Genomic DNA, 70,140 nt, shown 5'->3' with positions numbered 1-70,140 from the left:
ATTCCGACCGCTGATCGAGGTAAATTTCATACCCTGACTCGTTTTTCCACGCTGATTTCTCCTGTGGCCAAATCGGAGCCAAAATCCCGGCCAAAGCCCAGCGGCGCCGCCGTGCCCCTCCTCGGTTTTTGCCTCCGATGAGGCCCTTCCCGGCCTCCGTTTAATGCAATTTTTATATCACCGTGATCACCATTCTTTTCTCTACAGGTTGATTGGAGCCGAATCACCAAAACATGAACTTCACCGGAGAGCCGCCGCACCCGAGAGCACCGCCGCCGGTAAGCTTCGGTTTTCTGTAATTTTTTGGCCCCCTGAGGGCCCTAGAGTTGTTTAATCACAAGGATCGATGCAAGTGTGACCGAATTCGGCCAGAAACGGTCAAAAACGGCCAAACCGAGGCGAGTTGTTTAATCGCCGTCGCCAGAGCACGGCGGAGCCGCCGTGCCGGAAATGCGATATTCAGCGAAAGGGGCCCTGGGCCTAATTTGAGATTTTTTGGAACACGTGCAAGTACCAGTAGTGCGTTTCAGTTTCCCGAAAAAAATTCAGGGAAAATTAGGGACAGCCTGTAGGCACACTGTGAAGCCGTGTTCGGACCCCGAAACGTGTAAGGACTTCTCACCCTATTTCCTATCACGGTATTAAAGTTCAATAAATGATAAAACGATATTTCATGAATCAACGAATGTGTGAAATTGCTTAAGGTCGCTAATGGAGCCCGAGTCTAGTGTGTTTGTCGGTTAACTGTTATTTGGTCTGTTTACAGTTTTAAATGCAGCAGGAAGTTCGATGTTTTTATTTTATAGTTTCGTGTGCATATTTTACTGTTTTATTGATTGTGGATTGAATGACTGGGATATTGATGCTGTATGTTGTCTATTTGGCATAAATTATCGTTTTGCTTATTTGTATGTGGATTGATAATGCTGACTGAGGGAAAAGGATAATGAAATATTATGTAAATGGTAATTGTATAATGTGGTTAGCCTGACTAGATATCCTGGGAGATGGTGGACGGACCGGGTCCATAGGGAACCCTACCGGGATTGTGGTCTCCCATACCGGACGGGGTATGGAGATCTTATGTGTTTTGGCGCCCATACCGGACGGGGTATGGGGACGGCCCGTTTCACCCTCATACCGGACGGGGTATGGGGACGGCCCGTTTCACCCTCATACCGGACGGGGTAATGAGGTTTATAGTTTTGGCGCCCATACCGAACGGGGTATGGGGACGGCCCTGGAATCTGATTTCAAGTGTTAAGGGTTAACGGGTAGCGGGACCCCTATGGATCCCCATGGATACTAGTGAGCTGGTAAATGAGGAAAATATGTTGTGTAACGATTGAATTACGAAAGGCTTGATAAGTATTATGTTATACAGTTTATTTATGATTTCATGATGATGATGATGTTATTGCTTTCGTATACTGTTTTATGGATTCTATCGAGGTAAGTGAATGGTAAAGGTTTTATTATTGATAAAAGGATTTGTTGTAAATTATGCTCCATTGGTCTTTTTATATTTTCTACCCACCTTTACCTCCGTGACGGTGAGATATCGTGATGTCTTTACTGGGCTAATGTAGCTCATTCCTTATTTAATTATTTCAGATCAAGAGGACATCGTTCCCGAGCCGGTTCCGCAGGAGGACGACGAAGGGGACGCCTAAAGACTCCATAGTCATATTCATAGCTTTTACTTTCAAGTTTCTCCTTTAGGTAGTTTGATCTTTTATACTTTGTGAGCACGTTTTGGTTTTAGTGTAAGGGATGTTATTCAAATTTTGACTTCGCTTCCGCATTTAATATTTTTAATATACATTTTATTTTAAATTTCTGGGGCCGTTACAAGCGAGAAGGGAGAGAGAAGAAGACAGCGGACGGTGACGGTGCGATCGGCAGGAGGAAGGAAGACGAAAATGGGAGGTACAGTAAAAATCTTAGTTATGTCGATTCTGTGTGTGTTGTAAGCATATCTGTAGGTTGCGGAGGCCAGGTAGGCCAGATGTGGCGTGGCGGAGCTAAGAGGTGGAGGTAGGGGGTGGAGTGTATGACGGAATGGCGGAGACGTTGCGGAGGGAGTCACGTGCGGAAGGAGAAGGAAGAATGTCTTCGGTGAGGGAGAGGATGGTGACGTCGGGGCGTGAGGGAGATCCGTGGGAGAGAGTGGAGGTTGTGTGAGGTGAGTGTGAGCACGGACGGAAGGCCCCTGAGCAGAAGAATGAGAGAGGAATTTGGTGCATGTGGGCGTTAGAGATGACGAAGAGTGTCGTGTGTGTGAGCAGGAGTTACGAGGGGAGTCACGTGAGGAAGAAAAATGAAGAATGTCTTCGGTGAGGGAGGGGATGGCGACGTCGAGGCGTGCGGGAGATCCGTGGGAGAGAGTAGAGGTTGGGTGAAGTGAGTGTGAGCACGGACGGAAGGCCATTGAACGGAAGAATGAGTGAGGAATTTGGTGCATATGGGCGTTACAGATGACGAAGAGAGTCGTGTGTGTGAGTGGGGGTGCGGAGGGAGTCATGTGCGGAAGGAGAAGGAAGAATGTCTTCGATGAGGGAGAGAAATGCATGTCGGTGATTTTGACAATGAGTTGGAATGTTTCGAACAGCCCCTAGGAGGTAGACGAATAAGGGAAGCGGGGCGTGAGGGCTATGACGGAGAGGGGAGTTCCAGATTATGCGACGGAGGGGACTATGAAATAGAAATCAGTGTATGAAAAGATTCGGGTGAGGGAAGGAGTGTATTATGACTGTAGGGAGAAATAGGGTTAGAGGGGGAGGAGAGTGTAGTTGCTAGAGATTGGGATGGCATCGGAGGGGATCATAGAATGTGGTTGTTGGTAGTTATGTAGTGGGAGTGTGGAGAGGGGATATAGGTTGGTATAGCTGTTGTAAGTTCAAAGGTTGACGAAGGAACATCGCTGGCTTATGCGTGAAATATTGGCGTGTGTGTGTGGCCTGATAAGGTCGATAGGCAGGGGAGTAGGTATGGGTCGCCGATGTTGGTGACGTGAGCTAATGGTGCCTGTGTGTGTGTGTGGCCTAATAGGGTCGAGAGGTGGAGGAGTGAGTATGGGTCGCCAATGTTGGTGACGTGAGAGAATGGTATTGGTGTGTGTGTGTGGCTCGTTGGGGTCGAGAGATGGAGGAGGGAGTATGAGTCGCCGATGTTGGTGACGTGAGGTGATGGTGTTTGTGTGCGTGTGTGGCCTATTGGGGTCGAGGTGAAGAGGAGCGAGTATGAGTCGCCGATGTTAGTAACGTGAGATAATAGTGTCAGCATGTGTGTGTGTGGCCTATTAGGGTTGAGGGATAGAAAAATTGAATATGAGTAGTCGATATTGCTGGAATGTGAACAGGGGTGCTCGGGATGTGACTTCGGCTGGGGAGTCACATGTGGTATGCAACACGAAGGGCCTATTGGGATGAGTGGGGCTAGTGCTGGACTTGGGTAGTGTTGAGGCAGGATTAGGTGGTATGGATAGGGTACCTATGGGGGTACTGGATTTGCTATTGTTATAGGTGTATTGATAACCACAAATGATCTTTCGGGGTAGGTTAATGACGGTTAGTTGTAGGGTGGTTCCTTGGTACGACTTGGGTTGTGTAGGAGAAATGCATATAAATATATTAAATTTTATGTCACTGCATATTATACCTATAACTCGATTTTTATCGTATTGAGTTATGTGAACTCACTTCTTGTCGTTAACAGATGAAGTAGGGATGGAGCAAGGATCCGAGTTGCTGGTTACGGAGCCTAGTCTTTAGCGCCATAGAGCAAGGATTTTTCTTGTGGCGGGTTGTAGTATGTAAAAGGTTATCTTAGTATAGATACTGATTTCTAGAGATGTGGGATATGGTGTTGCCATATGATATATATGTAGAATTGTAACTTTTCATTGGGTGTGAACAATAAACTGTGAACAAGTTTTCTTTATATGTGATGCAATTGACATGAGATTTGCGTGTTGGGTCACGAGATTGTTTTATCTTACGTTGTGAAGAAAAGAAAAAAAAAATAGGGCGTTACAGTTGGTATCAGAGCAAGTTAATCCTTAAAACCTGAATCTTAAAGAAAAGCAGTTAAATGTCTGTATTAAGAAAAATGTGGGTAAGTCCAATCTACTCCTCATAATTTGGATTATAAATTAGATACTAACTGGTTGGCATGGTATGTTAGGAAACAAGGTCGGGGAGGGGGCGTGCGTGTAGGGCATGTTTAGTGGTGACGTTCGGGTGGGGTGGCATAATGTGTGCATATGGTTGTGGTGACGGTGTGTGGCCAAGGGAAGGCCGGTGTGTGTGTGTGGGCAGGTGAAAGTTGTTGTGTATGTGTGTGGCAGCATATTGCCGATGTTGGGTGGCCAAAGGAAGGACGGTGTGTGTGCGTCACAGCGTATTGCCGGTGTTGGTGACCAAGTAAAGGTCATTGTGTGTGTATGGCACCGTATTGCCGTTGCTGGTGTGGCCAATGGAAGGTCGGTGTAGGTACATGACTGTGTACTTTCGGTGAGTGCACGTGGTTGTGTATCGCTGGTGTGTGTGGCTAAGGGAAGGCCGGTGTGTGTGTGTGTGTAGCGGTGTACTGCCGGTATGTGTGCGACCAAATGAAGGCCAGTGTGTGCGTGGCTGTGTATAGCCGGTGTGAGTGTGGGTAAGTGAGGGTCGGTGGGGGTGTGACGGGGGTTACCTGAGGGTGTGTGGCTATATGCTGTTGGTCTGTGTGAGCGAATGCAGTTGAGTGAACCAATGGTAGGGTGACGAAAATTAAGGTCGCCGGGAGGGTGTGTGGATTGAACTAGTGTCGGATGAGTGTTGGGGGAGTTGGTGGCGGTGTAGTTATTGGAGAAAAGTGTGTGGAGGAATGAAGAAGTCGATGTATGGAGTCAATAAGTGCAATAGGGGTTTAGTAAGTGTATGGAGAAGCGGATGGGCAGGTGGGAATTCCGACAAGAGCGTGAGCAAGTTATAGATTTAATCAATGAGTCATTGGGTAGGGTTACAGCTAAGAGAAAAGGAGTGAGAGGGGACATTAGGATATAGGTGTGGATTTAACACCGGATTAGAGATTCAAATGTATTGTCATACTTTATTTGAGTTTTAGAATTTATTTTACCAGGCTAGGGATTGCTCATTGTATGTCAGTTATAAATGCAGTAAGACAGAAGGCAGAACCAAAATCCCAACCAGTGGGAACATGCCTAGGGGAAGCGAGTCAGTAATGAGATGGAGGTATGGTGGAACATACCGAATGTTCATTCATTCTATGTCTCTGTAGCAAATAGAAACTTTTTCGGTTCCTTATCATTTGCTACCTCGACATGATTGAATGGTAAAATGAATTGAGAAAATTCTGTGGGATGAACTTGGTGATTGTAAATGCACGGAGAATGTTGGTTTTGGACGTAGTCATGAGTAGGGGGTGTAGTATGATGTGTGGGTTGGGAAAAACCTAGGGGTGTTAGCCTTGGAGGAATTTGCCTACGCTAATGGTTACCATACTAGCATTGGCATGACCCTTCCGAGGCTCTTTATGGTAAGCCATGTAAGTCACCGGATTGCTGGGGTAGAAACAGGGAAGTACGGTTTGTAACACCCAAAAAAATAATTTTTTTTTTTATTTTGGGTATTGGAATCTTTTTTTTCTTTTATTTTATTTTATTTTAATGGTTAATTTATTTTTGTAATAATTATGTGTTTAACTTAATATATTTAATTTAATAAAAGTAAAATAATAATAATGAAAAAATAGGGTAAAATTATTTTTGGGATTTAATTGAAATTGATTTTGGGAAAAAGGGGTGAAAATTTAGATTCTGGGGATGTTTTTGAAAGGAAAATCAGAAACTGGAGATTAAAACGCAATTTAAGAAAGTTGTGCCACGTCAGCAGCCCAGTCAGAAGCCCCGGCAAGGAAGCTGACGCGGGAGACCACGCGGGACGGAGCCACGTGAGCGATCCGCGTGCACGCGATCGAACGGCCCAGATCTCACGCGTGTGGACGGCCTAGATCTCACGCGCACGGACGGCCCAGATCTCACGTGTGCGGACGGCTCAGATTGAATCATGCACGGACGGCCCAGATCGCATCGCGATGGACGGTCTAGATTTATTCCCATTTTAATCGCGATTGGACGGTCCAGATTAAATTGTGATGGACGACTGAGATTAAAAGGAAAATGTTATAAATAACTTCACCCACACCTGACCCCAAACACTAACCGCCAGTACCCTCGCCGGAGAAGAAGAACCAGTCACCGGAGGAGCCGGCCGCCACCACCCGCCGCCACCCACCACTGCACCGGAGGGTTTTCCGACCGCCAAACGAGGTAAATTTTCTCCCCTTGGCTCGTTTTTTGATGCTGAGTCCGCCTATGGCCAAATCAGAGCCAAACAACTGGCCAATCGGCCAGAAAACACCACCAAAGTCCAGCGGCGGCGCCGCAGCTTCTCTCGATTTTTGCCTCCGATGAGGCCCTTTTCGGTTCCCGTTCGATGCAATTTTTACACCACTGTGATCACCGTCCTTTTCTCTACAGGTTGACCGGAGCAAAACATCAAACCGCGACTCCCACCGGAGAAGCTGCCGCACCCGAGAGCTCCGCCGCCGGTAAGTCTCAGTTTTTCGTGATTTTTTTGCCCACCGAGGGCCCTAGGGTTATTTTATCGCAAGAACCAATGCAAGTTTGGCCGAATTCGGCCTAAAATGGCCAACTTGAGGTGGATCGCCGCCGCGGGCGCCGGCACCGTCACTGGCGAGCGGCGGAGCCGCCGTGCCAGAATTATGATATTGGCCGAAAAAGGGGTCCTGGGTCTGATTTTGGGTTTTTTGGGATACGTGCAGGTACCGGTAGTGCATTTCAGTTTTTCAAGAAAAATTTAGAGAATTTAGGGACAGCCTGTAAGTACATTGTAGAGCCGATTTCAGACTTCAAAACAAGTAAGGATTTCTCACCCTATTTCCTATCACGGTATTAAAGCGCAATAAATAATAAAACGACATTTCATGAATTAATACATGTGTATAATTAATTAAGGTTACTAATGGAGCCAAAATCTGATGTAGTTTCGGTCAGTTGTTGTTTGATCTATTTTACAGTTTAAATGCAGCATGGTATCTGATGTATTTATTTTATGATTTCGTATGCATAAATCACAGTTTCGTTTATTATGGTTTGAATTATTGAGAACTCGATGCTGTGTTGTTTTGTTTGGTGTTTATTACTGGTTTACGTGTTTGTGTATAATTGGATAATTGAGACCAGAAAAAATGGAAAAAAGGTATGTGAATTGATAAATGGATAACGTGGACAGGCTGACTAGATATCCTGGGAGATGATGGACGGACCGGATCCGTAGGGAACCCTACTGGGAACGTGGTCTCTCATATTGGACGGGGTATGGAGACCTTATGTATTTTGGCGTCCATACCGAAGGGGATATGGGGACAGCCCGTTTCATCCTCATACCGAACGAGGTATTGAGGTTTATGGTTTTGGCGCCCATACTGGACGGGGTATGGGGACAGCCCTAGAATCAAGTTATTAATGTTAATGGTTCACGTGTAGCGGGGACCCCCTATGGATCCCCATAGATACTAGTAGGCTGGTAAAAGAGGAAATTTGTTGTCTGATTATTGAAGTACAAAAGTATGACATGTGCTATGTTACAAAGTATATATGATTTTATGATGGTTATAATGCTTTTGTTTTCACATGTTATTTTCACAAATCTCACCGAGGTAAGTTGACAGTTAAGGTTTTTATTATTAATAAATGAGTTTGTTATAAATTATGCTTCATTGGTCATTTTTGTTTTCTACCAATCTTTACTTCTGTGGCAATAAGATAGTGTGATGTCTTTACTGGGCTAATATAGCTCATTCCTTACTTAACTATTTCAAATCAGGAAGACGTGGTTCTAGAGCCCGTTCCGCAGGAAGACGGCTAGTTAGACACCTAAAGACTTTATAGTTCTATTTATAGTTTTTATTTCGAGTATTTCTTTTAATTAGCTTATTCTTTCATATGTTGAATACGTTTTTGGTTATTATGTAAGGGATATTAATCAAAATTTTTATTTCGCTTCCGAATTTAAGATTTTTAATATATACATCTTCACTTAAATTTCTAGGATCGTTACAGTTGGTATCAGAGTCGCGTTCCTCAGATTCATCCCTTACACAATAATGCTTAGAGAAATACCCACCGATAAATCATTACTCAACTCTTCCTTGTGAAATGCAGGTGCAAAGAAATGAGGAGAGGAAGACCCCCACTAAACCGAGCAGCCCGGGATGATTCTCTTCGGGAAGATGTGGACAGAATATTTGAGATGCTGGAAATTATCATGGCTGCCCAGCAAGGTCGAGAGGAGAGAATGGAGTTACCCAAACCTCCCCCACTACCACGAGTTGAGCCACCGCTACAGCAAGCGGATCCCGAGCCACCCCGGCACGAGTTTGCTCCACCACAGTACCACCCGGTACCACCGCCGCAGTATGAACTGATGCCCTAGCCACCGTACTGCCCGGCACCGCCACAGTACAATCCGATGTCCCCACCATATCAGCAGGTGCCACCATAGGGCCCCTCAGTCTACCCCCAACCGGGCCTAGTCCCTCTTCCACAGGACTCAGCTCCTTCCTTGATCGACCCAGACTACATAGAGAGGTACAAGAGACTGAACCCTTCCACTTTTGCAGGGGGACCCTCTTTTGAAGATGCCCAGTACTGGTTGGCGGAGACTGAGAGAGCTTTCAAGACCTTGGGAGTGGTTCCCGAGCAGAGAGCTGCCCTTGCTTCCTATATGCTGGTAGGGGAAGCATGTCATTGGTGGGAGCTCAAGCAGACCACCCTACCTACACCAGCCACTTGGGAGCAGTTCTTAGCGGCCTTCCATGCGGAGTATCTCCCTGAGCACATCCGACACGTGAAGGAGATGGAGTTTGTTCAGCTGGTCCAGGGAAACATGACGGTATCGGAATATGCTAGTAAGTTCCTAGAGCTGGGCCGATACTCCCCGGAGACATTGATGGATGAAGGCAGGAAGGCCAGGAGATTCCAGTGGGGCCTCTACCCAGAAATCAAGCAAGACTTATTGGTATTGGAGCTCAAGACATACTCAGCCGTTCTAGCAAAGGAACAGATTGTGGAGAGGAGTTTCAACACCCGTCCTCAGTCAACAGGGAGTCACTGACCCTCAGTTCCACCCCGCATACCAACACCTACTGCGCCGGTCCAACCAAATAAGAGGCCCAGATCAGTGATCCAGGCCCCTCCTCAGGCTCCAGGGGCAGCACGTGGAAAGATCTGCCAGCACTGTGGCAGGGATCACGGGGACTGACCATGCTACCGCCTCAACAACACCTGTCGCATATGTGGTAGTGCCCAGCACTATGCGAGACAGTGCCCGAGAAACCAGAACCAAGGAAGACCTCTTTTTTATGGCAGGGTCTACAACCTTACCCAGCAGGATGCCAACGCCGACCCGGACGTGGTACAGGGTATGTACACTATCTGTGACCATATTGCTCATGTTTTATTTGACACTGGTGCATCGCATTCATTTGTTTCACATATTTTTGTTTCCAAACTTAATGTATCACATGATAAACTTGATTCATTGTTGTTTGTGTCTACTGCTGGGGGTGAAACACTATTAGAAAAAGTTATCTACAGGGCTTGTGCTGTGGAGATAGCAAATAGAAAACTGAGTGTAGACCTGATAGGGTTAAACACGGGGGATTTTGATGTAATCTTAGGAATGGATTGGTTAGCGGCGCATCACGCCACCATAGATTGCTTTAACAAGAAGGTTGTATTTAATCCTCCCAATGAGGAGTCATTTACAAATTAATAAAATTATTTAGTACTTATTCCTTGATGGTAAGTTTTCTTAATTTTTTAGTACCTTAATCTTGCTACTTTTTTTAACTAGGAAAGCATAAGAAGGAAATTTATATCCAAGAGATTCCGGTAGTCCGAGACTTTTCAGATGTATTTTCGGACGAACTACCCGGACTGCCAATGGACAGGGAAGTCGAGTTCACTATAGACTTACAGCCAGACACCCGCCTATTTCGGTTGCTCCTTACCGCATAAGCCGCATTGAGATGGAAGAGCTGAGGAAACAGATCACTGAATTACAAGATAGTGGTTTTATTAGATACAGTGTGTCTCCTTGGGTTGCCGGAGTCACTTTTGCAAGGAAGGGAGATGGAACGTTGAGACTATGTATTGATTACAAAGGATTGAACAAGGTTACGATCAAGAACAAGAAAAATGGTTTGGTATAAATTACTGGTTTACATGTTTGTGTATGATTGGATGATTGAGACCCAGGAAAAGGGCAAAAAGGTTATGTGAATTGATAAATGGATAATGTGGACAGCCTGACTAGATATCCTGGGAGATGGTGGACGGACCGGGTCCGTAGGGAACCCTACCAGGAACGTGGTCTCTCATACCGGACGGGGTATAGAGACCTTATGTGTTTTGGCACCCATATCGGACGGGGTATGGGGACGGCCCTGGAATCAAGTTATTAATGTTAATGGTTCACGTGTAGTGGGGACTCCCTATGGATCCCCATGGATACTAGTAGGCTGGTAAAAGAGTAAATTTGTTGTCTGATTATTGAAGTACAAAAGTATGACATGTGTTATGTTACAAAGTCGATATGATTTTATGATGGTTATAATGTTATTGTTTTCATATGTTATTTTCATGAATCTCACCGAGGTAAGTGGACAGTAAATATTTTTATGTTAATAAATGAGTTTATTATAAATTATGCTCTATTGGTTGTTTTTGTTTTTTACCAACCTTTACTCTTGTGGCAGTGAGATAGTGTGATGTCTTTACTGGGCTAGTGTAGCTCATTCCTTACTTAACCATTTCAGATCAGGAAGACTGAGTTCCCGAGCCCGTTCCGCAGGAAGACGGCGAGTTAGACGCCTAAAGACTTTATAGTTCTATTTATAGTTTTTATTTCGAGTATTTCTTTTAATTAGCTTATTCTTTCATATGTTGAATACATTTTTGGTTATTATGTACGGGATGTTAATTAGAATTTTTATTACGCTTCCGCATTTAAAATTTTTAATACATACATCTTCACTTAAATTTCTGGGACCGTTACACGGTTAGTTGAGTCGGAGTTAATGGAAGGAACTATCGTAAAGGTGTCAGTGATATTGAAAAGTTTACAAGCAACACCAAGTAGAGAATTGCGGAAAAAATTTGAATTTTGAAGTAGGAGATCGTGTGTTCCTTAAAGTGTCTCCTGTGGGGTGTTCGTTAAGGATTGGGAAGAAGGGGAAGCTGAGTCCCTGTTTCATGGGGCCTTTTGAGATGCTGGAGGAGGTGGTGTGTATAAGGCAACACTTTCTCCGCAGTGGGGTGCGGTTCGCGATGTAGTTTATGTCTTTATGCTACAAAAATATCAATCTGATTCGAAGCACGTTTTGTGGTATGAGTCGTTGTCGCTAGGAAAAGATTTATCTATGAAAGAGAACCGGTTCGTGTCCTGGAACGACAAGAAAGGGAATTGAGAAATAGAGTAATACCTATCGTGAAGGTAAAGTGGCGACATCACATCAGTGGGAAAGTAACCTGAGAGTGAAGGGACGAGATTAGGAACAGCTAACCACAACTCTTTGAGGTGGTATAGCGAAATTTAAGGGACCAAATTTATTTTAAATGGGGGGGGATAATATAATAACTAAGAAAGGGAGGGATATATGTATATATATATATATAAGGAGACAAATATATGAATAAAATAAAAGGGAGAGGGAATAGTGAAATGGAGAGTGTAGAATAGATTAGTAGAGAGGAATAGACGGCTAGGATTGGTGCAGATGGGGAGAGGGATAGACGGCCAGGATGTGTGGTATGTAGAGTATAAAAAGAGAAGAAAAAAAAAAGATAAGCAGAGAAGGAAGAGAGCAGAAAAGAGGAAAGAGGAGAGGAAAGAAGGTTCTAGAAAGAGAAAGAGTGGAGTCGGAGCGGAGAAGAGCGAGAAGGGAGAGAGAATAAGACAGCGGACGGTGACGGTACGATCGGCAGGAGGAAGGAAGATAGAAATGGAAGGTACTATAAAAATATTAGTTGTGTCGATTCTGTGTGTGTTGTAAGGTTATCTGTAGGTTGCGGAGGCCAGGTAGGCCAGATGTGGCGTGGCGGAGCTGAAAGGTGGAGGTAGGCAGTGAAGTGTATGACAAAATGGCAGAGACGTTGCAGAGGGAGTCACGTGCGGAAGGAGAAGGAAGATTGACTTCGGTGAGGGAGAGGATGGCGACGTCGGGGCATGCGGGAGATCCGTGGGAGAGAGTGGCGGTTGCATGAAGTGAGTGTGAGCATGGACGGAAGGCCCCTGAGCGGAAGAATGAGAGAGGAATTTAGTGCATGTGGGCGTTACAGATGACAAAGAGTGTCGTGTGTGTGAGCGGGAGTTATTGGGGGAGTCACGTGCGGAAGGAGAAGGAAGAATGTCTTCGGTGAGGGAGAGGATGGTGACGTCGGGGCGTGCGGGAGATCCGTGGGAAAGAGTAGAGGTTGGGTGAGGTGAGTGTGAGCACGGACGGAAGGCCATGAGCAGAAGAATGAGTGAGGAATTTGGTGCGTGTGGGCGTTACAGATGACGAGGAAAGTCGTGTGTGTGAGCGAGGGTGCGGAGGGAGCCACATGCGAAAGGAGAAGGAAAAATGTCTTCAGTGAGGGAGAGGAATGCATGTCGATGATTGTGACAGTGAGTTGGAATGTTTCGAACAGCCCCTGGGAGGTAGACGAATAAGGGAAGCGGGGCGTGAGGGTCATGAGGGAGAGGGGAGTTCCAGATTGTGCGATTGAGGGGACTATGAAATAAAAATCGGTGTATGAAAAGATTCGGGTGAGGGAAGGGGCGTATTATGACTGTAGGGAGAAGCAGGGTTAGAGGGGGTGGAGAGTGTAGTTGCTAGAGATTGGGATGGCATTGGAGGGGATCGTAGAGTGTGGTTTAGAGTGGGAGAGTAGGGGTGTGTTGGTAGTTGTGTAGTGGGAGTGTGGAAAGGGGATATAGGTTGATATAGCTACTGTAAGTTTAAAGGTTGGCGAGGGAACATCGCCGGCATATGCATGAAATGTTGGCGTGTGTGTGTGGCCTGATAAGGTCGATAGGCAAGGGAGTAGGTATTGGTCGTCGATGTTGGTGACGTGAGCTAATGGTACCTGTGTGTGTGTGTGTGGCCTAATAGGGTTGAGAGGTGGAGGAGTGAGTATGGGTCGCCGATGTTGGTGATGTGAGAGAATGATATTGGTGTGTGTGTGTGGCCCATTGGGGTCGAGAGGTGGAGGAGGGAGTATGAGTCGCCGATGTTGGTGACGTGAGGTAATGGTGTTTGTGTGCGTGTGTGGCCTATTGGGGGTCGAGGTGAGGAGGAGTGAATATGAGTCGCCGATGTTGGTGACGTGAGATAATGGTGTCGGCGTGTGTGTGTGTAGCTTATTAGGGTTGAGGGGTAGAAAAATTGAATATGAGTAGTCGATATTGGTGGAATGTGAACAAGGGTGCTCGAGATGTGACTCCGGCTGGGGAGTCACATGTGGTATGCAACACGAAGGGTCTGTCGGGATGAGTGGGGCTGGTGCTGGACTAGGGTAGTGTTGAGGCAGGATGTAGGTGGTATGGATAGGGTACCTATGGGGGTACTGGATTTGCTGTTGTTGTAGGTGTATTAATAACCATAACTGGTCTTTTGGGGTAGGTTAATGACAGTTAGTTGTAAGGTGGTTCCATGGTACGATTTGGGTTGTGCATGAGAAATGCATATAAACATACTAAATTTCCTGTCACTGCATATTATACCTGCAACTTGATTTTTATCGTATTGAGTTATGTGAACTCACTTTTTGTCGTTAACAGATATAGTAGAGATGGAGCCAGAATCTGAGTTGCTGGTTACGTAGCCTAGTCTTTAGCGCCATAGGGCGAGAGTTTTCTTTGTGGTGGGTTGTAGTCTGTAAAAGGTTATCTTAGTATGAATACTGATTTCTGGAGATGTGGGATATAGTGTTGTCATTTGATGTATATGTAGAATTGTAACTTTTCAATGGGTGTGAACAATAAACTGTGGACAAGTTTTTTTTATGTGTGATGCAATTGGCATTAGATTTACGTGTTGGGTCACGAGATTGTTTTATCTTACGCCGTAGAAAAATAGAAAAAAAAAATAGAGCGTTACAATTAAGAACTTAAATTATTGTGAACATTAAACATTCACATCAATCTAAAACTAATTTGGGAATATGAGAGAGAAAGTTTTTATCTTTCTTGAATTTTTTTTTGACTAATTAAGACGTAAATATTTATTAGAGAAGAATGAATTTCTTCTATTTACGTCAAAATGTTATAAAATAGCGTTTCGAATAATTCTTCAAATTTGCAAAACTAAATTATAAAAGAATTATCTAATCGTAAAATAGATCCTCGGCACAAATTAATTTTCCGTGAATAATATAATAATCAAAATTAAATATGATCCAGAACGCTGTCGTTTCAAAGGTAAGAAATATGTATTCGCTTTCTCGTCTCCCTACCCGTTCTCCGTTGATCGCGTGGGCAAAAAATGTAGAACACGATGATTCTGAGACAGTGGTTTGAGCGAGTTGACTCACAGAAAACCGGAAGCATTACGGCCACTAAGCTCAAGGTTTATTTTCTTTCTCCACTCTCCTCCTCGTTCTAGCTCCACTCTCTCTCTTCGTCTCACATCCAATATACATGTCTAAACTAGTAAAAAAAAGGGGCATGCCTTTCGTTGTTCCGGTTGCTTTTTTCTGTCGACAACCTGAATTTCTTTCTACGCTGTGTTGATGTGTTCGCAGCATTACTGCAGGATGTATGATCTTGACCCAAATGGCACCATGAGCTTTGAAGGTTATTTAATCTTTTACTGGCATTTTGTTGTGAGTTCTTTTTTGGCTTAGTTTCAGTTACGCTTTGGTGTAAATTACGTCTTTCAAATTTGATTCATTTTAATGGAATTGCGATTTAATTTTGTCAAAAACTGGTTGGTTTTTTGCTTTGTATGTTTTAACTATAGGATTTGTCGAGCTCAGCAAGTTTCTTCTCAAGGTTAGTTATTTACTCAGGTGTTTTATCTGTTACTCTTAAATTTTGATTTCTGAGTTTGAGTTGAAGGATAATTGCCTATTGATTTGAAAGGAGAATAGGTATCAATTGTTGGCAGTTCTTTTCTCGTGGTCTAATATATGGGGAGAATGTTTAACATGTCCTTCAACAATAAGGAATTTTGGTACTTACTTTTAATTCATACAAGGCAAAAGGAGAGAGGAAAGAAGAAGAGAGAAGCCGAACTGGGTGGTAATGGCAAATGCAAGTTGAAAAGATTTTACCCTAATTCCATTTGGTTGCAATCATTGATGTTATTAGAAGAAATATGAAAGAAATAATAATATTTTTTCCAACTGAGAACATAGATGAGGATGTTAGAAGTGGGGTCTTTTTCATGCTTTTGTCTAAGTTGAATGGATAAATGTTTTGGCATGCACATAGGTCTTAGGTGCCTCCAGCTAAGGGTTGTTGGAATGTCAATGTTTGGAAACCTTTAACGGGGCAAAAATGTGGTGGGGAAGGAGGTGTCAGACATTGTTTGAGGATGCTCTTCTTGCTCTTGTTCTTGCCAGGAAAGTAGCTTATTTACTGGATCATGAACTTATTGCTATTTTAAGAGCTGACTTGGATAATAAAAGCAGTGGCATTGATTGGCTGCTAACGGTGGGGACCATTCGGTAGTTGCACAAATGTTGCACAAACAAAGCGAAATTGTCTCAAGTTAATTGAATAGTGAAGGAGGTTGTAATACTCTGTTCAATCCTTTCACTTGTGGTCCACTCATAACATGTCTGGAGGAATAGAGGGGACTGACAACTAATTTTAATAAGTTATAAGTTGAACTATGCTGATGTTATGTGTCCAAAATGCCAGCCATTAGTATATGTCTTGTTAGAGTATGAGCTTTCACTTGTTTAGTTGTTACATAGGAACTTTTGCACATTGTACAAATTAATTTATTTTACTTGGTTGCCTTGTAGGTCCGACATGCCTTCTCAGACTTGGAAAGATAATCCATTTCCATTTTACTGATAGCCTTCCTATTACAGTCAAATTTTACACTCTTCCCTTTTCCGTCATCGTCTTTTTTGCTGCTGTATTGGTTGGTTGGTTGTTTTTTTTTTCTTTCCAGTTCTTGTAGCTGTAGCATGTCTACTTTACCTTGTGAATGTGTGTAAATTGTGTCTGAAACGTGCATAACAGTTGTGTTTCTATATGTTTTTTTTTTCTTTCCAATTCTATCTTATCGCATTTGAAATGTTTAAGTAACAAATTGAATTAGTTAGAGGCCCGAAAAGTGTATAACAGTTGTGTCTTCATCTCCTTTCTTTTAGTTTGACTATCTGTTGTTTTGCATTTGACAATATAAACTATCTTTGGCTGTTAGTATCTTTAAAAAGCAATGCCATGCTTGAAATAATACTTCGTTGCTGTGATGACCAGCAATGTGAACACTTCTATGTTCACTTTTTTTTATCAGTATACACTTTAGGACTGAACTTTGGTTCCTTCTTGGCACTAATGAACAGCATTGTAGATCATATTTCCTAAACATTATACTAAAAGACTCTTGCATTTACTGGTACCATTTCTTCAGGAATTGCAGGTACCCTGTTACTGATGATGTTTATGAGGTAGCTTAAATCTTAATTCTCTAATCTAAATCAAGAAATTTTAAATATTTTCAAGCTGCGTTTGCTCTTTTTTTTTGGCCAGTTGTTCTGTTTCCTGGTTTCTCATGTTATTATTGTTGGCTTTCTTCTTCTTTTTTTTTTTTTAAATTTTGTTTTAATAAGCATTGGTAAATTTTGGTTTCTCCTTGGACTCTCCTGCTTTTTACCAGCATGTGAGGTAAGGCTATTATCTTTTTGCTATTGCGTATATGTATATATGTTGGCAAAAGATTAAAGCAAGTGTTTTTCTACAAAATTCAGGGTTGGGAAAATGTGGTGATTTTCTACATGTGGTGTATACTTCACCTTGGTTTAACCGATTTGCTGTTCTTAATTCAATTTCATGATGCTATAGAGGTTTGATCTGTTTGGCTCTTCCTTCAATTAGATTTTGGTAGGTCTGCTTCTGATTTTTCCTACTGTAACCTATTTTTAAGTATCCTAGAGTACCAGACTCTATATTGCATGTATCTGAGAACCTAGCAGTCTGATCAAGTTAAAATTTGTATCTTCTGAGATCTTTGATCAGAAGAAGAATGGACTATTTTGTCGGATGACTTCATATCCCTTTGTATATTTTTGCAATCTGCTCAGCATGGTATCACCTAAATCTACATATAGCTGTCATATTATGTTAGTAGTTAGTGCAATATGCTTCCTAGTAATAATTTCTGTGGTCAAATGCACCTCTGAATGGGTTTGTATTTCTTATTAATTTAAATATCTTTGTCATGGTTCAACTAGATGCTTCAAACATTGGCACAGATCAACACACCAAAACAATGCTGAATGCATATGCAGTCTTTGACTATGCACTATTTTTGCCTGAAACAAATTAGAATTATTTGGCACCACTTATGTTAAATGCACTCAGCACAATCGTTATGCCTCATTCATTTTTTTTCCCAGAATCTTTTTAATTCATTTGATAAAGCAAGGTAGGGTGACTCTTGATCTCAATGACTTTGCCTATTGCAGTGAGTATACTTCTTTGTAATTATCATAAGCTAACAACTTCATTTTTATTTTACATGTTTTCTCTGTAAATCCTGCATGTTTCGAGCTCTTTGAAGGGAGATAACAAATGCTAATGGTTGTAATTGAATCTTCGCCTCTTCTTTTGATGTCTCTGCTGCCAATGTATAGCCAGAGAGTACCAAAGTCTCTGCTGTGCAGCTGCCAACTGTATGGCCAGAGAGTACCAAGGCTCTGCTGTGCAGTAGTGGCTTCTGATAGAGTTTTTTTAGATGAAAAAAATTTAAATTTACATTGACTGAAAAATTAACAATTTAGTGTACTTTTAAATAGAGTTACATATAAACTAATTTTTTAAAAGTAAGATATCACTAACTATATGATATTTAAAAGATAAATATAAATTAAATTTTTTAAAAAATAAGTTTTCACTAATTACATAATATTAAAAAGATAAATATAGATAAAATTTAATTAAAAAATAATTTTTATTCGAATTTAAACTAATAAATAAAATAAATTATAATTTTTATATTAACTTTTAACATTTTTTCTCTAATAAATAAAATAAAAATTAAAAGTACCAAATTTATCTTGTTAGAATACTTTTTAATATATTTTGTTTAATCTTTATATTTTGAAATATTTCTCTTTGATTGTTGAGATATTTTTTATCGATTTTTAATTATTGATGCACTTCTAATCAAAATTTACTATTAATTTTCTTGAAATATTTTTTTTTATTATTTTTTTAAATTCTTCTTTTTGAGCAAAGATTACTCGCTCATTCTTAAATTTGTAATTTTTTTTGTATATATCTAAATTTTTTACAATTAAACATTGTAGTTTACTTTTATGGCAATAATTTTTTTAATCATAGTTGTCTTTCTTGTATACTACGGATGATAAAAATTTTCTCTTTTTTAATGTTTCGGTGATGACGGCTCCCTCTAATTTTTAATTTTTCATTGCTCTTCTTTGTTCCATGGCTTATAAAGTATTAATTAATTCTGCAACTGTAATTTTTTTTTAAAAATCCTTATAATTTTTAAGTGATGAAAAGTTTGAGTAAAAGATTTTATAACTTTAAAATTGTAAGGATCTCTCAAAAATTATAATTTTATAATTGATTAATACATTGCAAACTATGGAACAAAGAAGAGCAATGAGAGATGAAAAATTAATGGTGAGAATTGTAATATCTGAATCCGAAATTTAGTTTGGGATTAATTTTAAAGAGAGAACGAATCTGAAATATTCATTGCATTTAATCGCGACATCTAATCGCGCCTGAAGAGGGAACGGATCCAGACCGTCTGCTAGCCTCCCGCTGGAGAAGAAGAATCAGTCGTTGGAGAAGGGAGCCGACCGCCACCCATCGTTGCGCTGGAGCCACCTCCGACTACCAAAAAAAGTAAAAATTTTTTTATTTGCTCGGAATTTGATTTTGAACACCTCCATGACCAAATCGGAGCAAAAGGAACGACGGATGAGCTAAAAATCCTGGGTAAAGCTTGGCGGTGTCGTTGCAGAAAAAACTAAAAATCGCCTCCGATGAGTCCTTTCTCGTTTCCTTTTTCATGCGATTTTTTTACCATTATATTCATCGTTTTGTTTCTACAGGTTGACTGAAGAAAAACACTCAGCCATGAAGGTAAGCCGGCGAAGCTGACGCATCAAAAAATTTTGCCGCTGGTAAGTTTCTGTTTTTCGATTTTTTTTTGCCAATCGAGGCCCACAAACGTGTTTTCTCGCAGGGATTAGTATAAAACGAGCCGAAACCGACTAAAACTGACAAAAAATGCCCGGGCCGAGGCAAATTGCCGTCACGGGCAATAATGTCGTCGCCGAAGCACAGTGATGCCGCCGTGGCAAAATTCTGAAATTGGACAAAAAAAATTTTTAACAACGATTTTGAGTTCTTTGGGATATTTTTAGGAACGTGAAACGTGTTTTAACATCCGCAGAAAAATTCAGGAAACCTGAAGACCCCCAGTAGTTACAGCTGAAAGTTCAGTATTTCGGACACCGATTCGAATAAGAATCCATAACCTTATTCTCTGTTATGTAATTGAAAACTAATTATAAATAATATGATATTTTTCGTAATTTAGAAAACTTCAATAATTAATTACATATTACTAATAGAGCTGGAGCTAATTATTTATTACTGTTTGTCCTGTTTTAAATGATTGTTTAATTTTACAGTTTTAAATACATGATAATACACTAGAATTGGTAAGATAATTCAATTGTGTTTCTTTGATGTATGTATTGTTTGTCTTACGTGATTTACAGTTAAATTGTGAAACTGAAAAATTAAATGAAAACGGAAAATTGTTTGGTTTAGTGAATTAATAAAACAGTTGCCTTACTGAATATTCTGAGAGATGGTGAACGGACCACTTACATAGGGAACCTTACCGTGAACGTTACCTCATACTGGATGAGATATTGAGGAATGATATTTTTGGCGCTCATACCGGATGGGGTATGAGGACAGCTCGATTCACCCTTATACCAGACGGGGTGTTGAGAGATGGTACATTTGGCGCTTATACTGAATAGGGTATGGGGACGACCCGATTCACTCTCATACCGGATGAGGTATTAAGGAATGTTACTTTTGGCACTCATACCGGACGGGGTATGAGGACGGCTGGTTAGTTGACAAGTTTTGTTATGGGTTCACGCGTAGTGAGACATTCCTATTGATCCCAAAGTATACCAGTAATCAAACAAAAAGAGAAATTTAATATTCTGGCTAATTGAATATGAGATTATGATGTTGTTTGTGTTATTGCTTCTATAGGTCGATTTTAAAAATCTTTCTACAGTAAGTATGAAATAAATAATTTTATTTATGATAAATGAATTTACTTAATTTAAGAGCTCAATTAGTTATTTTTATGATTTTTATCAATCTTCATTTTTGTATCGGTGAGTAGTGTGATATTCTTACTAGTCTGGTGTAGCTCACATTTACATTAACCATTTCAGATCAAGAGGACTAAGATTTAGATCCCGATCAACAAGGGGGTTGTGAATAGTTCACTACCCATGCTTCCTTCAAATGCTAGTGAAGGTCGTCTTATGATACTTAATTATTTATTTTTTATTTATTTCTTAATTTTTTGCTTGTTCTTTTAGAATGCTCATTTCCGTAGCTCTATTAGATATTCTAAATTATTGTATAAGGAATGTAAACCATAACTCTATTATTTCACTTCCGCATTCAATTTATAATTTATTTCCTTTTAAGTTCTGGACTGTTACAGTTGGTATCAGAGCCATGTTCCTCGGAACCATTCCTTACACAAAGATTTAAAATCTCTAAATATGAACTATCGTCCAATCTTTTCTTACGAAAAAATAAGTATAAAGACATGAGAAGATGAGGTCTCTTACTGAACAGGACAACCTGAGACGAGTCACTTCGAGAGGATGTCAATCGACTCTTTAAGATTTTAGAGAGATTCTTCTCTACCCAGTAGGCCAGGGAAGAGAAAAGGGAACTGTCTGACCCTCCACTACTTCCACAATATGAGCCACCTCTACAACGAGAGGATCTAACGCCACCTCGATGCAACCCTGCTCCTCCGTCGTATTATCCGACATCGTCACAATACAATTTGGAGCCCCCACCGTGTCATCCGGCACTATTACAAGGCCACCCAGTCCTTCCCCAGTAACATTTGGCCCCTCTTCCACGTGACTCGTTTCACCCATGATGGACCTGATAGAGATTGACACGGGACATTCTGATGTATTTTCAAGAAGGAATTGGTTAACGGTGTATCACGCTACCGTGGATTGCTTTCACGAGAAAAATTATATTTAAGCCTCCTAACGAAGAGTCATTTACAAGCTAATAAAAATTTTGAATATTATTCCCTCATAACAATTTCCTTATTACATAGCATTTTAACTCGGTTGTTTTCTCTAACTAGGTAAATGTAAGAAAAAAATTTACATTTAAGAGATCCTGGTAGTCCGAAACTTTCCGAATATATTTTCTAATGAACTTTTCAAACTATCAGTGGATAGGGAAGTTGAGTTTACCATAAACCTTCAGCCTAGCACGTAGCCTATCTTAGTTTTCCCTTACTGCATGAGTCATGTTAAGATCAAAGAGTTGAGAAAATAAATCAAAAAATTACAAGACAGTGGGTTCATCCAACATAGTATTTCTCATTGGGGTGCTGGAGTCATATTTGCAAAAAAAAAAGATAGGACGTTAAGGTTATGTATTGATTATAGGGGACTGAATAAGGTCACGATCAAGAACAAGTACCCCCTCCTAAGAATCGATGACTTTTTTGATCAGTTGCAGGGTGCCCAAGTCTTCTCCAAAATAGACATGCGTTTATATTACCATCAGATAAAGATCAATGAAGAAGACATTTCCTAAATAGCTTTTCGAATCAGGTACGGACACTATGAGTTCCTGGTCATACTATTTGGACTAACCAACGCACCAGCCATCTTCATGGATTTGATGAACATGGTTTTCAGACAATTCCTATATTAGTTTATCATTATATTTATCGATGATATCCTGATCTATTCAAAAAGCAGAGAGGAACACGCTCACCATCTGACTCAAGTTTTGCATATTGTCAGAGAAAAGAAGTTGTTTACAAAGTTGAGTAAGTATGGCTTCTACCTCGAGTAGACTACCTTCTTAGGGCAAATCATATCAAGGGATAGAGTGTCAGTGAACCCTGAAAAAGTTGAGGTAGTGCTCGGTTGGAAAAAATTGTCATCGGTCAAGGAGATTCGTAGTTTTCTGGGGATGACATGTTATTACCACAAATTTGTGGAATGATTTTCTAGCCTAATTGCTCCTTTGACTAGGCTCACAAAGAAGAACGTCAAGTTTGAGTGAAATGAGAACTGTGAAATGGGTTTTTTAGAACTAAAGAAGCAGTTGACTACTGCACCTGTGTTGGCCTTGCAGAGCGGGACATGTGAATATATAGTTTATAGTGATGCCTCCTACTTGGGGTTGAATTGTATTCTGATGCAGCATGAGAATGTCATAGCCTATGGGTCCAGACAGTTGAAGAGTCATGATAAAAGCTACCCTACCCATGCTTCAGAACTTCTCGCGATTATCTACGTCTTGAAGACTTGACGCCAATACTTATATAGGGATACTTTTCAGATCTATACCGATCATAAGAGTTTGAAACACATATTCACTCAAAAAGATCTCAACATGCATAAGAGAATATGGATATAACTCCTCAAGGATTACGATTGCAACATCTTGTATCACCCGGTAAGGACAACGTAGTAACTGACGCACTCAGCAGAAAAAATGTAGGTATATTAGCTCACCTAATGGTTTCATAATGCAAGGTAATAGAAGTCGCACAACAAGTACGACTTCAGGATCTGAAAAGAGTTATATGTTTTGCTCACCTGACTGTTCAACTTAAGTTGATTCAGAGAATAAAGAAAGCTTAATCCGCCAATTCTATCATAGCAGCCCTCAAGAAAGATATAAAACAGGGAGTAAATCTAAAATTTCGAGTCTCTGCCGATGGGTTCCTAAGATTTCAGGACAGAGTGTGTGTTTTATGTGACAATGAGCTGAAAAGAGACATTATGACAGAAGCTCATAACTCAAAGTTTGTCATGCATCCCGAAAGCACTAAGATATATTAAAGTATACGATCTCGATTTTAGTGGAACGGGATGAAAATAAAGGTGGCTGACTTTATTTCTAAGTGTTTGGTATATTAGCAAGTTAAGGCAGAGCATCGACGTTCAGACGGGTTACTTCAGCCATTACTAATTCCAGAATGGAAGTAAGAACATATCATAATGAATTTCGTGACAAGATTGCCTATGATACGCTCGGGACATGATGTCATTGGGTAATTGTTGACCGACTCACCAAGTCTTCCCACTTTTTGGCCATTAAGATGACCAACCCTTTGGGGAAGGTAGTAAGAATGTATGTTCGGGAGATAGTCAGGTTATATGGAGTGTCAGTGATAGTAGTATCCAATAGGGACCCCAGGTTCACTTCTCGATTCTGGTCTAGTTTTCAGCAAGCCTTGAGAATGAAACTGTCCCTTAGTACTGCATTCTATCCTCAGACCGATAGACAATCAGAAAGGATGATCCGTACACTGGAGAATATGTTCTGAGCTTGTGTTCTTAACTTCGGGGTCCATTGGGATGATCATTTACCCTTAATAGAGTTCGCCTATAATAACAATTATTAAACAAGTATCGGCATGGCTCCGTACGATGCGTTATATGACTATCCATGCAGATCGCCGATCTGTTAAGAAGAGGTGGGTAATAGAAAATTGTTCGGTTCAGGTCTTGTGGAGGAGATTACGACCAAAATAGTTAAGATCAGGAAGAACATCCAGACGGCTCAAAGCAGGCAGAAGAGTTATGCGGATACCCAAAGGAGGGATTTGGAATTTGAGAAAGGTGATCGGGTGTTCCTTAAGGCCACTCATTTCAAGGAAATCAGTAGGTTTGACAAGAGGGAAAAACTAAATCTCTGGTTTATTGAGCAATTTGAAATCTTAGATAGAATTGGCACCGTCGCCTACAGACTGACACTACCTCCAGAACTTTCCATGGTCAATAATGTATTTCATGTATTCTTGCTATGCAAGTACAACCCAGACCCCTCTCATTTCTTAGCTCACGAGCCCCTTTCACCCTAGGAGGATCTATCCCACGAGGAGGTACCGGTGAGTATTGTGACCAAAAGAGCATAGTATTCTGCAACCAGAAAATTCTTTTTGTTAAGATCCTATGGCAGAATCACACAGAGAGAGAAGCCACATGGGAGGTAGAATTAGACTTCAGAACCTAGTGTCCCCAATTATTTGATTAAGTGAGAGAAAGACAAATTTGAAGGACCAAATTTCTTTTAAGGGGGGGAAAGTTGTAATACACGGGGTCAAAATTTGGCCCGGGATTAGTTTTAAAATTAAAAAATATATATAATTTTCAAATTTATAAATATCTATTTAAAATAAAATTCGAAAAAAATAGGTAGATGATGAAATTAAAAGTAATTTTGAAAAAAATGGGTGAAAATTTGGGTTTATGAAGTCTTTTTGAAAGAAAAATCGAAAATCGGTGGTCAAAACGTAATTAAAAAAATACATCACGTAGGACTGTCCAGTCAGTAGCCCCAACGAACTGGAGCACACTACGTGACAAGGCACGCTGACTTGGTGCCATACAGGAGGCAACGTTGGCAATCCACATGCTCGCGATTGGATAGCCCAGATGCGTTCCCATATGCGTGGATGGTCCGGATTTGTTTCTTCCTCATGTGCAATCAGACAGTCGTGATTAAATGTGATGAACGGTTCATATTCGTTTCCTTTTTAAATGTGATCGTACGGTCGAGATCAAATCGCGATGAACGGTTCAGATTCATTTTTTCTTTAAACGCAATCGAACAATCGAGATCAAACGAGATGAACAGTCCAAATTTAAGAGAGACGGGTATAAATATTTTATTTCACACTGAACCCAAACTCTAGCCGTTAGCCTTTCGCTGGAGAAGAAGAATCAGTCGTTGATGAAGGGAGCCTATTGTGACCCGCCGCCGTGCCGGAGCCACCTTCGACCACCAAAAAGGTAAAAATTCTTCTATTCGTTCAGAATTTGATTTTCAATATCACCATGGCCAAATTGGAGCAAAAAGAAGAACGGATGAGGCAAAAATCATGAGTAAAATCCGGCGGCACCACTACGGGAAAAACCAAAAATTGCCTCCAATGAGCCCCTTTTCGTTTTCAGTTTCGTACGATTTTTGCACAATTGTGTTCACCATTTTATTTTTTACAGGTTAACTGATGAAAAACACCCAGCCACAATGGTGAGCCGGCGGAGCCGCCGCACTAGAAAATTCTGCCGCTGGTAAGTTTTTATTTTTTGATTTGTTTTGGGCCAACTGAGGCCCCCTAAAGTGTTTTCTCGCAGGGATGAGTATAAAATCGATCGAAACCGGCCAAAACTGGCTGAAAATGCCCAGGCCGAGGCAAACTACCGCTGCAGACAGTAGTGCCGTCGCCGCACCGCCGTGCCGGAATTTCAAAATTAGCTGAAAAAGATTTTTAACACTGATTTTAAATTTGTTTGGGGTATTTTTAGATACGTGAAGCGTATTTTAACCTGTGTAAGAAAATTTAGGAAACCCGGAGATGGCCAGTAGATGCAACTGAAAGTTTAGTGTTTCAGACACCAATTTAGGTAAGAATCCCTCACCTTATTTCATGTTATGGAATTGAAGTTTAATTATAAATAATACAGTATTTTTCATAATTTTAAAAACTTCAATAATTAATTATATGTTACTAATAGAGTCGGAACTAATTATTTATTACTGCTTGTCATGTTTTAACTGATTGTTTGATTTTACAATTTTAAATGCATGATAATACACTGGAATTGGTAAGATGATTCAGTTGTCTTTTCTTAATGCATGTATTGCTTGTCTTGCGTGATTTACAGTTAAATTATGAAACTAAAAATTAAATGTAAACGGAAAATTGTTTGATTAAATGAATTAATGTAACAATTGTCTTACTGGATATCCTGAGAGATAGTGGACAGACCGGGTACATAGAGAACCCTACCGTGAATGTTATCTCATACGGGATAGGGTTTTGAGGGACGATATTTTTTACGCTCATACCGGACGGAGTATGGGGATGACCCGATTCACCCTCATACCGAACGGAGTATTGAGGGATAGTACTTTTAGCGCTCATACCGAACGGGGTATGGGGATGACTGGTTTGTTGACAAGTTTTTTTATGGGTTCACGCGTAGTGAGACATCCCTATGAACCCCTAGAGATACTAGTAATAAAATAAAAAGGAAAAGTTGTTCTACCTAATTGAATATGAGATTATGATGTTGTTTGTGTTATTGCCTATATATGCTGGTTTTAAACATCTCATTACGGTAAGTATGCAATAAATAGTTTTATTTATGATAAATGAATTTACTTAATTTAAGAGCTCCATTAGTTATTTTTATGATTTTTACCAATCTTTATTTCTGTATCGGTGAGTAATGTGATATTTTTACTAGGGTAGTGTAGCTCACCTTTACATTAGCCTTTTCAGATCAAGAGAATTAAGATCTAGATCTCGATCAATAAGGAGATTATGAATAGTTCACAACTCGGACTCCCTTCAAAGATTAGCGAAGGTCGTCTTATGATACCTAATTGTTTACTTTTAATTTTTTTTTTATTTTTCATTTGCTCTTTTAGAAGGGTCATTCTCGTAACTCTATTGGGTATTCTAAATTATTGTGTAGGGAATGTAAACAATAACTCTATTATTTCGGTTCTGCATTCAATTTATAATTTATTTCCTTTTAAGTTCTGGACTATTACAAGAACTTTCACCATTAAAACATAAAAAATGAAAAATTTTCGCCATACAGAATATGTAAGAAAGATAACTCGATGAGAAAAATTGTCGGCATAAGGGTAAAACTATACCATTTTAATTGTAAAAGATTTGAACATATATAAAAAAATTATAGTTTTAAGAATGAACGAACAAATTTTGCTCAAGAAGAAGAATTTCATTTTAAAAATCGGAGAGAGGTGCTCCAAGAGAATTAATAACAAATTTGGATAAAAAGTACATCAATAATTGGAGATTGGTGAGAAATGTTCAATAACTGGAGATTGATGAGAAGTACATCAATAATAAAAAAGAAGTGAATCAAAATATAAAAATTAAATAAGATATATTGGGAATATATGCTCCAAAAGAAAAATTTAGTACTTTTAATTTTTACTTTAAGAGAGAGTGTTAAATATTAATGTAAAAATTATAATTTATTAGTTTGAATTCAAATAGAGTTTATTTTTTTAATTAGATTTGATTTATATTTATCTTTTTAATATATGTAGTTAGGGAGAGTTTATTTTTCAAGAGATTATGTAGTTAGTGATATCTTATTTTTAAGGGATTATTTTATATGTACAAATAAGGTTTATTTTTTTTAATTAAACTTACTTTATGTTTATCTTTTAAATGTTATATATTTAATGAGAGTTTATTTTTTAGAAGATTTGTTCAATATTTATCTTTTAAATATCATATAGTTAGTAATATATTATTTTTAAAAGATTAATTTATTTGTAAAAATTCAATTTTTGTTCACTTAGAAAAACTCTTAACAGCTCCAAACATTCTTGTCAGATTTGTTGTTTTTTTTTTTTTTTTTTTTATCTCCTGCAGAATATAAGATGAAGTTATAGTATTGAAGCATGTCTACCAGATGCTATAAAAGATGGCTTTCTTGTTTGTTAGTAATTTCTTGTGGGAAGAGTTTTGGGTTCCCATGGAGTTTTCATCATTAATTATTTGTGATTGTGTTTTTCTTAGTTCAGTATATGCTCGAATTATCCCGGCAAGCAAACACTCTTGTATAAATTTTAAGTTTGAATAGTAACAAATTTACTTGTTAACATGCTTCTTACAAAACTATTTGATGTGTTTTTTTTTTATTTGTTTTCTAGTTTAGGTTTTCTTTTCTTCCATCTAAATTCTTAATTAAATTACTTTTATTTGTGTTTTTTAGTTTTAATAATGACATATTTTATACATTAGCTAATTTAAATTAAGTTAGATTTTTATTATATAAAATTAGAATTTAAATTAAATTTGGCAAGTTTTCGTTGTGGCCTTAAATTCAAGGGGCAGCCGGAAGCAGTTAAGTGGGATATAAAATAAATTGATGGTCACAATAACAGCAGCCGTTTCCAAACTAAACCAATAATAATAATAATAATAATAAAAGAGACCAGAAAAAAACCAAACAAGAGCGTATTAAACGACGTCGTATTTAAGGGAGATGAGAGGAGGCGGGGAGGGTTTGGGTTTCTTTGCGTTGTTTCTTTACGTGAAGGAGACGTACGCGTCAAATCTGGTGTGGAATATGGAATAATCTTCTTCACCCATTACAGATATATATTCCAATAATATTAAATTTGATTCAATTAGAAAGTCTGGGGATTGGGACCTATCTAAATTCTGAGAAGAATGAGAGGATTTTGATGATAATAATTAGTAGTTAGTTATTAAGTGGAGAAACAGCTGAAATCGTTCTTGAAATTCAAAAAATAAATAAATAAATAAATAAATGTTTAATATTTGGGAAAAGATAATTTAATTTGTCAACTATAATGTTTTCTTTCCAAAAATTATTTTATATTTAATCTTAAAATAGTTACATATTTTACAAATTAGAGAATGTCAACCTCTTAACACGGTTACAACTCACATTAAACGGGACAGAGTAAAGAAATTTTAACGCCTTCCATGCTCGATCCTACTCCCTCCCTCCCTCCCTCCCTTAATTCATTTTCATCTCGTCTCTCTATCACTCTTCAAACTTTCTCAAACCCTAAGCCCAATTGGATATAGTCAAATTCAAGCTCCATTTTCCCAATCCGTTTTAATTAAAATTTATGTATTATTTTTGCGATTGTCCATTCAAAAGGCAGATTGAAGCTCTAAGTTCTTATTTAGCGGCCTTACCAATCATGGAATTGTCGAAATAGCTTGAGCTCGCACAAGAAGCCGAGAGAGAAGAAGAAGAAGAAGAAGAAGAAGAAGAAGTCAGTTTGTTGGAGCCTCGTGGCTCCAATTTTACCATTTGATTGATCGTCTTATGCATTAATTTCTTGATGTTAGGGTAGCTAATGAAGATCACTGCGTATTACGATCTCGTTTCCCTGCTCACCTACTCAACTCCCACATGGGCAAGCCTGGTTGCCGGTCTCTTTTTACTTGTCACTCTTTCTCTTTCCATGTACCTCTTGTTCGAGCATCTATCTGCCTACAAGAATCCTGAGGTTTGTTGCAATAGTGCTATGCTTTTCATGGTTCATACAGTGCGGATTAGTAGTAAATTTGCTAACCTTTTTCTTTTCTTTATTTATTTATTTATTTATTTGCCTTTTGGGTTCTTTCTTCTTCTTGACCTTTCTGCTCAGGAGCAAAAGTTTTTGATTGGGGTTATTCTCATGGTTCCTTGCTATGCTATAGAATCGGTGAGTATTTATTTTCCCGGTTCCCTGATAAGTTTGGCATGCTAGTGAGTCAACCTCAATAGGAATTTTTCATTATTTCCCAAAAATTATTTTTTTCCCCTTACTGTTAACGTTTGGTATTTTGGATCAGTTTGTATCTCTGGTGAATCCATCAATTAGTGTTGATTGTGAGATACTACGTGATTGCTATGAATCATTTGCTATGTACTGCTTTGGAAGATACCTCGTTGCCTGCTTAGGTATGTATTCTTGAGAGTTATTATCAGTAATGAAGATTTTGTATGTATCTGCTGGAACAAAATATTATCTCTTTCTTCTAGTGAGTGGATATATTTCCATAATCTGGTTTATCTTTCTCCCTGCTGTTTGGTCAGAGGCCTACTAGTTATAGATATAATTTTAGCCTCTTGAAATTTGCATGGAGCAGTCACTTGGCCGTGGTGCTTGACTGTCCAAGATTTTGCTCAAGAGTCTCAGAATGTATTAGATAGCCATAATGCTCATTTATTGTCAAAGTTGTTAGATGCTAAAAGATCTTATCCAAAGTGTTTTTATGTTGAAGTGTTGGTTAAGAAAGTTCGAGTTTATGTAACTTTTTGTGATTTGGGCTATGTAAAGTGAAGTTCTTTATTGCATGCGATGCATTTGTATGACACATTAATGCATAGTTTTCCCCACATCTTTGGGAGTTTTCAAGGGCTCGGACAACATCAGCGTGAAGAGTGATAGTTATGTTTGGACTTATTATTATTTTTTTAATCAATGATGATCATTACATTTTTCTCGCCCAAAAAGATCATTGCAAAGGCACCTTTTCCCTGAACATTGTGCCCTCTGGCTGAGATTAGAATTTTTTTTTTTTGCTTCCTTGATAGACTTCTCTTTTGTTGTTTTCCTCTCTTTTATATATTTTTATTTTCATTTTACAAGGTGGAGAAGAAAGGACAATCGAATTTATGGAAAGACAAGGACGGGCAAGTATGAAGGCCCCTCTGTTAGAGCACAATTCTGAAAAAGGAACCATTAAGCACCCCTTTCCTATGAATTATATCTTAAAGCCATGGAGACTTGGTCGATGGTTTTACCAAGTTGTCAAATTTGGTATTGTACAATATGTATGTTCGCTGTTACTAAATAAAATTTATCTTGCGCTGCTGTTTTTGACATCTAATTGTTGTTTCTTACTTGTTTCTCTGCAATAAAGATGAACTGTGTCTTTTTATTTTTCCTCGTGGCAGATGATAATCAAGTCTATGAGTGCTATTTTAGCTGTAATTCTTGAAGCCTTCAGCACGTATTGTGAAGGAGAGTTTAAATGGGGATGCGGGTAAGATTATCGTAGATTAGGTGTTTCTCAGCACATTGCTAAGTTGGTTTTTCATCAGATAACATTTAAAGAACTGAATCATTCATAAATTAGTGATCTTATTTATGTTAATTAAATCTCTGGTGCTATTCTGATATTGTTAATTTCGAACGTTATGGTCAGCAGCTGAATAATTTGTATTATGATACTTAATGTTCTGACATAATGACTTGAATTTTTTTAGTATTTGCTGAATGCAAGAAGCTGGGTTTGTTCTATAATTGCAATTTTTTGTTCCTTTATTTGGTTGTAGTGAACATCGCAAGTGCAAAAGTTGATGGTAGGTGGTTTACTTGTGTCAAGGCTGGTTAACTGGCTCTGTGTGAAGTGCATATATGTGTTTCCTCTGTTGTGTGGATCGTCATGTTTTTTCAATTGCATTTTTGTATTCAACAATTTGGTTGCAACTATTTGGGAGGAGAAATTTATTTTACATAAGTGCTTAAGTCTACAAGTTCTTTTATTATGCAAAAGTTAGAGTCTATTTGGATGAACTTTGATTCTTGCACCTTCTCTCAGATCTTTCGGTATTTTTTTGGGAATATTATCCCATTTAAAGAATTTGAAATAATTTAACCTGTTTCTACACGTTATCTATATATTTTTTTTTTTTCAGAAACTGTTCTGTATGTATATGCTGCTGTGATGGATTAAGAGTGCAAGCTCAGAAAACAAGTATCAAGTATCACATGCACACACCTATATTGAAATATGTATTCATTCACATATTAAGTCTAACTTCAGCTATAAACTACAAGATATTGTTTATTTCCCAAAAAAGAATCTGTCATATCCTATTCTTGTTTTGGAACGTGTCAAAATTAGTAATTGGATTCATTCTGCATTATGGGTAAGAGATCTCTAATATTTCCATCCTTTTTCTTTATTTTGTAGGTATCCCTATATTGCGGTGGTTTTGAATTTCAGTCAATCTTGGGCTTTGTACTGTCTGGTTCAGTTTTATGCTGCCACAAAGGATGAACTTGCACATATAAAGCCATTAGCGAAGTTTCTAACATTTAAATCAATTGTTTTTTTAACTTGGTGGCAAGGTGTAGCAATTGCTCTTCTCTCTGCCCTTGGTTTGTTCAAAGGTGCTATCGCACAGGGTTTGCAGTTTAAGTCGAGTGTTCAGGACTTTATCATTTGCATAGAGGTAGATGTGTTCTATTTCCAATACATTAGCTCCTTATATTTTGGTGTTAATTTTTCTTTCAATACCATAATGCTTTAGAGGTACTTTTTATACATGTCCTACTTGTCATTGCCTTTTTAGAGTGAGAAAACAACAGGAAACATGACTCCTATGGATTACACCTCAGAACAATGTATTACTTAAGAATGGAAAGTCTTTCTTTGGGCTGGGCTGACCACATGTTATTTTCTTATAAATTAACATAATTTACCTAAAGATCATTCTTTTTCTGCGCGAACAAAAAGGAAAAAAACAAAAAAATCATCTTTGTATATCTGGCTTCTAAAATGTTAATTTGTTCCAATAAGCGTCTTACCATTTTTGGTTTCATGGGGTGTATTGTCTGGATTTATTTATTGGTTTAAATTTGTTTTGCTGCACCTTCTGGCAGACCCCTTATATTTTTTTCATTGTCGTCTCTAATCATTTGTTGCTTTAAGACATATTTGTTTGTTGCATATTTCATATGGTTAACTAGTTGGTTCATCTATTCATGGGTGAAAACAATTGAGAATTTTCATAGAAGCACCAGAACTGTGGACTGTAAAGAGGTAAATTGTCTTTGATGTTTGGCTGCAACAAGAATTTAGGTATATCAAGATTTCTGAATTCTTATCTCCTGTGATTTTTTATGCATGTCTGGATTTTGACACCTTAGTTGTTTCGTGTGAAGGACGGTCAAGCCGACTTGTGTTGATCTTGTTTACTGCTTGATCTTATTTCTTTCATCAACTAAAGTTTTTGTTCAGATGGTAAACATGGGGTGCTAGGTTAAATAGGGAGTGTTAAATCTCAATGTTTACTGATAACTATTTCCCCTCATCTAAAGTTTTGGCCAAAATATTTCATGAGTTGAATAATTTTTATCAAAACAATTAGTGTAACAGGTATATGTATTCATGCAGCACAGATGGGTATTGCCTCTATAGTTCACCTCTATGTATTCCCTGCAAAGCCTTATGAGCTAATGGGAGACTGCTTCCGAGGAACTGTTTCAGTTTTAGGAGACTATGCTGCTGCTGATTGCCCTCTGGATCCTGATGAGGTTAGGGACAGTGAGCGACCCACAAAGTTGCGTCTCCCTCAACCTGACATGGATGTGAGGAGCGGTATGACCATCAAAGAAAGTGTACGAGATGTTTTTGTTGGTGGTAGTGGATATGTAAGTTTTCTTCAATTAACTAACGAACCTTATTGAGTTATCTTAGCTAATTTTAGAATCTCCAATACATTTTTCTAAAATCACTTGGTGACAAGGGAGTTCCAACAAATGCCTCAAAATTAAAATTTGTTTTTGAAAGACTGAAGTTTATGAGTTTTTATCGCTTAAATCTTCCCCGATCATCAATGATTGAGCTTTTATATCACTTCTTGCTTGTGTGCAAAAATTTGGCGGGGTATTCAGTACAACACCAGCCGTATGGATGATCATGGTGATGACAGCATTGTACATCAGGTGGTGGGTATTTCTGATAATTGTTTGGTGAAAATAGCAAGGAAAGCTACTAGATTAAAGGTTATCCTTGTGCACATTTAATGAATGGGGATTGAAGCATAAAAAAGAAAGTTATTAGATTAGAGGTTACCCATGTGAGCATATAATGAATGGGGATTGAAACAACAAAAATGCTGATCAATGTCTCAACTGAACTGTGGTAAACACCAGGACTGCAGATACGTCCCCATGGGACATTGCTATGTTACCATCCTCAGGAACCCTGTTTTCTCCATTAAATGCCTTTTATGGATAGCTTTCAGGACCACTTTCCCTATTATAAGCTATTTTATCATTTAATCTACTTTTTGCTTGCTTTGCAGATTGTGAATGATGTTAAATTTACTGTGACTCAAGCAGTGGAGCCTGTGGAGAAGGGTATTACAAAGTTCAATGAGAAGTTGCATAAGATCTCTCAAAACATCAAAAGGCATGACAAGGATAGGAGAAGGACAAAGGATGACAGTTGTCTTGCCTCATCTTCACCAGCCCGAAGGGTGATCCGAGGAATTGATGACCCACTTTTAAATGGTAGTTTTAGTGATAGTGGTGTTACAAGAACCAAGAAGCATCGGCGGAAATCAGGATATACTAGTGCAGAAAGTGGGGGAGAAAGCAGCAGTGATCAAAACTATGGCAGGTATCAAATCAGGGGGAGCAGATGGCTCACCAAAGATTAAGCTGTGGTGAATATCATTACTCCTGGTATTAAGCAGCCAAAGATACTTGTTTTTCTCATGGAGATGCATCTGGGTTTGTAAGCACTAGTCAAGAAGAGTTTTATGAGGAAGAGCCGCTAGACAATGACAATGATGTGTTTTTTTCAACCCAAATTCCTAAGGTGGATAATTTTCAGCTGATGTAGTGATTGCTTGGCAAAGAAGCTTAGGTACTTTTAATGTTATTGCACAATGGAGGTTCAAACATGTGTATAGAGATTTTTCATTAGGCATAGCTGGTTATATATTATTGTTATTATTATACACAAGGGTTTTTACTTCATGTCAAATGATTCCTTTAGATATATTTTTGGCCATGCCCCTTTTATGAAAATTGAATGACAGTCTTTGTCCCCACATCTCCGGCAGGTGTTTGCATTATTTCGATGGACATACATGCTTGCTCACATATAAAAATAACTATTTAAATTCTCAGAAAGAGAATCTTGGGAATTGCTTTGAATCACCTCTCACATCAGCTTCTAGAGTCGAATTTCCTGTGGGATATATTTCCTCAAGCCCAAAAGAGGAAAATACGGGTATGTGTTATACTAATAATATGCAGGCCAAAAAGTTCAACAGCATGGAATTATAATGAACATTTTGTTTTGGCCGCAGGCTCTGTTTTCTGGATTCTCTGCTCTACAGAAACAAAGAGAGGATCAACAAAAGATCCACTTCTCAGTTTTGAAGATCAACCAATATTGAATACCATAAGCCAATATAGATGCTAAATTATTTAGTTGACTGGTAAATAAGTATTGTTAAAGATGTCCGAATGTCCAGGTTTTACCCACCCGGCACATGTCTAGTTATCAGATAATTGGCACTAATTGTCCGGTAAGCATGGCAAACTTTCTGTGCTCTGACAAGACATCACGGACCCTGGTCTTTCGAAACCTTGAGGCCAGTTCACAAATTTCTTCTTTATGTCTTTTAGCTGCAAGCATAATCGTTTGTAAGATTTGCAGAGGATCACCATGGCTGATCACCAAGATAGCGCAGCTACAGGAGAAAAACAAATGAGATTTAGTTCAAAGAGAAGAAAGGCGGAAAAGTAATCTATAATCAACATCTTTATCAAATGACATAAGTATTGATCTCCGAAGATGACAGAAGAAAATCCTCAATTTTTAGCCAAGGAACTGAAATGAGCTCTGTTTATAATGAAGAGTTGTTCTTGGAACATTCCATAAGGGGCTATTTGGTTCAGGGAACGCTATATAGATTCTTAGTTATCCTTGGTGGAAATATCATATTCCTGTGTTTGGTTACTTTTGAATGAGAAAAGTAATACTTTAGAGTACTTTAGATTCTCCTACTAAATCCATATTCGCAATGCTGATTTTTCTGTGATGCAAAAGAAAATACTAACGATATTACCCTTCATATTCTGACTCCATAGTTTCGACAGCACCAGCAAGTCTTGAAGCAACATTATCAACGCTTTCTCCACCTTCTAGTGGCAAAAATGGATCTCGTTCGTCTAGATCCCATATCTCCACATACTGTTAACCAAACAATTAAAAAAAGAAAGAAAGCTTGAAATGCTAAAAAATTATGGTGTAGAAAATACAGAAACCATCCTCGTTATAGATAGGCCAACTTTACACCATAAGAGACCTGGAAAAGAAAATTGAACTCCAAATATATAGTATCTCTTACTTTGTCATGGGACATAAGTTCGAAAGTAGGTCCAAAATATCGTTCCCGTAGATCATCCATCGCCTGGGAAACATAAAGCTGCCTAAGAAAATAAAGAAAGGAAGAGGAGTACAAAGGTGCTGACTCCAGGGAAGAAAAAGCAAGCTTGGTAACTTAAGAGAAATAGTTTAAAACTGTCTAGAGAAATAAAAAAGAAAGTTACAAAAGAAATTTGGCAGTGTTCTCATCCACATTTGTGATTAGAGAAGACTTAAAAATTTAAGACAGAAACTACCAGATAGCCTCTGCTAACCATCTGTTTGGAAACAAATTATTAAGTATTCTAAGGGTACATATTAATTGCATGAATTCGTTGAATCTTAAATTCAGGACATGATTTAGGCTAACTGAGAAAGAAATTTATTAATTCCGCAGAATTAATTCGCAAATCCATTTACTTAGACTATGAGAAAATATTATTTTGTTAGAAGATAATACAATTTGATTTCATATAAAATTTATGTGGAAGCGGACAATATTTCCAAATTCCATGAATTTACAATCATCACAACGAAGTACAGGCTTGCTTTTTGTTTGGTCTGCCAAATCAGTGATATGAAAATACACGAAGGGCCATGCAATTCTTTTCCTGCAGTTCTCATATTAGGTAGTTTTTGTCTTAGCTAGCCTCAATACAATGAACTTTTATAAGGGTAGCTTCTCACCTTACATTGAGGGCCATCAAATGGAATATTTAGTACAGATGCAGCAGTCTTGGCAGTCATAGATGTTCTTGAAAATGGAGAGTAGCAAATGCGAACTTTGTCAATCGGTATGCCATTTTCCTTCAGTTGCTGCACAATTTAGCCAGTTATTATGGAGAAAAAGAGAAATGTATGCCATTTCAATCAGTGAGCCCGTTAATTATGGTATGATAATGCAACACATGAAAATCGTCAAGCTGATGATCTTAAACTCAGAAAAGCCAACCTCCAAAAATAATTCTCCAGCCGCCTGAGCCTGAATAAATCCTTCATTGGCTAGCTGATACTCAGGAAGCACACCATTTTCCTGTTTATGTGCTATCAAAACTTGTCAATAAGACTAAGTAACTTGTAGGTGCAGAATAACATACAGATCTTCAAACAGATAATCAAAATCCACCATTCAATCGTTTATGTAAATTACTAAAATGTGATTAATTATCCAAAAACTTAACACTATAATCTATTACTTATACTACATTTTTAACCCATTTTACTTGCAAGGGAAATTTTGAGCTTAAGATCAGAGAACTCAAAACGACAAAAACGCCAACTAGTGGACAACTAGTGGACAATGTAATAAGAAAGTAATTTATAAGGGGAAAGAGTTTCACTTTGATATCATGATAGATGGTAAAGCATGACCCACTATAAGAAAAGTTAAGCCTATCTTAAAGTGCACAATCTATTATTTACATTGTATTCTTAATAGTTTCAGAGTAAAGAGACATGAAACGCAATTTGCGTCAAGGCTTTGATCTCAAATGAATGAAGAGGAAGAGTTATGTTCATTTCTTTCTCCAAATTCTGGTAGATAAAGGGAAAAAACACATTTTAAAGCTATTTTCCTCTTTTCCTTTCTGCCAAACGATCATGTTCATCTCCAAACAAGCAACTGGAATTCTAAAATCTAAATGAAATACACTATATTATATGAAACAACACATAAGAGTAATCACTCATTAAAAGATTACCCTCCTTCTTCTTCATTCATTACCATTAAGAAGTTAATCTCTAAATTTTCAAGTTTAATTTTGCACGTAGGTCCGATTATGCAAAAAAGATCATGAAAGGAGGAAGACTGAACCATTGAGGAGACGATAACCCCTCTCTCATTTGGAATGCTCTTGCCGTGCCTCAAGGCCCAGTATCTGTTGCGTAAGAACGGTGCCGTTTCCATGCCTCTGTCTTCCCGTTTCTTCTTCTTCTTCTCAGTCCCCCCCCTCCCCCCTTCTAATCGCGAAACCTCCACACTTATTCCGTGTCCAACGAACCAAGACTCACCACGTGCCAGATAAATGATTATCAGTTTATTTTTTTTTTCTTTTTGTAATTATATTTTTAAATTAGCACAAATTTCATTTTAATAATATTTTTTTTATTTAATACAAATACTTATTGTTAATATGATAGAAATATTTAGCAACAAATTTAATTACGGATAGTTATAAAAAATCGGAAAATAGTGAATTAAAAATCGAAAAACCATATTTTCTAAATAAAGATTTAAAAATTTTGCCCAATAATAATTTTTTTTTATATTATACAAAAACTATCATATTTTTTAAATTAAAAAAAATAATCATTTTATAAAATCAGTTTACATTTTGTTCTCTTCTTATTTTCTTTAATTGCATATTATTAATGTCTAACCGATATATCAATTAAAATAAACAATTTATAATTAACAAATAGTTATTTATATTTTAACAAGAATAAATAATAAGTGAAAAATCATATGATACTTTTGTCCAGTTCTAAACAAAAATAATTATTTCATCTATATTAACACATATAAAAATAACATTCACCGGATGAATCTCTAATTCTTAAACTATATAAAAACATATATTGTTTTAGTATTTTTAAGTATTAAAATATTTAGACTCACATAAAAATTTAAGAATAAAATACTTTAAATTTTATTTTCTAATTAACTTCTTAACAAAGATTTAAATTTAATAAATACACTTATATTTTTAGACTTTGTGAAAACATTGAAAAAATAAACATTTGCTCGAACATAGACTTAGAACACAAAACAAAACAAACAAAAAAAAGAACCTTTCCCGATTGGTTTCTTTCTCATCTGAAGTACGGCAAACGGCAGCACAGGAAAACTCTGGAAATCTTAGTGTAGAAACTGAAACTCGGAGGGAAAACATTTGCTCCTTTCTCCTTTCCTGTTTTTCTTTTTCGTTTAAATCACTCTGGTTTTGCCTGGAAGGTCTCTAATTTCAGGTTTCTATGGCTCTCAATCTTCGACAGAAGCAAACAGGTAAACTCTCTCTCTCTCTTTTTCTCTCTCTTGCTCTTTTTAGATCTCTATACTTCGATCGATAATTGAGAATGGGATTTATATCAGTCTAACTAAAACCCACTACATTTATTTGATTTACTTGTATAGTCCCTTGATCTTGGTGCATGTTATTGGGTGTAGAACTATAATAATGGTTCTCGGTTTCAAAGAGAGACACACGTATTTGTATATGGGTCTCGCATGTGTATGTTATTGAATTGGATCTGTGATTTTGGATACAGAATGCATAATCCGAATGCTGAATCTGAACCAACCCGTGAACCCAAGTGGCACCACAAACGAAGAGGTGTATAAGATCTTGATCTATGACAAATTTTGCCAAAATGTACTCTCCCCATTAATCCACGTTAAGGATCTCCGCAAACATGGTGTAACCCTTTACTTTGTTATCGATAAAGATCGAAAACCGGTTAATGATGTACCTGCTGTGTACTTTGTTCAACCCACTCACTCCAATATCCAAAGAATCATAGCTGATGCTTCTAGATCACTCTATGATAGCTTTCATTTGAACTTTTCATCCTCTCTTCCCCGCCCCCTTTTGGAGGATCTTGCATCGGGGACATTGAATTCTGATTCTATCCAGAGGATTTCGAAGATCCATGACCAGTACTTGGAGTTTGTAACTTTAGAGGATAACTTGTTTTCATTGGCACAGAAGTCTAGTTATGTGCAGTTGAATGATCCGTCAGCAGGGGATAGAGAGATTGAGGAGATTGTTGAGAGGATTGTTAGTGGGCTGTTTTGCGTTTTGGCCACGCTGGCAGTGGTTCCGATTATTAGATGCCCACGTGGTGGGCCAGCGGAGATGGTCGCATCTGAGTTAGATCAGAGGTTGAGGGATCATTTGTTGGTGAAAAATAATTTGTTTACAGAAGGTGGGGGTTTCATGAGCTCCTTTCAGCGTCCAGTTTTGTGTATCTTCGATAGGAACTTTGAGTTGTCGGTTGGGATACAGCACGATTTTCGGTATCGACCACTTGTGCATGATATTCTTGGTTTGAAGCTTAATAGGTTGAGTGTGCAAGGGGAAAAGGGTGGAATGAAGTCATTTGAATTGGACAGTTCAGACCCATTTTGGGTGGCAAATGGATCATTAGAATTTCCAGAAGTTGCTGTGGAGATTGAGACACAATTGAATAAGTATAAGAAGGATGTTGATGAGGTCAATAGGAGAACTGGAGGGACTGGTGGGGCTGAGTTTGACGGGACAGACTTGATTGGAAACACAAAACATTTGATGAATGCAGTGAACTCACTCCCTGAGTTGACAGAGAGGAAGCAAGTGATTGATAAGCATACTAACATTGCAACGTCATTGTTGGGGGAAATCAAGGAGAGGTCTCTTGATTCTTATGCTAAGAAGGAGAATGACATGTTGGTGAGAGGAAGCATTGATAGGAATGAACTTTTGAGTGTTCTGAGGGGAAAGGGGACAAAGATGGATAAGCTACGTTTTGCGATTATATATCTTATTTCTTCAGAAGCCATCAATCAGTCAGAAGTGGAGGCTGTGGAGGCAGCACTCAGAGAGTCTGAGGTTGATACTAGTGCATTTCAGTATGTGAAGAAAATCAAGTCCCTGAATGTTTCTCTAGCATCAGCAAATTCTGCAAGTAGAAGTAACATTGTTGATTGGGCTGAGAAGCTTTATGGGCAGTCAATCAGTGCTGTAACGGCTGGTGTAAAGAATCTATTGTCTAGTGATAGGCAGCTGGCATTGACAAGGACAGTGGAAGCTTTGATGGAAGGGAAGCCAAACCCTGAAATTGATTCTTTTCTTGTTTTTGATCCCCGAGCTCCTAAATCAAGTGCTGGAGGAGCTAGCTATCATATAAAAGGTCCTTTTAAGGAGGCTATCGTATTCGTGATTGGTGGTGGTAACTATGTGGAATATGGAAGCTTGCTAGAGCTTGCACAGCATCAGCAGCCTGTCAAGCATGTTATATATGGGGCAACAGAAATTCTAACTGGAGCAGAGTTTGTTGAGCAGCTTGCGCTGTTGGGGCAGAAGATGGGATGGGGCAGTACAGCTTCTGCATCAATGCATTAATACAAAATTGTAATACAGTCAGTTAACCCACTTTTTACACCCGAGTGTATGAAGAAAAATGTGTTTTGTGGGGTAGTCTGTATGTGATTTTAATCTTTGAGATTTGGAGTTTGTTTACTGACTATTATGGGCAGAAGCTCAGCTCATGACTCCATTATGCACTGGCTCTGAAGGGAACTCTCGGGTGTCTTTGATGATCCTGAAGAAGGCTTTTCCTATTTTCAATGTAGTCACAAAGTATCTTATCTAACTTTGAGGATCCTTTTATTCATTGAGGCAAGTTTCTAGGGTCAATATTTCTGTTTTACTCGGCCATAAGTGAAAGCTTAACTGGGGAATCACCTGTCCGTTCGTCCTGATTAGTGCTAAGAGTGTTGTCTGCATTCGATTTATATGTTTGTTACATATATTGGTTGAGAGATGGTAGATAATAAAGCAATATCAATTTGTATCTATGATTAGGACATGGTTTTTTGCTCCTTCCTGCTTGTACGGGCATATTACTGTGGTTTATCACCCCTTAGGGGTTTCATGCTTTCTCATGGACAAAGGTGCTCTTGCCTGGTTCTTGGTATTTCTTTTTTGGGACAATTAGGTGTTTAAAAAAGTTTGTAATGGTTTAGAAGTTTGCTGATATTGACATGGGTTGACTAGTGCAAAATTTCCAATTCAGAGGTTGTTATATAACTAGGAAAAGCATAAATTATATGATATTTGCATGCTTACACTTGAAGGAACTTCCATTTTGCATATTTTGAGAATATGGCTCAGATGGGAAATCTCAACTGAGGATTGATGGTATGGATTTTATTGGCTAATATTACTGCAAAAAGACTAAAGTGAAATATTAAGTTGAAGAAAAGTACATGTTTCTATGGAGTTACCTATGAATAAGAGAAGGAATACTAAATAGAACATAGGTAGGACATTGACTATGATAAAAAAAAACCTGCAATACTGAATATTTAAGGCTATGTTTAGAACAAATTTAGAAATTTTATAGAACTGGTTTGTAAATTTAAATCTAGTTCAATTGTAGGATGGTGTAAATTTCATTAGGAGATGATGAAAATTGACATCATGTAGAATTCTAAGGTTGCATTTTAAATTCTATGAAAATAGTTCTATATAAGATTATTTTGATGGAATTAAGGATGTATCATTTTAATTGTATATAGACGAATTTAATTTTTATTATTTTAAGAACAGATTTTTACCATTTTCCAAGTAGACTAAGTTTGGTAACAAAAATTCTAGAGTTGTTTTTTTTTTTCAACTTTCAAGATAGCCTAACATACAGAAAAACTACATGGGAGATACCATGATGAAGCGTGCGTAGTCTTCTACAAAAGTGTGTTAGTAGTCAGGTGGGCTTTGTCTTTTATATCAGAAGCACATTAATATGCCTAAACATGGTTTACACCTAGCCGATCTCAAACACAGAAGCAACTTGGATTCCAGTTCCAACCCAAACTTGAAAACCTATTGCATTTTCTGAAACAACATACTTCTCCTCTTCAGTTCAATAAGACAATAAACATAAGATTCTGCAGTTCCTCAAAAAAAAAAAAAAAAAAAAAAGGAAAATCTGAGAACATCCTCATTTACCCTTCTCGAGCACTCATGAATGGCTTATTGTCATCAACTGGATTATCTCCAATCTCTATGGCAGTAGGGGCAGCAGCAGCCAGCTTCTTGGCCAGATGACATACCAAGTGCTGCTGCAGCACTAGAACAGATGCTCGCAACGAGAAGTTTGAGGAAACCAAGACGTCTCCTATTATTCCCAATTCTGGGCATGTGTCCCAATCCGACAAACCTTTTAACAGCGGTGACTTGATTCTTTCCCCTCTTCCAGTTATGCACAAATCATAGTGATCTTCTACTTGTTTTATAACTTGTATCATCTCTGGTCCGTCAGTCACAACTTGCTCCTTGTAAGTTATGGACAGTTGATTCATGGTTTTGAAGGTGAAGTCATACAAGAAGTCATCGTCTTTTTGTTTCTCACTCTCCCATGTGTCTTCTCCTGCTGCTAATCTTGGATCACCCATCTCAAATTTGACAACTGTTAGGTTCACATTTGGACTTCCTGCCATCCTCCATGCATAACTTAAAGCCTCTCGATCATCTGGACCTCCTAGGAAGAACATGATTACTTGTTTCTTCATGATAACATTATTTCCACGGCTAAGACTGCTCATACTCTGTTGCAACTCTTTTCGTGTTATACCCCCCATCAATCCTCTATCCACCAGTATGCCAACAGAGCAAGGAGCATATTTCAACACGTTCTGATTGATATTCTCCAAGTGTTGGTTTTGGTTCTCCTCTCCCAAGCTGCTGGTATCATTTAATTGCCTGTGAAATGGTAGGATGATGACAGTAACACGCTTTTCTTCTGCTAAGCTACAGATATCCTTGTGCATGGTGGCAAAAGGAGAAACAATAGTGATGGTTTGAGCTGTGATTTTTTCATCTTTCTTCTTGAGAAATCGAAAAGCATTGGCAATGTGGTTGGCCTCAGCATCATCTGAGTCCCACCTATGCTTGTACTCGTTGTTCATGATGAGCAAAGAAGCTGCAGTTTGAGCTGTGAGCTCAACGAGATGGATGGCATAGATGCTAAGTGGAGATTGTGGAGTGGGACTGGAAGCTTCGAGCAGACCGGTAATCCCTGAAACATTGTGCAAGTTGTGGATGCAAGCTAGAATTCGAAACTCTGTTTCTTGCTTCATTATTTTCTCAATGCTTCTGTTCTTGTTTTGTACCATCACCTTTTTCACCTTATAACTAAAAGATAGGATTGGTTTCGTTAAGCATGACATTACCAACAGCGCCATCACCATGATTGGGAACGTTCTGTTGTCCAAAACCTATAGCAATTCAATGTATATATGTCAGTTATCACAATGCGTTCATACATACATATGTATATACACAGACAAGAGAGGAAGAATTGATAAAAATGCATGTAACCCACATTCATGTCACGGCCAGCATTGATGACGATGAGGGACAAGATGCCTTTTGTGTTCATGAGGATGCCCAGAGCCAAACCATCTTTCCATGGTATGCTGTAGAATAGTGAGACAACAAATGTGCTTATAATCTTAACTGCACAACTCCCAAATATGGCTATATACAAGTTCGTTGAATTTGTAAAATTTTTCATATATATAAAATCAGTTCTTAACCCACTGGTGATGTAGAAAAGAGGCATCAAAATTGCAGAGATGAAATCACCAAGTTTCTCCACAACCATATTTCTGATTGCATGACCCTCCGGCATGATGACTCCAAAAACAAAGGCACCCACAATGGAATGAGCACCACATGCGTCAGTTATAAGTCCAAACAGTACAACTCCAACAAAAGCAAACCATATATGAGTTTCACTCAATTCATTTCTTTCTTCGGTTGTTTTAGAAATTGCCCAAGACAGAGCTGGACGACCCAGAAACCACGAGACCAAGATGAAAGCAAAGGTGGCAGTCACCGCAAGAAGTTTGTAGTGGCCGTCTTTGGTGAAGACTGAAATGACAATTATGACGTGAAGCCATGTGAATAAATCAGTGATAAGGGCTGCGCACATGGCTGTCTTGCCGGTCTCCGTTCGTAGGAGCTTGAGATCAGAAAGTATTCGGACCAGATCGGAGAAGCTTGTGGAACCAAGAGCTGCAGCCCAGAATACACCTTTAACACTTTCTTTGGAAAAAAGGGGACCTTCATTAGGCTTTATAGCTAGGCTGTAAAAGATAATGGCAGCAACAAAGGTGGTAAAAATTCCAGCCATTGAAATACTCAGAGCTTTAGTCCCAGACCGTCTGATCAGAGACAGGTCAATCTCTAAACCTAACAAAAACATGTAGTAGACCAGAGCCAGATTTGCAAATGTCTCCAGCACCATTGTATATCGATATGGGAATACATAATTCTCGAAGAAAGGAGATTGCCCAAACGTGGACGGACCCAATAACACACCGCACTGCACACGCATATAACATATAGAAATATTAGAAGAACAATTTAATCAAAAGCATATGGTGTTAAAACTCTCCAAAAAATAATATACATATATATAAATCTTACAAGAATCTGGGCGACAAAATGAGGAAGTTGGAGAAACTTGGTGGCATAGAAGAGGAGACGATAAACAACATTGGCAAGGAACAATTGCAAGACGAAAAATGGAAGAGATGAAGCCAAGGCATTTGGGGTAATTGGAGAAGGATCTTGAGAGCTAAAAATGCTGAAGGGAATGCTTAAATTTCTATTATAACATACCGAAAGTCCATCATGAGATTTAGCAACATGTGGACGACCTCCTCTGTTAGCCATGATTGATTTCTTTCTTTAATTTCTTGAATCGAACTTTTGTGAATATACTATGAAAGCAATCACGATTGATTTCCAAGGGTGTAGGGGCAGGAGAGTCGTGTTTGGTTTTGGTGTATTAGCTGTTGATTTGGTTTGCTAAAAATATGGTTAATTATGTTTTGGTTCTCTTTTAATCAATTGGATTAGTCGACGTAATCATCTCCTACTTACATATACGAAGTTCAAAGTTTCTATTAATCGACTAATTAATTATATTTTATTTTTTTAACAAATGACCTCACTATAAAAACAAATTCACTAAAAAAGTGGAAAATTTTTAACTCCAAAATTAATAATTTATTTCTAATTTGAATATATTATTTCATACTTTATTTTTATGATGTTATTTGATATTTTATTTTTGAATTTTGATTATGTCAAAAATAAGTTGGAATGTTTAATTAGACAGCAAAGATATTTAAATGATCAGTAGATTTTTTATAATATAGTTTTAATTCTACTGTTTTCATTATAGTAGAATTTTCAGTTAATGAAATTGTGATAGTATCATTTTTAAATATACCATCTAAACAAATTTTTTTTTTTAATAAAAATTCATATATTTTATATATAAAAAGTATAAAATCTATATCCCTATAAAGATTTGTGTAAGTATTATTTGTTTTATGTAATATAACTACTAATTTTAAATCATCATTATTTAATTTTTAAAATAAATTATTTATAAATATTATTTATAAAAATTACTAAATTAGAATATTTTTATTTAATTTGTATTTATTTTAATAAAAAGTTTCATATATTTTATTAATTAGCCGCAATTTGTTAAAATTAAATTTTTAATCCAACAAGAAGCTGATTTTTTTTTTTTTTTTTGTCATTTCACCACCAATATTATCTATTTTCTACTTTTTTTTTTCGATGTTGACAGCTTTAGGTGATAAGCTGTCAAATAGGAATAGGGCTTTATAATTTTTTGTTCAGTTTTATGCTTTTCTGATTTAATGATGATTTGGTTCAGAGTTGATAAGATTAATTGGTGAGCTCCACTTTGTATATATATGTGTGTGTGTGTATCAAATTAATGAAAAAATATAAGTAATTGAATACTTTCCTAGTAACAGAAAACTTTCTTATTTTTTCTACATTTTCTTCAACATTCTTCTATTTTTCTAGAAATTTATTTTCCTCACATCTCAACACAACTGCATATTAATAATAAGATAATATACTAGTAAAAAAACACAATAACATAACTTCCTAACAATTATATACGAGAAAACAATTTTCTAATTAAGAAATGTCGAACTTGTGGGTTGTGAGGAGGTAAGCAAGCTTGTTCTTTGATTAAACTTCGTCAAGTTGACAAAAATGACCATAAATGTGAATTTACCCGCACTACCATTGTTCACAAAAGAAATTATGATTATTGAGCTATAAGAATGGAATTATATTTGCTTGCTTATGACTTGTGAGCTGCTGTAGATGAGAATTATGTGAGGGTGCATTTATCTGAAAATCCTACATTGACACAGATTTATCAAGATGCAAAGGGCTCCATGAAGAATTTCAACCTCTATCCATTATCTATTCAGCTGTATCAGTAGATATTTTTCTAAGGCTGATTAGTTTTAAAATGACAAAGGAAGAATATGCTGGAAGTACAAATGTGAGGGGTGTAAAATTATTAAAGTTAAAAAGGGAGTTTGAGCTAATGAAGATGCAAGAAGGTGACAATGTTAAAGAGTACTCTACTAAGGTTATGAATATGATGAATCAAATTAAATTGCTTGGAGGGAACTTCAAAGATTAAAGATTGGTAGAAAAGATAATGATCAACCTTCTTGAAAGGTTTGAAGCAAAACTCTCACTAATTGAAGAAACATTTGATCTTAAGAAGTTTATTATTGCTGAACTTATCAGTATGCTACATGCTCAAGAGCAGAGAGTTTCAATTAGAAATGATGAGATCACTGAAAATGCTTTTCAAGTAAGGCAAAGGTATAAGTTTGGGACCTCAACTTCAAAAGATAAAAGTTAATCATCACAAATAAAGGAAAACAATCACAGAGTTCAGAAGACTTATAAGAAAAAACGAAAGTATCATCCTTGCGAAAGTTGTGGTAAATCCAACCATTTTGAGAGTAAGTGACGAAAGTATATATAATATAAGCTCTGAAAAAAGAATGGTCATTTAGAAAATATGTGTTGGAAGAGAAAAAATCAAGTATCATAGCAAAAGAATGAGCCTCAATAACAACAAAATCCACTTTAGCAATAGAAAATTTATTTTGCTGAGAATCATGAACAGCTGGAAAATCATCTTTTCACGATGACTGAGGCATCTTGTGTGAGTGGAAATAATTTCTGGTATGTGGACAGTGAGTGCACAAACCATATGACAAAAGATTGTATGTTGTTCAACAATTTGGATGTTAATTGCAGAATTAAAGTAAAACTTGACAATCGGACAGTTGTGGAAGCTTAAGAAAAAAGTTCAATACCAGTTCAAACTAAGTAAGGTATCAAACTTATAACTGATGTATTTTTTATTCCTAGTTTAGAACAAAATTTGTTGAACATTGCTCAAATACAAAATAAAGGTTATTCTATTTTGTTCAAAAATGATTATTACTTTATTTATGATTATGCAAATATATTAGAAGTAAAAAAAAAAAAAAAAAAGACAACAGTTATGTGCTTGGTTTGAAATATGCAAATCAATATACTTGTATTGCTAAGAATGATTTGAAATGTTTGTGGCACAAAAGATTTAATCATGACAATAGTGATTCTTTAAAGTTTATGCAAAAGAGTAGAGATGTACTTGTTGATGAATCAACATTTTAGAATTGGGATTTGAAGCAAAGAAGCTAATAAAAAATGCATTTGTTGTAACTTCAAGTTTCTAAAGTGTTCTTATTGAAAGGTTCAATTTGATTCTGCAGAATTTGATGATCCAACTGCAGACACACCATATACAAAAATTAAATTATTGGCTGAGAATTATGAAAGATGCAATTTGCTCCTCATTAAACCAACAGAACTATGAAGAACCTTGATGTACAAGGAGTGACAGCTTGCTATGCAGGAGAAGTTTTTTATTGAACAACTTCAGGGTTTTGTAGTTGATAGAAAGACTGACATGATATATAAGTTTAAAAAAGCCTTGTATGGTCTAGTGAAGTATCATGATGAAGTTCATTTGGTGTATTGCAATTCTAATGATCAAGTTATTGATATAAAAGCTTTGTTTGATTGTAAATTTAAAGATTTGAGAGTTAAACTTAATTTGTTCAATGTAAAACTCAAGGAGTGTTAAAGATTGAGTTTTTCATAGAATGAGAAATTGACTTTTTTTTATCATTTTAGCTCCAGAATTATCTGTTTTCTACTTCTTTTATGTTGGACAACTTTAGGGGGTAAGCTGTCAGATAGAAATGAAGGGCCATAATTTTTGTTCAGCTCTATGCTTTTCTAATTTAATGATGATATGCTTTAGAGTTTGTAGAATTAGTTGGTGACTTAATCTGTAAATTTTTTCCTCAATTTTGTATATATATATATATATCAAATTAATGGAAAAGTGTAAGTCATTGAACACTTTCCCAACAACAAAAAAAACTCTTTTATTTTTCTCTCTTCACTTTCTTTCGTATCGTTCAATTTTTTCAGAAATTTATTCTATTTATATCTCAACACAACTACACACTAATAATAAAATAATTTACTAATAAAAAAACACGGATAACATAACTTCCTAACAATCATATACAATAAAACAATCTCCTAATTAAGAAATGTCGAACTTATAGATCAAAACTTAAACTTACACGTCAGTAAACATAGTTTAAAAGTAATTAAATTAGCATGAAAAATTTAAGCCTGAATAAAATCATAATTTATGGCTTTATGATTATTCATGAATGGCTAACATTGCTAAATTGATAGCCTTCAATTTCCATCGTGAGTTGGTGAATATTGCTGAACTACTAGAATCGACGCTTGCAATGGGAAGTTAGATGAGTTCAAGGTATCTCCAATTGTTCCCAAATCTGGACATGTCTCCCAGTCTGATAAACCTTTTAACAATGGCGATTTTACTTTTGCCCCTCGTCCAATTATGCATAAATGGTAGGCGTCTTCTATTTCTTTTATAGATTGTATAACTCCTACCCCATCATTCACTACTTTCTCCTTATATATTATGGAATAATCATTCGCAGTTTTGAAGGTGAACTCGTACAAAATCTCCTCGTCCATTTCTTTCTCCGTCTGCCATGTCTTTTCTGTTGTTTGTGCTTCATCAGCACTCATCTCGAATCTCACCACTGTTAAGCTTACATTTGGATCTCCCGCCATCCTCCATGCATACATCAAAGCTTCTCGATCGTCAGGTCCTCCAAGAAAGAACATGATAATTTGTTTGTTGGATAATATTTTAGGTGGAAGATACCCGTGGAAGCTACGATCACCCGTCAACTTTTGTGAATCTGAACGGGTTACACTCATCCCTCTGTCAACGAGTATTCCAACGGAGCAACGGGCGTTGTTAAGCACTTTTTCATTGATATTTTCAGAATCTTGGTTCTCCTCTCCAGAATCTTTCTGAAAAGGTAGGATGATAAAGTGGACAGATTTTTCCTTAGCTAGGGTACAAATATCCGTGTGCATGGTGTCAAAAGGGGAGACAACAGTGATGATGTGAGATGTGAGAGAGTTATCCTCCTTCTCCAGGGATGCAAAAGCGTTGGCAATCTGGTCAGGCTCTTCAATTTTTGAGCAATAATCGTTAAACTTACCTGATTTAAAACTCTTGTATTCATCCTTCATGATGAGCACAGAGGCTGCAGTACGGCCTGTGAATTCTACAAGATGGGCGGCGAAGATGCAGAGTGGAGATTGTGGGGCTGGATTAGAAAGTTTTATAAGGTTGGTAATTCCTGATATATTGCCCAAGTTATGAACACATGCTAGGATCCGAAACCCTGTGTATTGAGTCATTTTTTCTGTAATGCTAAGCCCAAACACATTTTTGAGCCTATAATTGCGAGACAAGATGGGCTTCGTTACGCATGATATTATTAAGAGAATCAGCACCAAGAGAGGGAAGGATCGGTTGCTCAAAGCCTACACATGGAATTGAAACTTGTTACTCGAGTATATTCATGCATGCATAAGTAGAGTAATTATGAACATCAACGATGGATGATATCTATATATATATATTATATATGTACGTACTTGCATGTCACGAGCAGCATTGAGGATGATGAGGGGGAAAATTCCTTTGGTGTTCATGAGGAATCCTAAAGCCAGGCCATCTCTAGTTGGCATTCCATACTTTAATGAGACGAGATAAGTGCTTATAACCTTGGCTGCACAATTCCCAAGAACCGTAACAAAAAGAAAAGACATCTCTACATTAATTACTACATATCTAATATCAGTTCTTAGCCCACTGGTGAAATAAAAAAGAGGCATCAAAATGGTAGATACAAATTCATCAAGTTTCTCTGTAAGCATATTGCTGAATCCATGGCTTCTTGGCATGATAACCCCAAAAATGAAAGCACCCACGATAGAATGGGCACCAAGTACGTCACTGATAGTTCCAAAGAGTGCAACCCCGATAAAAGCAAACCATAGGTGAGACTCATTCCTCTGTTTACTTGTTTTGGAAACGGCCCAAGACAAAATGGGACGTGCCAGAAACCAAGATATCAAGGCAAAAGCAAGCGTGCTGATGATGGATAAAGCTCTATGTTTTTCGGTGACGAAGTATGCGACCGTGATTATGAAATAAAGCCAAGTAATCAAATCGGTGATGATGGCAGCAGACATGGCTGTCATGCCTGTTTCTGTGCGAAGAAGCTTAAGGTCAGAAAGAATTTTAGCAAGATCAGAGAAGCTTGTAGCACCAAGAGCTACTACCCAAAACATTACTTCACCATTTTCATTGGTGTTCTGGTCGTCCTTCAATCTTGAACGCACGCTAATACTACAAACGGCGACAAAAAATGTGCCAACAAGTCCAGCGATGGAAATGCTAAGAGCCTTACTTCCAAATCGCTTGACTAGAGAGAAATCAATCTCCAAACCCAACAAAAAAATGTAGTACACCAAACCCAGATTTGCAAATGTCTCCACCACCATCGCATATTGATATGGAAATATGTAATACTTGAAACCAGAATTTCCAGTTGCCAATGGATTAAGCAACGCCCCGCACTGCATATACATATATAAAATATATTTTAACACAAAAATCAAACCAAACAAATCTGCCTATATAAATAATTTAACTCACAAGAATCTGGGCGACAACATGAGGAAGGCCAATAAACTTGGTGGCGTAAAAGGAGATGCGATAAGCAACATGGGCAATGAACAATTGCAAGATGAAGTATGGAAGAGATGCAGACAAGGAATTTTGGATAATACGTCTTGAATTCAAAATGCTGAAAGCTGAGGTTAAATTTCTGTTATAACATACTGTAAGTTCATAATCATTCTTTATAAATAAAGAAGTTTGCCTCGTCGAGATATTCATTTTTCTTGAGTTGAATAAAATCACCTCTGCATGAAATACAAACACGCTTTCATTTTGATCATAAAAATCTGCAGCCGTAAGTCATGAAAACCTACAGCTAGACGTCGTGTTTGTTTCTTAATTTGTATTATCTGTTCTTCTACTTTTCAAAAGAAATATGGTTTGTTCGTTTCTGATTATCAGTTGGAATCTGTATACACACACATACATATATGCGCTTATGGAGTTTTAAATGTTCGTCCAAATTATATTAATAAATTTATATTTTAAGTCCCATATGAAACCTCACTTACAATAAATATGATATCAATACGAAATTCCTGAGTGTAGCTTTATAACTAAAAAAATAATTTAATTAACCAATTATGTAGAACTGAAATTCATAAAAATAGTAAATTGTAAAATTCAATGTCAAAGATAAACAAGTTGTATTAATAATAATAATAATAATAATAATAATAATAAATCACAGCTAAATGTAGATTAGCCGTGTGTCTGAATCTGTTCTATGAATTGTTTATACATAATAAAATTCTCTAAGATAAATAGATTATGATAATATCATAGTAATTAAACCTAATCCTTTTAGATTATTTTTCCTATTGTAAGAAATATTATTGATTTATAACATAACTAGCCCTTCACACGTGCTGAATTTATTTTTAGAATCTCATATAATAACTTAATAAAATAAATTTAGGTGTGACAAAAATATATTGCAATTTCAGTTTTAGAGTTAATTACAAAATCATTTTTCATCTGAGTTGTGAATTCTTGCAGACAAATATTTTAGACGTGCTGATCTTTTCCTCTTCTCAAAAGCTGAGTATTAGCCGGCAACTTTTTATTTTTTATACATGGGTTGCTAATGAAACGAGTATGACCAGGAAATTTAATTAATTCAAAATTTCTAAACCATTAATTTTAATTTTACTAAAATTGAGACTTAAGTTTTCAAAATATTGATTATGAATATTACAATATAAATAAATAAATTCAAATCTTCTTTTCCAAAATTTTGAAATTGATTTTCATGTAACTTAATTATTTAAATTTAATACAACTGTTTGAATTTAATGAAATTAATAATTAAATTAAAATAAATGATAATATAATAAATTTTATAAATGCTTTAAAATGTGATTACCTCTATTATATATTTTAATTTAACATAATAAGTTCCTAAAAATATTTTGATATTATTATTTAAAATAACAAACTTTTTACTGTCAATTATAAATACTAAAGTAAATTAGAAGGATCTTAAGTTTACTGCACCTTAATTAGAACAAAGGGAAGAGAAGAGCAGCAAGTCAAATTTTGAGTTTTTGGGAAATAAATAATTGCGATATCAGGACTTAAACACATATGTAATGTCCACACCAACTTATCTGCCACAAAACAAGAGCAAAAAACCACATGCTATAATTACCGAAGGTGTTTCATATACCTTCCCATCACGTAGAGAGGAAGGTTGCTTTTTATAGGGATACGAACAGGAGCTTGTGTTGGTAGGAGTTTAGGGATCTCGTAACCTTGAATATTTGGCTTGGGATTGCTTAAACTATACTTAATATCGATGATAATGTTGTTGAGAAATTAATTTGGACTAATTCTAATGATGAGAATATGTTTATGAAGTCAACTTATTATTTTCTTACTTTTTCGAACGAGAGAACTCAAAAATAAAATTTGAAAAGTTTTTCGAATACCTTGAGGATGTTAAAAAATTTTTGGCTTCTCATGTCTAATCGTATAGTAATTAATATAAAGAGAAAGTAGAGTCTTATGATTGACAATGATAATTTGCCTTAGGTGTAGCAAGAGGAGAGAAGATGCATTGCACACCAATTGATATTGCCTTATTTATTAACATGTTTGATAAGATTTAATTGATATAAGTTTTATTAATGAGATTTTTTTATTTTTATTTTTTATGTGTAATTAGGTGTAATCTCTATAACAATGTCAGTAAGTAAGAGATTATACGTTAAATGATCGTTTTTTTTAACTACAACATGAATCATTTAGAAGAAGAGAAATGAATTTTTTCACAATGATGATCACCATACTTAGGTACTTGATAGTAACAATGTTATTCATATAATGTCAAAGTTCCAAGATGCTTATAGTAGAAAGAATCTATCTAGCAGGAGAGAGAGAGAAACTATTAGACATTATCTCTAGATTGGATGACTGGTACAAGCTTAAGACTGATGGCTCCGCTTAGAGTCTCCAAAACAATGCCACTACTGGTGGCTGGTACTAGCTTTATGAGTAATGTTGGTATTAGTACTAGCTTTATGACTAATATTGGTATTAGTGGTGATTGGACGCTTGAGCCCTTGGGGTCTTGGAAGACCTCAACATTGTTTGGACTTTGAGCATTAGGAAACTCATCATTAAGGTTGATTCCATGCACTTGTTTCAACACTTTTAGCATTGAAGTGTTCGATAGGCTTATCCTTGTATAATTCTTAATCAACTTCTTGTTATGTTTAACAAGCCTTGAGAGATTTAGTTTTCTCATATCCCTCACAAAGGCAACACCTGCGAAGACTAGCTTCCCTCGTTGGCCTACCACACCCCACTTGACATCACCTACTTGAAAGATACATTTATGAGTTTATAGAGATATCTCTTTTTATATGGTTGTCACATGGTTTAGGCCCGTTTCATTGGACACTCATTTTATTTTCTCTTTATTCTTCTTTCATTTGTAGGTTAAGTAGCTCAAACTAAAACATATTTACAAAACTTATATAGGTACGAGTATGAAAAATAGTACTAAAAATTAAACTTGGGACATTTTTACTATCTCTAAAATATAATTTTTTGGTAAACGATAATTTAAGAATAAAAAATAAAGAATTTAAAAATAGTAATAAACAACACTTGTAACAACCTCACGAACATAGTTACAAATCATATTCTAATGTTCAAACTTTAAAAAAAAACACACACACAAAATGCAATAGTCTATTTGATCATACTCAATATTTTGTAAACAAAACCACATAATAATGTAATTTGAATTAGATAAACATTAAGAACTCAAACAATAATCTATTATATCGACATAAAACTTAATATTCTGCTTGAAAGTATTTAATAAATAATTTGAGTATATAGTATATTATTTAATATATTTTTTAGTTTTAATAATTATTACTCATTTAATTTTATTAATTCTTAAACTATTGTATAATTTAAATAAATTCGTTGAATGTTGTTAAAGGCTAAACCCTTAAAAAAATATAATGAGCTTAGTTTTTCTTTAAAACTATATAACTTGAAATTTTTAACATCTAATTTCCATATTTAATGTATTATTTGATATTTTTATATATTTTCTAATCTTAACCGTTATTGTTCATGTAATTTAAATAATTCCTTATTAATTTGTTGCATGTAATCTTTTAATTTATAATTTTTAAATTAAAGGATTAAACTATCTAATTACTATTTAACTAGTAAATTAACAAATTAATTGCTAATATGATACTTTTTCTTTGACAGCTAATTCAAAATTAGTCAAATTTTAATAACAATGACCTAAAATATATAGCGGGACAAAATAGGAAAGTGCTTTATGCTAATTTCCTAAATTTTACTCCTTGTGAAAATTATTGTAAATGAAAAGACCAACCAAAATAAGATGTCTAAGAACATATTAATTTTTTAAAAATTGTTAATTATTTCATAAACAAAATAAATTATCAGATTTATATTGTAATTTTAATTTTAGTAGAGCACTTAATAATTGCTCGCCAAAAACCGAAAACCCTTCTTTCTGCCTTGCCTTCCGATTGGTGCTCTTCTTCTTCTGGCTCTTCCATGGTTGCATCCCCTACTTACTCTCGCAATCAATTTAGCAAATAAAAACAGAAAATCCGAATAGAAAAGCTTTTCCTTCGATCCAGAGACGGGCTCTTCCAGCAATCGGAAAAAAAGAAACGGAAAATGTCTCGCCGGTGGCGTTGCCTCTCTCTCCTTAAACATCTGACCTCAACAACGGCGAGAAACACGTCCCGACCTGATCTCCAAACCCGATCCGTCACCTACATGCCCCGGCCGGGAGACGGAGCTCCACGTCCCGTCACTCTGATACCCGGCGACGGAATCGGGCCTCTGGTGACCAACGCGGTGGAGCAGGTGATGGAAGCGATGCATGCGCCGGTCTACTTCGAGAAGTACGAGGTGCACGGGGATATGAAGCGCGTGCCGGAAGAGGTTATCGAGTCAATACGCAAGAATAAGGTGTGCCTCAAGGGCGGTCTGAAGACGCCGGTGGGTGGCGGAGTGAGTTCGCTAAACATGCAGCTGAGGAAGGAGCTGGACTTGTACGCCTCCCTTGTCAACTGCTTTAACTTGCCTGGTTTGCCCACGCGCCATGAGAACGTGGATATTGTGGTGATCAGAGAGAACACGGAAGGGGAGTACTCTGGGCTTGAGCACGAGGTCGTTCCCGGCGTTGTCGAGAGCCTCAAGGTAATTACACCGATGGATTTGCTTGTATTTTCTTTTTCCGTATTTTGTTTTATTTTGGCTTATTTGGTTTCACTGGTGAATTATCTGGACAATAGGGTTTTTTGTGACTTTTGATCTGTGTTACATTGTTATAGAATACTTAGGATTGCTGTTAGTGATAGCTTTATTTGCTTTTTTGGATAAAAGTTAGTGATAACTTTATTCATTATGACAGGTAAATGAGCTGAAATTTTTTTTCCACTGCTGCTGTTTACTGGTGTAGTGTGTTGCTCTTAGCACCTAGGCTGCAGATTGACAAAAGTTTTGTATTTTTCTGGTGATACTATCGTGTAAGTGAGAGGAGGAGCTTAACTTTTTCTTCTTAATTATAGGTTTCCAGTGTTAAGGTTGGGTTCCACTAAATGAGTTACCGCTCACATATGATGCTGCTTGTCCCCTGCTTCGCGGGTGATTTGCACTTGATTTGATTCCACCAAGCTAAGTTGTTTGTGCAAATCTATGTGTGATCTTTGTATTGTGAGTATAGCACCAAATTTTCGGAAAGTCAATGTTGGCATGGTGATGAGCAGTAGGGAATTTTAGTCACTTATTGTTTGGAAGAATCTTTGTGTTGTGAATTACCATGCTACCTGATTTGCATTTTGGAAGAACTTATTGTTTGTAGAAGGTTTGCTAAGAAGAGAAAATAAAAGCGTTGATTTACTTATCTAAACTAACAAGGTATTTGAGTGGTTCTAGAAGCTAGGTAAGAATCAAGAGGGTCTCTCCTTGATTCTAATTTGTCTTAAGTCTTAGAAAATTTAAATACTTGTCTAAGTAAATGAGAGTGAGCTGTTATGGCTGCTTGTGCTATAAAGAGGTCGGTCGGATGAGCATCCTATGTTGTCTGGCCCTTTATTTCTATTGCCACGCCTGTGCCAGACTTGATGCGACATTAATTTGGTATGGGATTGGTCTACAATGGCTGTGCATGTTGAGCACTTGATGATATAAAACTAGAGGTTATGATATATGATAATGTGAGAACAATGATAACAATCTTACTGCTTGTTTACGAGTCTATTTTGAGGGTAAATGTACTAATGAAATCTTATTTTGCAGTGAAAAGTTAATCCAAACTCCTGTCTTGAGTTCATAATTGTATTAGTTTTATTATTTTTCATATTAAATGAATCCAAATACTAATGTCCAGTTTGTGACTTGAGTAGGTCCTCTTATCTTTGGCACAAAGGAGTTAGACACTTGTACCTGAGCCCTGTTAAAAGAGTGTGCACTTAGTTTAAGTCATCATAAAGTGAGAATTTTACCATTTCTTATTCTTTGTAATTTGGTCAAGAGTTATTTTGATCCAAGTGAAGTATGATCCAGCTGTAATTTTATATTGTTGAAGGCAATCATACTTGGAAGAGAAGGTATCTCTCCTCATAAGTAAAGAGATTCTCTAAGCTCTAACTAATGTAAGATGAAAAATTTTTGCACGCCAACATGGGTTCTTTAAACAGAAAAACAAAGATCAGATTAGTAGTGCTTATAGCAAATAATTTGTTAAATTTTTTTATATTGTGTTCTCTGTCTGTTAGCTTCTCATCTTACCATTTTGCTAGGTGATTACAAAGTTCTGTTCAGAACGTATTGCAAAATATGCCTTTGAGTATGCATACCTGAACAACAGAAAGAAAGTTACAGCTGTGCACAAAGCAAACATCATGAAACTGGCAGATGGTTTGTTTTTGGAATCTTGCCGAGAGGTTGCTACAAAATATCCAAGTATCAAATACAGTGAGATTATTGTAGATAACTGCTGCATGCAACTTGTTTCCAAACCAGAGCAATTTGATGTCATGGTATGTGGTGTTTGATAATCTTATTGATTCTTATCTAAAGACTAGCAAGTCCATCTCTCATTGATGCTTATCTTCCATTTTGCTGGATATTCAGACACATCTTCTTCTTGGGTTCTGATGGTTCAAAGCTGAATTTAACATGGTCAAGAAGTTGCTTTTCTTGAATTGAACTAAATAAATACAAATTCGACTCTATGGAACTTTTCAATGGGATTTTTTAATGTTCTATGCACAGTTACCAGGTATGCTGGCCTGCCCAATCACGATCTGTGTTCGGATTGCATTTCATTTGTGGCCATGGATTGTGGGCAGATTTGGATTCCCAAAAGTGGGCATGGCTTTCTCATTGTAGATTCATTGAGAACATCAATAGCTTAGATAATATAATTTTGTTATTAATGGAGGAGTAAATCAAGGGACTAGCAATACTCAGTACTGGGTTTGATTTTTCGTGGCCATTCTTTTTGCCAATTAATTAAGGATCCATCTGCATATTTACTTGTTTTGGATCCAAAATAACTTTAAGAGATGTAAGACAAGTAGGTTTTACACCCATTTATCAGGCTTGCATAGAAGTAGACAACATTTAGGTGTAAATATAAAAGAATAAGGGAAAGGAATTAAAAAAACCTGAAATTAAGATCAAGACATATAAGGTAGACATGTTATAATAGGTAGCTAGAGAAAACAAGAAGTTGTTTAACTAAAAACATCTTCTTCTGAAATAAAAAGTATAGAGTATTATTGATCATAGCACCAAGGGGGTGCCACCCATGTAAAAAAAAGCATCGATCAACCTCATGTGCATATAAATTCTTCTAAAAGCCCATGATCTCATGCCAAATAGCCGTTGGATATCTCTTTATTCTACCATCCTTAAGTTCCAAGTCTGTATAACTTCTCCTCCTCTTATGATCACCCACCCTATGAGAAAGGTGTCATTTTAACTTGTAGACTGAGGGATGGGGTGTGCAAAGGAGATCTGCAAAAGCAAAACACCAAATACTCTTTTGTGTCTTGACTTCCAAATGATAAAAAACATGGCTAAGGAGATAAGGGACCCAAAGTTCTTCCTTGGTAGACCCACTCTGATGTTTTCTAAAGCCCCCAGTTTCTCCACCATGGAGAATGGACCCACCAAGCACTCAATTAATGCTGAGAAGATTGAGAGCTGAGTCCTGAAGTTTTGTCGCTTGAGGAGGATCCTTCTGTTTAAACAAAGAAAGCAAACGTTAACTAGAACTCTGCCTCTTTCATCAAGTTGTTGAAGGTGACGATCCTCCACTCGTATTCACAAGTAAAAAGAGAAGGAAACACAACTTGGGAAGAAGCTTTGGTTTACAAGTCTACTTTCTAGGAGAGCAGTCCATAATATGATTCAGGGCTAAGATGTGGTTATAAAGACTTCATGGAGGAGAGCTACTCTTGCTGAGCTTCCACGCTTGCCTATCGACGTCATTGGGATGAACTCTACAAGCATCCAGGTAGCCACCAGAGCAGCAAAACCATCATTGAGATATGGAAGGAGAATGTTCAATGGGTTGCGTGGCATATGCCAGCACAGAGTCCAACCATAGATGTTGAATGCAGGGATGCCACTTAGCAAACCCATGAAGGTTTACAGAAGAGGTTGCTAGGGAAATTTTAGTGCAGAGTACAGGAGACCAGGTTGGCGTACTTAGTCTTAATGCATTTTTATTAGTGAATTGTTACTTATTGAGTAATCTGAGATTACTTGATGAACGGTATTGCCATTAGTTTTGTCCTTTTTGTTCTTGTGAATTTCTGTTGTAATCTAGGGAGGGAGAGAGGTAGAAGATGGGTGTAAGCCAGATTACGCACCCTTATGCAAATTTTTTCGAAGAAAAATATCAAATCTCAATCAGAAATCCCTCTGAGGAACTCTCTTGAACTCTAATTCTTCCTCTTACTCTTTCTAATTTCCTCTCTCATCTCTCTCACCTGAATCGATGATATTCTCACTGAACCCTGATCCAGTGTTGTCAGAGTTAATGTCTAAAGCTCCTGACACCATACAGCTCAAAGCAATCCTGACTGAAGCCATCCTTAAAGTATTGCAATCTTGATCGTGCGAGGAAATAGACTTCAGGGCCTCAGGCTGATAAGTAAGGTTGATCTGAATATCAAGTTTATGTAAGGAAAGGTTTGACTAACCTGGTGATTGAATTAGCTTGGCTTGTTGCATTCCTAAATCTCCATCTTCAAAACCTTTTGCCTACTTTTCATTTATCATGCTTGTCCAACTGATATGCTGATTCATTACTATTCAATAGTTTATTATGTTTTCTCTAAAAAAAAAAAACTATGCAACAGTTGCTATTGCTGTGGTGCTTCAGAGGATCCATGTTTGTGATATATGATCATTCTTTAAAATGGTTGTCAACCAACAGCTGTGCATGTCCCCTTTATCTGTGGCTATGAATGGCTGTTGAAAATAAGACTAATAAGTCAAGATGAGAAGAGTTTACTGTTGCTGAGGATAATTCTGAACAATTAGCTAAAATTGTATATGCAGAAACTTCCACATCCTTATTGTTTTTTTTTTTCCTTAAATTGCATCTTATTTTCTTTATCTAATTTGTGCTTGGATAATTCGATAAGTACTTAGATACTGTTACTTTTTCTCTTGATAAAAAGTTCTTTTATATTTTCTAGGTTACTCCTAATCTGTATGGTAATCTTGTTGCGAACACTGCTGCTGGTATTGCTGGAGGGACTGGTGTCATGCCTGGAGGTAGCTCCCTATTTCTATAAGCATTTTCCTTACCCTTTTTAGCCTCTTCATATCAACTTGACATTTTTTTTTTTTGAAATAAAAGAAGAATAGAATTAAAAGGTTCCAAGAGGGTACCGCCCATTTACAAAATGATGTTACATATTAATTAGCATATCAACAACCACTCCAATATCTTTTAAGGATAGTAAATTGTGACCTAAGAGTATGGAGGCAAAATGGTGTAACTATCTTACAAGAGTATTTTCTGTACTTTCAAAAGTACGGTTGTTTCTTTCTTTCCACAAAATCCAAAAAATAGTGAAGGGAATAAGGCAAGCAGTTTTGTTATAAGATAATAGACCTTCCCATGCCAAAAGCTCTCTATAAATAGAACCCGCCATTACCCAATTAATACCTATCAAGCTGTAAATCATAGACCATAAATCTGTAGAGAAAGGGCACCATAACAGAATATGGTTGCAGCTTTCAGCATTTGCTTTTGCAGAGAAACACCGGTTGACCAAAGTTCTACCTCTTTTCATCAAGTTATCCAAAGTTAGAATTTTCTCCTTAGCTGTTTCCCATGAAAAGAAAGTAATCCTGGGGAGAGCATTTGTTTTCCATATAGATTTAAATGGAAATGGAAATTGTTGTGCAGATATATATATCTGCAATCTTTTTGTAGAAAGAATTAATGGAGAACATGCTATTCTTACACAGTTTCCAGATGAGGGTGTTGAGCATCTGAACTTGTCTTTTGGTAACTGCAGGCAATGTTGGAGCTGACCATGCCATTTTCGAGCAAGGTGCCTCGGCAGGGAATGTAGGAAAGGAAAAGATATTGGAACAAAAAAATGCAAACCCTGTGGCTTTGCTTCTCTCATCGGCCATGATGCTAAGGCATCTCCAGTTCCCTTCCTTTGCTGATCGACTTGAGACTGCTGTTAAGACTGTAATTTTGGAGAGTAAGTATCGGACCAAAGATCTCGGTGGTACTAGCACCACACAGGAGGTTGTCGATGCTGTCATTGCTAACCTGGACTGAGAATTCTTGGAAGAATTCTTATTTAATGGGGAAGCGCGTCTGCTAAAAATTTAGTTCCTTCCTTCTATACCAGTAAGGGTTTGTTTTCCGGCCGAGTTGTCAGTAATGGTGATATTCTTTTGAAATAATTTTTGAGATAATTGTATGACACAGAACTTGTTGCAATAAGAAGCAACTTGTCTTCACAACAAGTTTATTTTGAAGTTGCCATTTTTCTTCTTTAAAGAAGAGCACACTTGTGGTTGGACTAAAATTTTCTTTTTCTTATTCGGTGTTGGACTAACTAGGAAATTAATTTAGGATTCTTTTCATTTATTTTTACAGATGATTCCACTTAATTTTACCACAAAAATTATGTCTTTGTGAAATAAATTACTTTTAAAATAAGTGAGAGCACACTTTGATTATTTGAATTGTTAAAAGAATGTAAAACAAAGTATTTCAAATTCTATTACTATTTATATTTTATTTTACATTATCTGAGTAGAATGGATTAAAAATCCTACGTATCTTATAACAAATTATTATTTTCTGAAGAATTAAATATACAGACCATATCTCAGCGCGTTTCCTTTTTCAGGTGAGTCGAAGTCTCAAATCATAATGCAAGTAATTTCAATTTATTTCTGAGGTTGTAATTTCTTTGCCTGGCGTTATTAGAGGTTTTCCCGGGACATTCTCTCCAGAGAGGGAAGGGAGTTGCTTTGAGTCTTGGCCAGCGTCTGTTTCAACAATTCCTGCACCGCCATCTGCTTTGGGTGATCAGCCTGTCATCTGTCAAGGAGTTCCCTCCTCGAGTAAACCGAGGGTCTTGCAACCCGCACAGCATTCGCAAAAATCACACTCTAGTTCCACCGTGCCTCGCTGCCATCACCAATTTCAGCTTATTTCGGCAAATTTTAGGGCAGCCGATGGCATGCCTTGCTTAGGACACTCCAGTTTCCTTCTTTTGCAGAAATTTGCTGCTGTCTGCCGATGAAGCGCGACTTCCTTCCGGGGAGAGAGGCACCGTGATGTTTCGGACACAAATTTTGCCAGTTCTGAAACAGCCAAATTTAGTCAACTCTGCCACAGTTGACTTCAAAAATCATCAATAGTCGAGTTCCACCTGGCTACAGCACCGAAACCCACCCATGCTTCGTTCCGGAACTAGCAGCTTCAGTGCGTTTTGGCTCTATGGGTAAATTTTTCAATGCATTCGAGGTCGGGTCTCACTCAGATAAGTTCCATTTGTTGGAAAATTTGTTCCATTCTTATTGTGTTTTGAGCCAAAGTGCAAAGTTGAATCGTTTAAACTGCATATTTGTAGTCTCCCAAGTTCGGTGAAATGGAGAAATTTCTGACTTTGAATTCTCTTGCATATATATTTAGTTACGCGAGTTATATATATATATATATATATATATATATGTTTTATCTCATCATTTTAGGTTAAGTATGTGTATTCATACCATATGTTTTGGGGTCGTTGGGAACAATCCCTTAAGTGTCCAGTTCTTAAATTAATGTAATACTATGACAATAAGGCGGTATGAACTTGGTAGAACCATGAATGTTAACCTCAAACATGCATATGGAGTTATACGAGGGATAAACAAAGTTTGTGCTAAAGTTGCAAAGATATTAAAAATTAAACAATAGCATTTCGTGAAAGTGAATTCTGATTAACTTGCTATATTATTACCTATAGCTTGGAGAAAGAGGCTAAAGGGTAGGAGTTAGAGAGGGTTCTTTGCTGATTTTTTTGAACCTTATGGTCCCATGGACTATGTCTCCTCCTAACATGAAAAACTGCTACTGCTGTAACCATTATACGAAATTGCTTGTGGGAATTTAATTATCCAAAGTCAAAGCTGTTTTCATCTCTCTTTAGTGGGTTTCTTTTTTCTTATTAAGGCCATAGTTTCTGCCGCACAGCTGGTTTTGGGATGTTTGGATCAACCACAATTGGGTTAAGCTGAATAAAAATTTAGAATCCAAAGTATCAGATGTTAACTAAACATTAGAAAGAAAGGATTCTTTTGTGTGCATGTGTTATTCCTTTTGATTGTTGAGCCACAAGGATATTTATTACTTGATACATGATCGTTTTGGAAGTATGGAATTTATAGTTCAAAAGTAGCTTGAATGAATTTTCTGAAATATAATTAGTATATGATGATTTCGTAAGTTTAGTTGTTCAATTTGTGCATACACGGCTTTTAGATTTTTAAGATACTTAGACCGTGTAGGTAGTTGCGATTTTTCTCTTCATTTCTCACCCACTTCACAGATCTTTTACCACAAATCTTTGTTCCAATAACTTCTAGATTATTCCATTATGTTTTACATTGCAATATTTGTTAAGATATAGTTTTTGTGATATATGTTTGAAATGCGTATTACTACTTTATCCGTATTTTATGATGCTTCCGATTATTTTTTATATTTAATATAATATTTTTTTTATTATTATATAACAAAATAAATAATTTATTTAAATATATAAATATATCATACTATTAATTCAAACAAAAACAGTTTTACTACTTAGATATTAATAGATCATCGTTCAGATATGATTAAATTTGAACGTTAATGAATCATTATAAAAATTATCTAAACATAAGCAGGGAGGGTTCAGGAGTTCTCTGAGGCATGAGAATCCCGGATTTTATGAACTATTTTGATCTTTCCTACGGTGTCTCTACGTCAATTGTTGGGAATCCAGTTCTGTCCAGATGAGAAATGATTTTTCTTTTTCCAGAGACCAAACAAAATATGCAGACGACGAATGTATTCTCCTTGTCAAAATCAGGGGAAATGGTCCAAAAGACTCTTTTAATTTTATTTGAAATTTAGGGAACATGTGTAATAATTAGTGGTTTATTTTGTACAAGAGGGTGTTTTTGCTGTCACTCTCAGATTGAAGAATCATTTTAGAAAATAAAAACATATTATAGATAGATAGGAAAACACATGCACCTTTTTTTAAGGTTTTAAAAAAAAAAAAAAAACAAAACAAAAGGCTTTGGAATCGCCTAATTTTGACTTTGACCAAGAAAATTATTGACCCTAATAATTCAAATAATAATTGTATAGAAAAAGTATTATGTCAGGGCCATCAAAGATTAGGATTTGAATAAAATTAAATATGTAGTTGTACGAAAGATTTTTACAGTTTTTTTTTTTTTTAAATTATAGAAATAGAAACGAAATTAAATGTATAATAAAATTAATATAATAATGCATGAAATATATTAATTATTATTAATTTGTTTCAATTTGAACCCATCAAATTCAATCATTTGATTCAGGGTGCATCGGTTTGAGTTGGTAGAAGAGCATTCAAGGAACGAGATTGGATCGGAATTTGCTGATCATAACTTACTGGAACTTTACATGCTTCTTGTGTTTTAAGTCTCTATTGATATATATATATATATATTTTTTATTTTTATAATAATAAATTTTTATTTGATATATAAACATTTAATAAATATAATTATGTTTAGACTAATAAACATAATTAAAATATTATTATATGTTAATAATATTTATATTTTTAAGTCTTTATTTATAACGATTTCGTAAATCTAAAACGAAATATATAATAATTTAAGTGCGGAAGCGAAATAAAAAGTTAAAGTTTACATCCCTTACACAATAATTTAAAAGTACAGAACAAACATCACGGAATTAATTCTCTGAAAGAAACACGAGAAATAAGAAAGGTAAAGGAAAATATAAAGTATCTATCATCTACTAACAATCTTCTTACAGATCGGGCTCGGGAACCAACTCCTCTTGATCTGAAATAGTTAAATAAAGGGTGAACTACACTAATCTAGTAAGGACATCACACTATATCACCGGCACAGAAGTAGAGGTTGGTAAAAAATCAAAAACAACCAATAGAGCATTAGATTTAAACCAATACATTTATTTAAAATAAAACAATTTACTCTTTTATTTACCATTGAGAAATTTATGAAAATAAATTATAAAAACAATAATATCATACAGGTCATAACTTCATGCACGATCAGCAATATAGAACGTATTATAAATTCACATTTATTAATAATAAACTAAATCATCACCGTATCTCGTTTCACCATCCTACTAGTATCCATGGGGATTCATAGGAGTGTCTCCGCTGCACGTGAACCATTTTCCTTAACAGTCTTAATTACCTAGCTGACCCTATACCCCCTCCGGTATGAGTGCCAAAACATTAAACCTCAATACTCCGTCCGATATGAGGGTGAAGTGGGTCGTCCCCATACCCCGTCCGGTATGAGCACAAAATTACCTAGTCTCCATATCCCGTCTGGTATGGTAGGGTTTCCTATAAACCTGGTCCGTTCACCATCTCCTAGGATATCTAGTGAGACTGTCTTCTTATCTATTTATTATATAACACCCTTTCTTATTTTTTCTTAGTCTCCGTTACCAAATAAAACATAATTACATAAATAAATAATCATGCATCCGGCAATGCAATCATATCTTAGATCCCAAAATTAAACAGTGATCAAGTAAGACAATAATACATGCATTTAAACCATAAAATAGATAAACCAGAAACCATCATGCCCTTAGACTGCAAGATCAATCAACAGAAATCAACCAAGAGTGATGTCCGGTTTGGGCTCCATTAGCAATCCATAATTACTTATGCACATCTATTTAATTTGTACAAAATATAGTATTATCATTTATTCAAACTTCAATTTCATGATAGGAAATAGGGTGAGGGGTCCTTACTTGATTTGACATCAAAAAGTTAAATAGTTTACTACGCCTACGGGTGGTCCCTGGGTTCCTTAAATTTTTATTCGAGAACTGAAATGCGCTTACGGTACCTAGATATGTCCCAAATTAACCCAAAAATCAGTCTCAGGGCCTACTCAGCTAATTTTTAAAATTCAGCAATGGCGATCCGCCTCGGGTTAGCCGTTTTCAACCGAATTCAGCCAAATTTGCATCAGTTCCTGCGAGAAAACACACTTAGAGCCATCGGTTGGCCGAAATAATGTAGAAAATCGAAACTCACCGGCGACGGAGATCTCCAGTGCAGCAACTCCTCCGACTCACGTTGCGGTTGGGTGTTTTGCTCCGGTCAACCTGTAGAGAAGGGAACGGTGATCACAACAGTAGAAAAATCACATCGAACGGGAATCGGGAAAGGCCTCATCAGAGGCATTTTTTAAAATACTCCACGGCACCACTGCTGGGCTTTGGCAGTGTTTTTCGTCCAATCGGTTGGTCTTTTTGCTTCGATTTGGTTATGAGTGTGTTTAAAATTAAATTCTGAGCAAAGGGTAAAATTTTTACTTCGTTTGGCGGTCAAAAATTGCTCCGGTGCGGCGGCGGGTGGCTGCGGTCGGCTCCCCGACAGATGGGTTGTCTTCTCCGACGAGGGGTTCTGGCGGCTAGGGTATGGTAGGGTTTCCTATAAACCTAGTCCGTTCACCATCTCCTAGGATATCTAGTGAGACTGTCTTCTTATCTATTTATTATATAACACCCTTTCTTATTTTTTCTTAGTCTCCGTTACCAAATAAAACATAATTACATAAATAAATAATCATGCATCCGGCAATGCAATCATATCTTAGATCCCAAAATTAAACAGTGATCAAGTAAGACAATAATACATGCATTTAAACCATAAAATAGATAAACCAGAAACCATCATGCCCTTAGACTGCAAGATCAATCAACAGAAATCAACCAAGAGTGATGTCCGGTTTGGGCTCCATTAGCAATCCATAATTACTTATGCACATCTATTTAATTTGTACAAAATATAGTATTATCATTTATTCAAACTTCAATTTCATGATAGGAAATAGGGTGAGGGGTCCTTACTTGATTTGACATCAAAAAGTTAAATAGTTTACTACGCCTACGGGTGGTCCCTGGGTTCCCTAAATTTTTATTCGAGAACTAAAATGCGCTTACGGTACCTACAAATGTCTCAAATTAACCCAAAAATCAGTCTCAGGGCCTACTCAGCTAATTTTTAAAATTCAGCAATGGCGATCCGCCTCGGGTTAGCCGTTTTCAACCGAATTCAGCCAAATTTGCATCAGTTCCTGCGAGAAAACACACTTAGAGCCATCGGTTGGCCGAAATAATGTAGAAAATCGAAACTCACCGGCGACGGAGATCTCCAGTGCAGCAACTCCTCCGACTCACGTTGCGGTTGGGTGTTTTGCTCCGGTTAACCTGTAGAGAAGGGAACGGTGATCACAACAGTAGAAAAATCACATCGAACGGGAATCGGAAAAGGCCTCATCAGAGGCATTTTTCAAAATACTCCACGGCACCACTGCTGGGCTTTGGCAGTGTTTTTCGTCCAATCGGTTGGTCTTTTTGCTTCGATTTGGTTATGAGTGTGTTTAAAATTAAATTCTGAGCAAAGGGTAAAATTTTTACTTCGTTTGGCGGTCAAAAATTGCTCCGGTGCGGCGGCGGGTGGCTGCGGTCGGCTCCCCGACAGATGGGTTGTCTTCTCCGACGAGGGGTTCTGGCGGCTAGGGTTAAGGTTTAGGTGCGGATGGGGTTATTTATACCCATCCATTTTTTATCTGGGCTGTCCATCGTCTTTGATCTGGACCGTCCAATTGGGATTAAATAGGGAGTGAATCTGGACCGTTTATCGCGATTCAATCTGGACCGTCCGTGTGCGATTCAATTTGGGTTGTCTATGCACGATTCAATTTGGGCCGTCCGTGCACGATTTTAATCTGAGCCGTTCATGCGTCGGGAACGGATCTTAGTCGTTCGATCGTGCGTAAGTGGATCGCCCACGTGGCCTCCCGCGTCAGTGCCTCTACCACCTAGCGTGTCCTGGTTGGTCAGGACTGCTGACCGGACATCTGACGTGGTGTAATTTTTTTAAATTATATTTTGACCCCCGATTTTTTATTTTTCTTTCAAAAATACTATCAGAACCTAAATTTTTACCTATTTTTTCCAAAATTGTTTTCAATTTATTCCTTAACTAATTTTTTACCCCTTTTTTCATTAAAATAAAATAAATTAAATTAAATTAAATTAATAAATAATTATATTTATTAAAAAAATAAAAAATAATGTTGGGTGTTACATATTTAATTTGTCTCTCACTCTCAATCGAACAGCTGGGGATACTGAGCTCTAAAGTCTGATTCTAGCTCCCTTATAGCCTCCTTTGGTGTGTGGTTCTGTCACACAACCTTCACAAATGAAATTTTTCGATTGCGGAATAATCTATTCTTTTGATCCACAATGCCGGCTGCTACTTCCTCGTAGGATAGATCCTCCTGGAGTGGAAGAAGCTCGTGGGCCAAGACAGGAGAGGAGTCTGGGTTGTACTTGTGTAGCATGGACACATGAAACACATTGTGGACCTTAGAAAGTTCTGGAGGCAATACTAGTCTATAGGTGGTGGTACCAATCCTGTCTAAGACTTCAAATAATCTAATAAATTGGGAGTTCAGTTTCTCCCTCCTACCGAATCTACTGATTCCCTTGAAAAGAGTGACCTTAAGGAACACTCGGTCGCCTTCTTCAAATTCTAAATCTCTTCTCTGGGTGTCCGCATAACTCTTCTATCTGCTCTGAGCCATTTGAATGTTCTTCCTAATCTTAACTATTTTGGATGTAGTCTCCTCTACCAGCTCTGAACCAAACAATTTTCTATCGCCCACTTCTTTCCAACAAATCGGCAATTTGTATGGGCGCCCATATAA

The 70,140-nt window shown here is 37.0% G+C and overlaps 6 protein-coding genes and 1 long non-coding RNA gene across 18 annotated transcripts; 4 read left to right on the top strand and 3 right to left on the bottom strand.

The window, feature by feature from the left end:
* The first annotated feature begins 14,538 nt into the window (after positions 1–14,538).
* Positions 14,539–17,408, top strand: LOC110825307 (uncharacterized). 10 transcript variants are annotated; one of them, XR_015821761.1, is made up of 6 exons: positions 14,539–14,700; positions 14,876–14,956; positions 15,094–15,125; positions 16,723–16,759; positions 16,922–16,976; positions 17,060–17,408. It is a non-coding gene; the product is annotated as an uncharacterized LOC110825307 (long non-coding RNA). The 10 variants fall into 10 exon arrangements; XR_015821764.1 differs by having other exon boundaries at positions 14,540–14,700; positions 14,876–14,927; positions 16,106–16,759; XR_002541749.2 differs by having other exon boundaries at positions 14,876–14,927; positions 16,922–17,408.
* An 11,690-nt stretch (positions 17,409–29,098) lies between these two features.
* On the top strand, positions 29,099–34,981 carry LAZ1 (organic solute transporter ostalpha protein (DUF300)). The gene is made up of 8 exons (XM_088222335.1): positions 29,099–29,651; positions 29,793–29,849; positions 29,980–30,088; positions 30,780–30,964; positions 31,088–31,176; positions 32,110–32,371; positions 33,321–33,572; positions 34,229–34,981. Exons 1-8 carry the CDS (start codon positions 29,499–29,501, stop codon positions 34,583–34,585), a joined length of 1,464 nt encoding a protein of 487 aa, XP_088078461.1. The 5' UTR covers positions 29,099–29,498; the 3' UTR covers positions 34,586–34,981.
* Positions 34,982–35,184: 203 nt separating this feature from the next.
* Positions 35,185–38,289, bottom strand: LOC110818947 (Phosphoglycerate mutase family protein). 3 transcript variants are annotated; one of them, XM_088222336.1, is made up of 6 exons: positions 38,030–38,285; positions 37,259–37,339; positions 36,994–37,122; positions 36,290–36,352; positions 36,008–36,132; positions 35,185–35,629 (listed from the first exon to the last, which is right to left on the bottom strand). In XM_088222336.1, the coding sequence occupies exons 1-6, from the start codon at positions 38,210–38,212 to the stop codon at positions 35,440–35,442; spliced, it is 771 nt and encodes a 256-aa protein (XP_088078462.1). In that variant the 5' UTR covers positions 38,213–38,285; the 3' UTR covers positions 35,185–35,439. The 3 variants fall into 3 exon arrangements, with proteins under 3 accessions (XP_088078462.1, XP_088078464.1, XP_088078463.1); XM_088222338.1 differs by having other exon boundaries at positions 38,120–38,279; XM_088222337.1 differs by lacking the exon at positions 36,290–36,352 and having other exon boundaries at positions 38,030–38,289.
* A 738-nt stretch (positions 38,290–39,027) lies between these two features.
* Positions 39,028–42,077, top strand: ATSLY1 (Sec1/munc18-like (SM) proteins superfamily). Its single transcript, XM_022048180.2, has 2 exons — positions 39,028–39,310; positions 39,574–42,077. Exons 1-2 carry the CDS (start codon positions 39,280–39,282, stop codon positions 41,403–41,405), a joined length of 1,863 nt encoding a protein of 620 aa, XP_021903872.2. The 5' UTR covers positions 39,028–39,279; the 3' UTR covers positions 41,406–42,077.
* Positions 42,078–42,841: 764 nt separating this feature from the next.
* On the bottom strand, positions 42,842–45,909 carry LOC110819103 (cation/H(+) antiporter 23, chloroplastic-like). Its single transcript, XM_088222847.1, has 3 exons — positions 45,498–45,909; positions 44,389–45,393; positions 42,842–44,281 (listed from the first exon to the last, which is right to left on the bottom strand). The coding sequence occupies exons 1-3, from the start codon at positions 45,744–45,746 to the stop codon at positions 43,010–43,012; spliced, it is 2,526 nt and encodes an 841-aa protein (XP_088078973.1). The 5' UTR covers positions 45,747–45,909; the 3' UTR covers positions 42,842–43,009.
* A 3,791-nt stretch (positions 45,910–49,700) lies between these two features.
* Positions 49,701–56,138, bottom strand: LOC110819102 (cation/H(+) antiporter 21-like). Its single transcript, XM_022048178.2, has 6 exons — positions 56,078–56,138; positions 54,662–54,900; positions 53,687–53,690; positions 52,057–52,214; positions 50,991–51,977; positions 49,701–50,876 (listed from the first exon to the last, which is right to left on the bottom strand). Exons 1-6 carry the CDS (start codon positions 56,136–56,138, stop codon positions 49,701–49,703), a joined length of 2,625 nt encoding a protein of 874 aa, XP_021903870.2.
* Positions 56,046–62,619, top strand: LOC110818925 (isocitrate dehydrogenase [NAD] regulatory subunit 1, mitochondrial). The gene is made up of 4 exons (XM_022047962.2): positions 56,046–56,790; positions 58,395–58,634; positions 61,311–61,389; positions 62,142–62,619. Exons 1-4 carry the CDS (start codon positions 56,263–56,265, stop codon positions 62,414–62,416), a joined length of 1,122 nt encoding a protein of 373 aa, XP_021903654.1. The 5' UTR covers positions 56,046–56,262; the 3' UTR covers positions 62,417–62,619.
* The last annotated feature ends 7,521 nt before the right edge of the window (positions 62,620–70,140 follow it).

Source organism: Carica papaya, chromosome 6 (assembly GCF_054855325.1).
Source record: "Carica papaya isolate Zhongbai chromosome 6, ASM5485532v1, whole genome shotgun sequence".
In the NCBI taxonomy this organism is placed as follows: Eukaryota; Viridiplantae; Streptophyta; class Magnoliopsida; order Brassicales; family Caricaceae; genus Carica; species Carica papaya.
This window is presented reverse-complemented; position numbering and strand designations above follow the sequence as displayed.

Excerpts from the sequence above, each read along its gene's own strand:
- LOC110818925 (XM_022047962.2), top strand. The coding sequence starts at position 56,263 with ATGTCTCGCCGGTGGCGTTGCCTCTCTCTCCTTAAACATCTGACCTCA. Across the intron at positions 58,635-61,310 it reads CAGAGCAATTTGATGTCATG|GTTACTCCTAATCTGTATGG; the intron begins GTATGTGGTGTT and ends TATATTTTCTAG. Across the intron at positions 61,390-62,141 it reads GACTGGTGTCATGCCTGGAG|GCAATGTTGGAGCTGACCAT; the intron begins GTAGCTCCCTAT and ends TGGTAACTGCAG.
- LOC110819102 (XM_022048178.2), bottom strand. The coding sequence starts at position 56,138 with ATGGAAGAGCCAGAAGAAGAAGAGCACCAATCGGAAGGCAAGGCAGAA. Across the intron at positions 51,978-52,056 it reads ATGTTGTCGCCCAGATTCTT|TGCGGGGCGTTGCTTAATCC; the intron begins GTGAGTTAAATT and ends ATGTATATGCAG. Across the intron at positions 50,877-50,990 it reads ATGCTGCTCGTGACATGCAA|GCTTTGAGCAACCGATCCTT; the intron begins GTACGTACATAT and ends TTCCATGTGTAG.
- LAZ1 (XM_088222335.1), top strand. The coding sequence starts at position 29,499 with ATGAAGATCACTGCGTATTACGATCTCGTTTCCCTGCTCACCTACTCA. Across the intron at positions 29,652-29,792 it reads CTGCCTACAAGAATCCTGAG|GAGCAAAAGTTTTTGATTGG; the intron begins GTTTGTTGCAAT and ends CTTTCTGCTCAG. Across the intron at positions 32,372-33,320 it reads ACTTTATCATTTGCATAGAG|ATGGGTATTGCCTCTATAGT; the intron begins GTAGATGTGTTC and ends CATGCAGCACAG.
- ATSLY1 (XM_022048180.2), top strand. The coding sequence starts at position 39,280 with ATGGCTCTCAATCTTCGACAGAAGCAAACAG. Across the intron at positions 39,311-39,573 it reads TCTTCGACAGAAGCAAACAG|AATGCATAATCCGAATGCTG; the intron begins GTAAACTCTCTC and ends TTTTGGATACAG.
- LOC110818947 (XM_088222336.1), bottom strand. The coding sequence starts at position 38,212 with ATGGAAACGGCACCGTTCTTACGCAACAGATACTGGGCCTTGAGGCAC. Across the intron at positions 37,340-38,029 it reads TAGAGATTAACTTCTTAATG|GAAAATGGTGTGCTTCCTGA; the intron begins GTAATGAATGAA and ends GCACATAAACAG. Across the intron at positions 35,630-36,007 it reads ATGGAGTCAGAATATGAAGG|CTGCGCTATCTTGGTGATCA; the intron begins GTAATATCGTTA and ends TTTCTCCTGTAG.
- LOC110819103 (XM_088222847.1), bottom strand. The coding sequence starts at position 45,746 with ATGGCTAACAGAGGAGGTCGTCCACATGTTGCTAAATCTCATGATGGA. Across the intron at positions 45,394-45,497 it reads ATTTTGTCGCCCAGATTCTT|TGCGGTGTGTTATTGGGTCC; the intron begins GTAAGATTTATA and ends ATGCGTGTGCAG. Across the intron at positions 44,282-44,388 it reads ATGCTGGCCGTGACATGAAT|GTTTTGGACAACAGAACGTT; the intron begins GTGGGTTACATG and ends GAATTGCTATAG.